Source organism: Lactuca virosa, chromosome 3 (genome assembly GCF_052849685.1).
Source record: "Lactuca virosa cultivar CGN04683 chromosome 3, Lactuca_virosa_CGN04683_v6, whole genome shotgun sequence".
In the NCBI taxonomy this organism is placed as follows: domain Eukaryota; kingdom Viridiplantae; phylum Streptophyta; class Magnoliopsida; order Asterales; family Asteraceae; genus Lactuca; species Lactuca virosa.
The window spans coordinates 397,844,636-397,916,724 of record NC_136428.1 but is presented as its reverse complement, the minus strand read 5'-3'; the positions used below and the strand labels follow the sequence as shown (position 1 = coordinate 397,916,724).

Genomic DNA, 72,089 nt, shown 5'->3' with positions numbered 1-72,089 from the left:
CTTTTTTTATTTTAACATCAAATTGATTGAGCAAAATATTAAAAAATGCAGTAAGACAAGAAAAGACTTCACTTTTAGATTTTAACAAATACACACAAGTTGCCCTGGTGAAATCATCCACTATAGTAAGAAAAACCTAAATCCCTCTGAAGTGATCACTTTATAAGGACCCCACACATCTAGGTGAATTAGATCACCCAATCTAGATGACTTATGATGACTAGAAGGAAAAGAATTCCTTGTTTGTTTGGCCTTATGGCAAACTTCACAAGGTGGAAAGGACTCAATACCAAAGTTAAGCTTGGATTTTAAAGAATTTAATGCTTGATCAGATGGATGACCAAGTCTACTATGCCATGTTAACTTAGAAATATAACAGACAACAAAACTAGAACTAAAAGAATTACCTGAAGGTACACTATCTACATAATAGAGACCTCCAGACTCACTACCATTTCCCACCATCTCCTTGGATTGTAAATCCTGAATTTTACAGCTATGTTCATTAAACACAACCTCACACTTACTATATTTACAAACTTTGTGAACTAATAACAAATTAACACTGAAATCAGGAACAACAAAAACATTAAAAAGAGTTAAGGAACTGGAAACATTAAGATTTCCAATTTTTTTTCATTTTTAGCACTAGTTCCATTAGGATGACTAACATGAAGATTAAGTTTGGATACATCCACAGTATCATATAAAAGAGACTCAGAAGCTATCATATGTTGATTAGCTCCTGAATCTACAATCCATTTATTATAATTAAAAGTTGAACCACAAGCATTGAATAAGTAAGTACCTGCCATATTAGCACTGACAGATGCTTCCTCATTGCATTGCTTCTCACCAATCAGATTAAAAAATTTGACATACTGATCCTTAGTAAGTTGATGCAACTCAGACTCTCCAGATCCAGATGATCCAGAAGGTACAAAAGATGAATTAGCATTAAAGTTTTTACTTTGATTGTTCTGACCTACTTCATTCCTAGGTTTAAAATCTTTAGGATATCCAATTATTTTATAACATTTTTCAATAGAATGCCCTTTTATCCCACAATTCTTACATTGAATAACCTGACCTTTATTTTTACTACCAGTATTACCAGAAGAAAATCTATTATTAAATTTACTATTAAAAATAGCAGGTTGACTTTTAGGAATGGGTTAAGAGTCATTGGACAGAGACCCATTTCTTTAAAGTGATTCCTCACGAGATATTATAGAAAAACTAGTTTTGACATTAGGTAGTGGATCCATAAGAAGTAAATGACTATTAACCTGACTATATGACTCATCTAGACCACTAAGAAACTGCATAAGTTTCATCAATTTAGCATGATCATTTAGTTTAACAGCAGCCTCACAAGTACATTCAGTGAGACTGGTTAAACCATCAAACTTTTTCCATAATGCATCTAGTTTGTTAAAGTAATCTGAAACATAAATACCGTTTTGTTTTAAAGAATTAATTCTTTGATGTATATTAAAAACAACTGACCCATATGCTTTATTATATGTTTCAAATAAACTGTCCCATATTTCTTGAGCATTATCAGAATAAGCATGCCTAACATATATAGAGTCACTAATGGAAGATAACAACCATGAACATACTACATCATTAGCCCTCTCCCATTTAGAGACTTTGGTAGTCTCAACAGAATCTTTTTTAAAAGTTCCATCAACAAACCCTAATTTGTTTCTAGCTTTAAGAGCCCTAGACATAGAACTCCTCTACATACGAAAGTTTTCATTACTAGTTAATTTGACTGTAAAAATAGTAGTAGTAGCATTATCAGAAGGATGAACATAAAGAGGATCATCAAAATTAATTGCATCATCCTTTCTACTTCCTCCTGGAGGATCATTAGACCCAGCCATAGAGATAGAAACAAACAAAAAATCACAGAATCAAAGATGCAGAAAACAATCAAACTCTATACTGATGTCCAGATGGTCACCATGTTTGTTGGGGCCCAAGACAACAAATATAGAGTGAAGAAGACAGTAAGCACAAAATCAGACAAATATGTAACTGATGTACTCAAGACACCAGGATCTCTCACAACTAAACTAAGAAAGAGTGGAGAAAGGAACATGAAACGCTCACAGAGGTCCAAAAAGTTCTTGTAAACCGAAAAAGACCGCTCACTTCCCTTAGGGCTGTTCCCTAACAGAGTTATTTCAGACCTAATTCCGTTCCCTGAAAGAGTTACTTTGACCCTACAAACGTGATTGAGTGAGCAGACCAGAAGAGAATCGATTACACCAGGAGCAAGCCACAGATCCTTCAGGATCGGAAAACATCCACTAGAACTGTATGAAACCTTCAATAATCACTTGTTGACAGAAGTTGAATCCATACGGTGGCTCTGATACCATGTAACAAAGTATAAACTCAAAGAACAAACTTAAGAACACAAAACATTCCCAATATCAACATTTCATTCACTATGAAACAGTTAGTTTTCATCATACAAAATACAAACAAAAACCTCACTACAATCACACTCAGACTCTCAGATGTAAACAAGGAATCAAAATACACACACAAACGTGTTTTTACAGAAACCCTAAAACGGAAACCCTCTTACGAAGAATAAGAGACAAACGAGAGAATAACACTGAAAAATATCTTGAGTTGTGATGCGAATAATCACATATTACACTTTAAATACCCGGGGCAACATATAACCCATGGACTACCCATGGACCTGGATCAGACTTACAACCCGCGTGCACACACCTGCATATTCAAATACACAGACATAGCCCCTACACAATTTATAACTTAACACAATATACCCTTCACACTCAAATGATAAGTTTGCTAAATGTTATAACACTTTCAACAAAGTTGTAAGATCAAGTTTTGAGATGCTAAAATTGATTTTGAAATTGGATGAAAACAATTGTCTAGACTAATTTAATAGTTGTGCAGATGTTGAAATTGGTTGGAGGAAATCAAGAATGGAGGGTCACTAAGGGGAGATCACAATCTGAAAATGGCTCTCAAAGTAAGTTTGGAGTTCACAAATAGGAGAAGAAGATGGCAGGTGATAGGCCGTTTTTTCATTAGAGTGATTTGGAGTTCAATTTTGGATCTTTAATGGTTTGGAATCCAATTTTCTTCACTGTACAATGATTTTGGTTGGAATCAAACATGAAACGAAGAAGATAAAGTTAGAGAGAGAAAGAGTGAAGAAATTATGTAGAGAGAGATATGGTTTGACGGAGAGAAAACCAAAGGTAGAAGGAAGAAGGGTTGTTGTGGGACCCAATATCTAATTACAATATATTTTTACTAATAAGTAATAAATAATAATAAAAGAAAAATACCATCAATGGAAAAATGGTAAATTCAGGTCGGTTAGGGATAACAAAAAACAGTTTAAGGGATCCTCCGAGTTAAAAATATAAGTTAGACACGTGTAAATTACCCCAAACCTCAGGGATCATTCATATAAGTGTCACTAAAACACATTGATACACTCGACATGACTATGGATTTTATCAAATTTAATTATCGAGAGTCGCGAGACATCTCTCATGTAAAGTAGGGGTGTTATTCGGTTGATTCGGTTTAATGGTTCGGATTATCAGTTTTGTATCTTAAAATTAACCCTAAACAAACCAAATAAGATTCGGTTTAATCGGTTTTGGTTAATTCGTTTCGGTTATCAGTTAAACTGAATAAAATTTTGTATGTAACGATAGATATTAAACTAAAAGAAAAAAAAACTTACTAAACTTTTATCAAATGAAAAATATACATTAATACATAATTACATCACATAATATATTCAATATTTCATGATATGTTGTCTTGAAGTATCGATGTAGCCACACAAGTTATAGAGACCAGTTAATATAGTTTTAGTTGTATATGAAAATGAAAGAAAAAGGTTAATTGACATTTAGCTAATTAGTTGTTTTTTAATACAATATATAAACAATTATAAATTTATAATGGTTAATAACTAAATAGTGAGTTATGAAAATATTTTTTAGTCATTATCTATCAACTTAAATATAAAATGTTAATTTATGGATATAAATTATATATATATATATATATATATATATATATATATATATATATATATATATATATATATATATTAACTAATTAATTAAATAGCCTATTCGATTTTTTTGGTTTAACCAAAACCAAACAAAATAAGATATCCTTATCTGGTTAACCAAACCGAATTAACCGAATTACCAAATTACCCGAACAAAATAAACCAAACATCATTTGATTCGGTTCGATTATCCGTTTCGGTTTTTTTATCACACAAAGGACAAGGACTACTTACATTTTGCTATACTGTCTCCCCTACTATACCAACATTAGCCTTTATAATCACATAGTTAAGTTTAATGTTTAACGAAGTCTAAGTAAGATGTATGTTGGGTCTTAGTTCAAAAATAGTTTCATAAACTTGAAAAACATGGAAAACGAAAAACTTAATCTTTAAACAAAATAAACAAGTTACAACCCACCAAAGATCATCTTGTAAGAAATGGAAAGATAAAAACACAACTATAGAGGAGATGAAGAAATAACAACCTTTGTTGTTCTTTGGCTCCTCAAGGGAGGCTTGAAGTTTATGAAGAATGTGGAACCTTTGAGACACTAACAAGAACTCAACTTGACTTCAAGATGCTAGTCTTGGTGATAAAACTTTTAAGCTTGAAGATAAAACCAAGTTCTATCTGCAAGAGAGCAAAAGATGCAAGTAACTTAATCTTCTAATCTTCAAAAGCTAGAGAAAATAAAAGAGTAGAGCATCAGTATCATCGAACGACGTAAATACAGATTCATAACTATGCCTAGCGAGAAACAAGGGCATTACATGCTTTGTTTTATGATGTGTCCTTGCATGGTAGGATGTAATGGAGTAGCTATATTCTAGTTAGAGTATCAGTAGGTTGGTGATTGTCGAATTTAGTTCCGTAAGGGTTTTTTTGTAGTCATATAGCATAGCCTGAGACTCTTGATCGAGGCTTTCTTGCCTGTTCCTTGTTTGGTGTGAGTTTAGAGTAGGGTCATCTGTTCGACTGTCTATCTTTACTATGATTACATACATCTATGCATTCATTTTGTGATCAACTAGTTGTAGTGTAGGGTGTTGTATGACACCTCTATATGCTATAGTGGGCTGTTAGACTGGTAGACTAGTGTAGACAGTTGACTGTGTTGTTGAATTGTTTTATTGGCTATTTGTTATATATTTCGAAGTAAGTGGTGGTAAGTTAAGGTAGTCCTGCTTTGTGCGATAGGCCAAGATACTTGGGCGAACCAATGATGTGCTGAAGGCCAGGTGCGGACCTACTTTATGTTGTAGGTAGGTGGGGCGGACTAGTCATGGATTGATGGCTGATGTTTGTATGTTTGTATGCATATTGTGGTGTGTAGTATTTTGGGGGAGCTCACTAAACTTTGGATTACATTTTTTCGATTAAATGTTTCAGGTACTTTAGATGATCGTCGGAAGGCGAAGGCATGACTATACACACATCGACAACTTCCGTAATTTTCCATTCTGCGCTTATGATCAAACTTTGATTTTGGAATGTAAACTATTGGAACAAAAGGTTTTTATGATGTTACTTAACAAATGGTTTCTTTTATATAAGATTAAAAATTGAAAATTTTGCCATGAAAATTGGGACGTTACAACATATGATACTATACCCCGATAAACGATTTGGTGGGTCTTAGAATCAAGAGAGCTCCTTGAGAGTAGGGATGAGCTTTTTAACTGAAAACTGAATCGGTCCAGAACTGATTAGTGGTATTCGATTCCATTCTCGGTTCTTAGTTTACGACTTATTTGGTTTCCTATTTTTCGGTTCTGGTCCGGTTTCAATTGGTTCTAGTTCTGAAAAGCTTCTTAGATAACACATTTCTTAGTAAAACCGAACCAAAATCGGATTCGTTTACAACCAGTTAGTGGTATTCAGTTCGATTTTTTGTTTTTATTTTACATCTTATTGGAATTTCAGTTTTTTCGGTTCCGATCCGGTTCCAAAGCAGTTTACATGCCTACCCGAGAGGCATGTCTTGGCTATACAAGATATGTACTATAGATCTAAAGCAAGTGTCTGAACCCCATTTAGAGACACAAATCCCTTTCTAGTGAAAATTGGGCTCCATTAGGGATCGACTCTTAGCCATTATATCTTGGCCTTGATCATGGACGAGATGCCACAAGAGATTCATGGGATGCTCCTTGGTGTATTCTTTTTTCTGATGACATTGTATTGGCAGTTGAGTCTAGGACTGAGTTGAATGCCAAGTTAGAGACATGGAAGTCAAGGTTACAAGAAAATGGCTACGGATCAACACTGTTAAAATGTATTATCTTTGGTGCAATTTTAGTAGGAAGCCAAATAATGAAGGAGTGGATGCAAGTATAGGAGATCAAGTTCTCCCCTGAAGGAAAGCTTCAAGTATTTTTGATCTATGATCCATAAGGGAGGGGGGAGGGGGAGGGGCGTGTGGAAATAGATATCACTCATCGTATAAAAATGAGATGGTTAAAGTGGAGGGCGGCATCAATAGTCTTGTGTTATAAGAAGATCCAGTTAAAACTAAAGGTTAAGTTTTATAGGGTTTCAATTAGCCTTTCCATGATGTATGGATTCAAATGTTGGCCGATGAAGGACCATGAGAGGAAGATGGAAGTTGCAGAAATGAGGATGTTGAAGTGGACTTGTAGTAGAACTTTGATGTATGTGATATCAAATATAACTATTAGCACGCACTGGGCGTGGCCAGGATCATTGACAGAGCTTCTTTAGGGCTAGGGGGGGCTGTGGCCCCGCCTGTTTTTTTTTTTTTTTTTTTTTTTTTTTTTTTTTTTTTAGAATTAGTCCTCTACTATTAAAAACTTTACATATTAGGCCAAAAACTATAAAATTTGACTTTGGCCTCCCCTGTTGTCCAGTTTTTATACACATTATACTTTCGCCCCCCCCCCCCCCCCCCCCACAAATAAAAACTTCACGCTCCGTCACTGGCCAGGATCATCAAAAATTTGAGGGAATGTCGATTAAGGCGGCATGAATATGTCAAAAGGAGGTCGCTATCATCAACAGTCAGGAGAGTAGAGTTCATGTTGATTCAAAAAAAAGAAGATGATCACGAAGGAAGTGAGAAGATAGTGTGAGGCAAGATATGTAGGAGCTTGCTCTTTTGGAGGATATGACTTCAACTAGATGGGAATCATGCGCACCCGTTGGCGCTGAGTCATTTTATTTGTTCTTCTTTCAGGTTGTATATGTAATTCGAAGTGACAAAATTTCTATAATGTTCAAGTTAAGAGAGAATGACATTTATTATGATTTTTTGTTATGCCCTGTAGCTAATTCTATTGGGGAGTTGTCCATTCGTTTGTTTATTACTTGTCCGGATTTTCAATTATCATTTCAGAATCTATCTAAAAGACAAATAAAATTTACACCAAGAGAATAATAAATGCTATAATAATTATATTTTTTGCAAAGATGCTTTACCCTGAGAAGCAAAAAATCATGTCACGAAAGAGAGAAATCACATTCTTCATTTGTTAGCAAGATGACCCTTCTGCAACATGAAGTTTTGTCCCAACAATTGAAACTGACTCCAACAATTATGTTTTCCACCTCATTAGCATCTTGGGTTTGTAGATTATGTGATGTCTCCAACAATTGAAACTGACCGATTTCATCCAAATTTGAGCCCTGAAGTCGAAAAAAAAAAACACACAATTAATGAATAACCGACTACGTATCATTAAACTGGAAATCAAAAATTGATACCGGATTAAAAATCGAATTTCATCCAAGGAGTCGCATAATCTTTAGTCTTTAGAGTGCTCTACAACAAAAAGTCATAATAGGTAGTTTATTGAAGCGATAACAGAAGAAACAACACATGCTATTATTAACTTATGAACGATTGCAAGCAATGAACTTTAAATGGAAGTGACCATTACAATATTCTCCAACAATAACTTGTCTTCAGCCTCCTTGCACACATCCAATCTTTTGCATACAAACATTGATCACTTGATCTCATGCGACATAACGAAGAGAAAACCAAAAGGTTAAAATTTTCTATAACCAATAGAAAATTCCAAGTAAATTGCTATTATGGGTAAAAATTAAAGCATAGAGGTTAAGTACGTTGCTGTTTCCCGCAATAAAAAAACGGAAAAAAAATCAAAGGGGAGGTGGACAATGAACCGGTAATAAACAATTGTATTAAAATAAGGAAATTAAGAATATTTTTTTGGTACTGTATTGAAATATGATATTTGTGACAACCATCAAATTTCGGTCAAGTCAAAGTCAAACAAAGTCAACAAGTTAAACCGGTCAACTCCATTAACCCTTGTATGTTAGGGTTTACGTTATGTAATCACTGTACAATTCGCTATTTTAATGAGAAAACATCATTTGGAAAGTTCATGTGTTTGATATTCCTTAGCCTTAACAGTGCTAAACAACGAACCAAAGCGATAAAACACTATTGCACAATCATCGGGATTGTGTAGGACACTAAATCATGGCTTAACGGGGTCTATGGACCTTGCGTTGCGAAGCCGGACACTCAAAAAGATCACAAACGAAACCTCTCTCAATCTCATTCAAACCCTACTCAAGATTACTTGACGCTAATAGGATCAAAACTCATGCACTACGATATAAATTGACGTTAATAGCAACATAGTATAGTACAACGTTATAACTATAATCAAATTAAATTATGATACCATATTAAAATCAAATCAAAGTATAATGCTCTAATTAAATTTAAAAGAATCAAACTTGAATGCTATAATTAAACTTCAAATCAAAGTAGATTGTTATAATCAAATAATAACTCATCTTTTATAAAACTCCATTTTTATAAACTTTACATTAAATTTTATAAAACTCTATTTTTATAAACTTTACATTAAATTTTATAAAACTCTTATATTAATTATGTAAAAGATGCTTGTGTTAGTGGGAAATTATGAAGACCACCAAAAGCAAAAAGATTATTCCCATGGTCTCCCACTCACACCTCCCATCCACTTTCCTTTCCTTTTTCTCCAAACACATTATTCTCTTCACCACTTAAACCTTCTCTATTCTTTCTCTCACTCTCAATCTCGAAATTCATCCAAGAAATACTCATATTCCAGCCAAGAACAATCTATTATACTCAAATCTTCATCCCTCTTGAAGCATTCATCAAGGTATGTTGTTAAAAGTTTCAAATTCATACAAGAAACAAATTAAATCCACCAAAATATCTAAAACTCATTTTATGCATAAACCTGATTTTTCTCAGAATCCCATCAATAAAATAAGAAGTTCTGGAAATTTTCAGAAAATAACTTATTTTTATTGAATTACTATAATTATTGCAATAAAGTAGGGCAATAATTCACATAAAATACTTTTTGCATTCAATAAATTCTGAGAAAATTCTGGGATGACCAATATATTGATTAAACATAATTTATGAAGTTTCATGCATTTATATTACTGTTTACTATTATTTATGATTTTATTGATTAATTAATAATGAAATATATAAAAAATACTTCCCATAGTCACAAATATCCGAAACTTATACACTGGGCTCTATATCATGTTATAAAACTATGGTTAATTTTACAGAATTTTTGGGAATCATTTATTATTTTTCCCGAATTTTGTTGTTGTTTAATCATTAAAGTATTAAATAAATACTAAAACAGTTCAGAAAAATATAAAAATTTTACAGTAATTAATATTGTATGAAATAATGATTTCCTAATAATTTCATAATTTTTCAATACTGTGTACTATTTAAAACCATTTTCCTAAGTATTTAAGCATGTAAAAATGCATTTTAATGATTATTTCATATAAATAATTGTTAAAATCTGTAAATAATTATAATTGGGCAAGTTATTATTTTAATAAGAAATTATTAAAATCTGGCCTAAACTGAAAATATAAATTAATTATGCAAAATAATTAATTCAATTTAAAATTCATTTAACAAATGAATACCTTAATATTATAATCAAAATGAATTATTGTTAATTCATCTAATATAAGAATATGTGTCTAATTATTTGTATTAGTACTTTATTCTCGTTTAGCAGTTCCTAAACCAAAACTATTAATTATATTAGGTTCTACGCCATTTTGACCCGAACCGTCTATTGTACGACACACGCATTTCGTTTTGGGACTAAAGTGAGTAATCTACCCCATACTTTATAATTTTCAATACTTTTGGGGTGTATCATGTGGTTCTAATATATTCCAACTTCATTTTATTGTTTTATCACAATTGAGACATTGTTGGGACATTTATACGTGAGTCATTAATTGTATAACTATTGTTTGTTTACGCTACATGTACTTGTAGTGCATTACCATTTTTAGTCTAATCTCCATGACTATGCCCGTATTCTTGAGGTACGTTATGGACAATAATAGCGCTATTGGGTTGACCACCCCGCCTTGGGACGCTAAGGTGATTGATCGCACGTGGTTGAGTGTGTATGATGATTAGATGCTCCATCCTATATATATTTATATATATATATATATATATATATATATATATATATATATATATATGTATATATAGGGTGAGGACTTATTGTTGTTGTTATCATTTGTTAATCAATTTTTGATTTATAAACCGTTATCTCAAATACAATTGTTTGCCGACTTCAAAAGAAAACAAATTTCAAATTATAAATGTTTCAACTTCACAATTTTCTCTACTAAAATTAGATTACTCACCAACTCTCGTAGTTGACCTGTTTTTACCCATGATGCAGATTTGAAGAATGAAGTTGATGAAAAATAGGTTGTGCCTTAGAAATCCACAAGACTATTTAAATTTGATGTAATAAATGTTGTTCGTATTTGGATTTGTATTTATATGTTGTGGATCTTGTTTGCATACTTAGTACTTAATTGAATCTAATCATATTATAACATAGTTGTCATGAGACTTTGAACAATATATCACGCCTTGATCGATTCCGACAAGGATCGGGGTGTGACAGATTGGTATCAGAGCCCTTGACTATAGGGAATTAGGTTAATTGCCTTGACCTAGTCTATAGCCTCTAGGGTCCTCTGGTATGCTAGTTTATAAAATGCACACACAACTGCATGCAATTCACACTTAGAAAATCCTAGGAATACCTTTGTGTGTTAATTGCTCCCTTATGTGCATACGTATTACTCCTGACACTTATATGTGTGCATACACTTGTGAATATTCTCCACTTTCTCTGAAAATCACACACATACTCAAGTTGTTTAACAAAATGTATATACATATATGTATTCCTTAGAGCTCATAGGAAATTCAAAGTCATCCACTCTAGTTGGGTAGGATCATAGTAATGGACGCGTAGTAACTGGAAGGGGGAGGTGCCGGTAGCCCGAAAGTCCTGACTAGGTAAGCATTCGTATACATCCCAATCAACCGAGGGACCAGTTTGCTTATCTGGGGACCAAAGGCGAGAGTTCCCAAACCTATAGGCCAAAGCGCGTCATTCACATTACTTTTGAGCCATCAAAATACCCGACCTTATCAAACGTATCCGAAAGGATACACTCCAAAATGGCCAACTCATTGGACTATTAAGTTCCCTAATGGGCCTAGAAGTGGGAAAGAAATGTGAAAACTTAGTTTTGTGGGGGCCCACGCAAGTGCTACATGTTTCACATTTAGTAACCATAGAAAGCCCAAAAGGTGCCCAACACTCCTAACCATGGCCCAACAAGTGTTTTACAATTATTTTACCCAACAATGTCTAAAAAAAACTTTATTTCCATAATCAATTTACAAATAACTCACAAGTCCATATGCGTGTTTCTCATAGTTGATATGTTCCTTGTTTGGTTGTGGACTTAGGGTAGACTCATTAGGATCAACAGTCTAATAAAATTTTAATTACACATAACTAGGGGCATGTCGAGTGAATCTTAGGAGTGGATCAGACATGGAACAAATCACAAGATTATAATCAAGTTATTCCTACTAAATTCATAAGTCTATTTATATAGACCTCTGGTATAGAGTCGTCAGCGTAGTCGTGTCGGCAATCTAGAATATAGCTAAATACATAATACAAACTATAATACCCAAATTATACAAAATTTTCTGCATTAAAAATCAATAGACAAACACAATGAAACTAAAAAGGGTATCAATCTATCAAGAGAAAAACACATACAATGTAGATTAAAATCCACTAATTATAACAAAATGGCTAAAAGAAAAGGTAAGGACTAAGGATTGTTAAGTCCTCTCTTCTTATAAATAGCTTTGAAGCAAGCTTGCCTAAGCTTCTTTGTTCTTTCTGTCAATTCCATACCTGGCAATTTCTCCATCATCTTCTTGTGCCCTGCTAACGTCTCTACCTCCTCCTTTAATCCCAACTCCTAGTTTTTTTAGGCAGATGCAATATATTTTTCGTGTGAGTTCACAAAATTTACAATGAGTTAAGTTTATGTAAATATAAATCAGAAATCGTAGTAAAACAATTGATTCGATGTGGCATATGCCTAGGGCCTATGTTTATGTTATAAAGAAACTAATAATTAAAATTTTAGAAAATACCAAAACTACTTTGGTTACCAAGTGCATGCATACATGCATGAGTAATGTATAGAAGGTTATTATCGTAGTTTACCTTGGCATTTTGAATGAGGGATTGAAGGCTCTTAAGTTTTCTATGAGGCCATCTGTTTATGTTTAGCTCTCTGCATCTTTTCTTCAACAATGTTAACCCTATCCCTAGTTCCTTTGCTGCCATGATTATCGGCATCTCAAAGTACTTCGCTATCTCTTCAAACTCCAATGGTCTCAATCTCTTTGCCACCTTCCGGCCACCGTGATCAGTGGTGGCAGCACTAGAACTACATGTAGCCTCACCACCGGATTTACAGTCTTCACTGAAACTAACCAATGGTAAATTACCATCCTCCCAACAATCCCATAAGCTTATATCCTCAAGGGGATCCAAATCGTGAAACTCATTTCTAGAAATGATGTTTTGATCTTTGTTAAGTACTGTGGAAACGTTCTGATCGAGCACTTCATGCAATTTTTCCGACAACTCGTAATCATGATGGTCGAGCCTGTCACCACTGCAAAAATCCAAAAACTCAAGATAATCAAATCCAACACGATGGAAGACTCTTTTTGATCACTACAAATCCAAACCATGTTTTGATCAATATAGACAAAATCACTTTTTTGTGCGAAAGATGGGGTAATGAGTGACGTTTATATATACCTGAAAAGATCTTGATGATCAAAGTACGGAAACCAATCGAGGTCATATATGGGGTTTTGATGATCTGCAGGTGGATCCATTTGTAAGGGAGAAGTTAAAAGTTGCGGTAAGAATGTGATGATTTATATAAGTGAAGTGGGAGAAGTAATTAATAACAAATAAAGAGGAAATGAATATATATGGTCTTTGAGCTGTAACCTTCTTCTTCAATTCACACACATATACGTATATGTTGCCGCAAATTATGACTTATGTGCCTCATGCATTTAATACATCACATGCCTACTGCATATTCTTGACTTTGAAGCTACGTACCAGTTTCAAATTTCCCCAGTAGCACACTTTTCATTAGAAAGTACTCCAAGTCTTCACACATGAACCAGTTAGAAAGTACTCCAAGTCTTCACACACGAACCAATTAGAAAGTACTCCAAGTCTTCACACATGCAAATTATGACTTGTGTGTCGCTATAGGTAACTAATAAAACTTTATTTTTTAACCCCTTAAATATCAGTACAAGCTTCTAACCTCGACGTTTAAATTCTAAATTTCTTTTTATTACTAAAACTAGCATCGATTCAAGTATATAAACCATGAATCTTGAGAACACGGCAAAACCCAAATAAGACTTATCATCTATGTAAAAAAAACTCAGGGTTTTTACTAGTAAATCTATCAGTGGCGGAGCTTGAACAATTAACTTGGGGGGGGGGGGGAGAAAATATTATAAACTGAAATTAACATTAAAAAAAAACAGATTGTTTTCAACAAATAAACACCAAAAACACCTAGAAAAAGAATTACAACTCAGCCCGACAGCCTTTAATGTCTTTAAAAACAGATTATAACTGATATATTAGTAAGCAGACAACAATTTCTCTTTCAATGTTTTCATCTTTCCCATGATTATATCTAGAAAAAATCAAAATGAAGGAACAATTGATCCAATCAAAACAAAATCAAATTCAAAATTAGAACAATAACCAATAACTCATTTAACAATAACCAAATCAATCTTTGTTGTCACTTTTCAGTTTTGTTTGAAGCTGACAAGCTGTTAAGCATAACCAAATCAATAACCAAATCTATAAGTTCATAACTTATAAATCAAATTGGCAAATCGCCAAATCGCAAATGACAGCCAAATTAAAAGGAAACTCAGTAAGACAGTAGTAACGCATAAATAGGCAACAGATTGACAGAAAACAGCAGCAGCAGTGCAATACGCCAACACCAACAATCAACAATCTTACAATCAGAAAAGAAAGAACATCTGAACAAGATTTGGGTCTCGGGATTACATACCTGATTTCTGTGAAGTGTGAATGGGGACTTGGGCACTTGGCGATGGCGATTGGCGAGAGTGAGACCAGGCGACTGACTTGGCGAGACAGCGACAAACGAACAGCAGGCGAGATAGGCAGCGAATTGGGAAAATGGGGATGAATCGATTTTGATTTCTTGATACCGCTTGGTCGCTTGGAGAATTGGGAGTATTGGACTATTCTGATTAGGAATCGGGAGGGGCCAAAGCCCAAGTTTGAAGATAGCAGGCTTATAACTATTTTATTTTGAACTACAATTCCTACTTCTAGCCCAAAAATCAGGAGGGGGCCACTGCCCCTCCTGGCCCCAATAATACTACGCCCCTGGAATCTATGATGGCTAGTGTAAACATTATGGTCATATATCATTAAGATTCTATGGACTTAGAATGTGTGATTCCGCCTCATTCCCTGTTCCTTGTTTGGTTGTGGGCTTAAGGCGGGGTCACCCATCCGAATGCCCTTGCAATCTTAATGATATACGACTAGTTTACGCCAAGCTACTATAAAAGAACTGGTAGGACTTATAATGCAAATTTCGTCAAAATTTGTTGAAACATAAGTAATGATGGAACTCGCTAACTACGTTATAAAATATTCATAGTGGTAATACCAAGGATAAAACAGGGAGTATAAAAGCACACATAGAATACTCTATCATCCCAAAACAATAAACTCCTTTTAAATCGACTCAATTCAAGTTACAATAAGAAATTTCCAAGGTCGTTATGTGATATCAGGCGGGTTGTTCCTCACCAAAATTAATTTCTTGTACTACGAAACGTTTTCCACATCTTTTTCCAAACTCTTGAAGTCCCAGTCACCATGCAAATTTCGGGACGAAATTCCCTCTAACGGGGGGATGATGTGACAACCATCAAATTTCGGTCAAGTCAAAGTCAAACAAAGTCAACAAGTTAAACCGGTCAACTCCATTAACCCTTGTATGTTAGGGTTTACGTTATGTAATCACTGTACAATTCGCTATTTTAATGAGAAAACATCATTTGGAAAGTTCATGTGTTTGATATTCCTTAGCCTTAACAGTGCTAAACAACGAACCAAAGCGATAAAACACTATTGCACAATCATCGGGATTGTGTAGGACACTAAATCATGGCTTAACGGGGTCTATGGACCTTGCGTTGCGAAGCCGGACACTCAAAAAGATCACAAACGAAACCTCTCTCAATCTCATTCAAACCCTACTCAAGATTACTTGACGCTAATAGGATCAAAACTCATGCACTACGATATAAATTGACGTTAATAGCAACATAGTATAGTACAACGTTATAACTATAATCAAATTAAATTATGATACCATATTAAAATCAAATCAAAGTATAATGCTCTAATTAAATTTAAAAGAATCAAACTTGAATGCTATAATTAAACTTCAAATCAAAGTAGATTGTTATAATCAAATAATAACTCATCTTTTATAAAACTCCATTTTTATAAACTTTACATTAAATTTTATAAAACTCTATTTTTATAAACTTTACATTAAATTTTATAAAACTCTTATATTAATTATGTAAAAGATGCTTGTGTTAGTGGGAAATTATGAAGACCACCAAAAGCAAAAAGATTATTCCCATGGTCTCCCACTCACACCTCCCATCCACTTTCCTTTCCTTTTTCTCCAAACACATTATTCTCTTCACCACTTAAACCTTCTCTATTCTTTCTCTCACTCTCAATCTCGAAATTCATCCAAGAAATACTCATATTCCAGCCAAGAACAATCTATTATACTCAAATCTTCATCCCTCTTGAAGCATTCATCAAGGTATGTTGTTAAAAGTTTCAAATTCATACAAGAAACAAATTAAATCCACCAAAATATCTAAAACTCATTTTATGCATAAACCTGATTTTTCTCAGAATCTCATCAATAAAATAAGAAGTTCTGGAAATTTTCAGAAAATAACTTATTTTTATTGAATTACTATAATTATTGCAATAAAGTAGGGCAATAATTCACATAAAATACTTTTTGCATTCAATGAATTCTGAGAAAATTCTGGGATGACCAATATATTGATTAAACATAATTTATGAAGTTTCATGCATTTATATTACTGTTTACTATTATTTATGATTTTATTGATTAATTAATAATGAAATATATAAAAAATACTTCCCATAGTCACAAATATCCGAAACTTATACACTGGGCTCTATATCATGTTATAAAACTATGGTTAATTTTACAGAATTTTTGGGAATCATTTATTATTTTTCCCGAATTTTGTTGTTGTTTAATCATTAAAGTATTAAATAAATACTAAAACAGTTCAGAAAAATATAAAAATTTTACAGTAATTAATATTGTATGAAATAATGATTTCCTAATAATTTCATAATTTTTCAATACTGTGTACTATTTAAAACCATTTTCCTAAGTATTTAAGCATGTAAAAATGCATTTTAATGATTATTTCATATAAATAATTGTTAAAATCTGTAAATAATTATAATTGGGCAAGTTATTATTTTAATAAGAAATTATTAAAATCTGGCCTAAACTGAAAATATAAATTAATTATGCAAAGTAATTAATTCAATTTAAAATTCATTTAACAAATGAATACCTTAATATTATAATCAAAATGAATTATTGTTAATTCATCTAATATAAGAATATGTGTCTAATTATTTGTATTAGTACTTTATTCTTGTTTAGCAGTTCCTAAACCAAAACTATTAATTATATTAGGTTCTACGCCATTTTGACCCGAGCCGTCTATTGTACGACACACGTATTTCGTTTTGGGACTAAAGTGAGTAATCTACCCCATACTTTATAATTTTCAATACTTTTGGGGTGTATCATGTGGTTCTAATATATTCCAACTTCATTTTATTGTTTTATCACAATTGAGACATTGTTGGGACATTTATACGTGAGTCATTAATTGTATAACTATTGTTTGTTTACGCTACATGTACTTGTAGTGCATTACCATTTTTAGTCTAATCTCCATGACTATGCCCGTATTCTTGAGGTACGTTATGGACAATAATAGCGCTATTGGGTTGACCACCCCGCCTTGGGACGCTAAGGTGATTGATCGCACGTGGTTGAGTGTGTATGATGATTAGATGCTCCATCCTATATATATTTATATATATATACATATGTATATATAGGGTGAGGAATTATTGTTGTTGTTATCATTTGTTAATCAATTTTTGATTTATAAACCGTTATCTCAAATACAATTGTTTGCCGACTTCAAAAGAAAACAAATTTCAAATTATAAATGTTTCAACTTCACAATTTTCTCTACTAAAATTAGATTACTCACCAACTCTCGTAGTTGACCTGTTTTTACCCATGATGCAGATTTGAAGAATGAAGTTGATGAAAAATAGGTTGTGCCTTAGAAATCCACAAGACTATTTAAATTTGATGTAATAAATGTTGTTCGTATTTGGATTTGTATTTATATGTTGTGGATCTTGTTTGTATACTTAGTACTTAATTGAATCTAATCATATTATAACATAGTTGTCATGAGACTTTGAACAATATATCACGCCTTGATCGATTCCGACAAGGATCGGGGTGTGACAAGGGTTTTTTTTCTTATCACTTTGAAAAATGAGTTTTTTTTTATGAAAATCTTGAAAAAAAAACAAAGATTATTGAAAATATTGAAAGAGTTTGCATTTCCTTACCACATTCCAACATCATCTAACCCATGGCATACTTACGGAATGCATATAGCAACAGCAGAAATGTCAACAGCAGAAATAGTGTTGCAGTTTGTTCGGTTCTTCATTGTCATACCTAAACGACAAAATACATGATTTTATTAAATGTGGATATACAGAGTCGAATGCAAATTTGCTTAGTATAACATCCTATTTTATTTTAATAGATCTACCCAATTATATGAAGGTTAAAGAAATAAATGCAAAAAAACAAAAAAACAAAAAAATTCATTACTACAATTCGTTGAAGGTTTTCCAAAGTACAATGTTGTAAAGGTAAGCAAACTGTTGAGTTGGCAGCGGTGATAATAGCATGTCACAAAACATGTAAACATCAGTAGAGGAGTCGCTTAGAAGTCTATGATGTAATGACTCATCGAACTCATATTAAAGGTAAATACAAAGGATTTGTAAATTAAAACCATGTGTTAGTTATAGCTTGTCAGAGCAGTACAAATTCAACCATATCAAAAATGATGCCTTTATAATTTTCTATGGTGTGCCGATTTCCCAAAAAAAATTGTTAAATATTTATTAAAAAAAACCCTAATTTTGTAACGTAAAGTAACCTTTTTCCTTGGCATGAAACCACCTACATCAGAACCAACTGCAAGAGTTAGTAACATGGAAAACGATTGTTTTTTACACATATAAAAATGCAATCATTATAAAAAGAATAGCAACCTGATCCCTTACTTCAAAATTCTTCATGTAATTAGTTGTTGGCTCCAAGTCTCGTCACGTCAAAGCTGTTTTGCAACATCCATGTCTATGCTGCTATGAGCAATAGCATAAATGACATGTCTACCCTTTATTTGAAATGCAATAGGTTATAATAAAAAAAAGTTCTAATAGTTCTCTTCCTTTGTTGATCGAAACAACTATCTGTCTATCCAAAATAGTAATAATAATAAGAGATTTTTTACCTTCGCATTAAATCCTCAAAAATATTATGGAAGGTACATGGTTCTTCCAACCACTTAGATCATTTGTTGGCATGTAATGCAATTCAAGATCCCTAAAATTCCATAACATCATGTAAATTTAAAAAAATAATAAATAAATGGTTTAAGTAAACGAAGAAGGGTAAGAAAAATGTTAATACCTCTTAATCCAGATTTCCCAATCAAAAGTTTCCACATTTAATCTCTGAATACCTTCTGTCCAATACAATTACTTGTTCTTTATAATGATTTCTAGCAGGTGAATCCTCCATGTGGTCATCTATTTTCGCTCTTTTCTGTTTTGTAGAAAGTTTGAACAGGTTAATACAAAATTACAAATTAAATAAATTCTGAATTTACATAAATTTGTTTGACAGTAATAGTGTTATGAAGATTTAGAACAGACTGCCACGACGTTCCATTTAACAACAATATTGAGGGACAACCCCATCTGAATACAACATATACCTTTGAATTCAGAAGCTTTCACCATATATAAAATGCCAGCTGGATTTGTAGATGCAAATACCAATAGGTCTACTGGAAAAAATCCCATCTTCCTTCACCTAAAAGCAGGTAAACACTAAGACTTACATTCAACTTTAATAAAAATTATAATAAAAAAAACAGATGATGTAATTATGAAATCATGAGAATACCTGGTCTGGAAAATGAAGATTAAGGTCACTGTGTAGCTCGATATTTCCCACAATTACTGTAACCTGCATCCACAAGTCAGTGTCAGTCCCAAATCAATGCAAGTAAAATTCAATAATAAAACATATAAAAACCAATGTCAGTTAACTATTAACCTGGTAAGTTCTATATATGCGAAAACATTATGAACGGATCCTTGGACATTCCCAACAAACTGTAACAATCATGACATCAACCAATAAATTTCAAATGACAATCATTCATTTATGGATACTATTGATATATGGTTGATAAATATTATTTCAATTGTTGCACAAATACATTGCATAAGTCATCTGATACCCAACCATTGGTGACTAATACTGGAAGAACGGAAAGAACCGAAACGTCCACGAAGCTCTATCTTTATCATCTCACGTCAGATGCAACAAAGGATGAGTCCTTTTTCCTTCTCGCGAACCACGGAAGCGTCTACAATCTCTTCCATGCTAGAAATTTATTTTAAAATTTTTTGTTAGATCTGTATAGTTTTGGTGTATGTGGTGCTGGTTACACTAAGATGACGGATGAAGATTAGAAAAAAGAAAAGAAAAAAGAAAAATCATTATTAGTAAGTTTTTTAGTTGAGGCATCCAGTTGTTGAAATAGAAAACTGAGAGTAAAGAGGTAGCATCCGCAAGCCTTTCTATTATGTTTTTTTAGTATAATACGCACCTCTACTTTAACAGGCTTCTCTTTCTTCTGTTTTACAGCCTTCTCATTATCTGCTGCAGTTTTTTCACCAACTAAAGCATATACCTTTGAATGTATAAGGCTCTGGTGGAAGAAACATGAAGGATAATAATCAATTTATAATAAAAAGATGGATAAAAGAAGAAAAGTGAGTTATTTTAACTTATTTACCTTAACAATGTTTGGATCTGCCCAAGGCTGCTTCTTTCTAACATGAGCAAACAGATCACCAACTGAAACCAATCATCAAATCACACCTCAGACTCAAATTAGACAGCTTGTATGAAGGAAATATAAGAAAAATGAAACTGACCATCGAGATAGAAACCCCAAACAATTTGCAAAATCAAAAGTAACCCAAACTAAAAACCCTCTTCATGGAATCACCTATGACCATAAGACGAAATTCTCTATTTTCAGGTTCAAAAATTAGAAATCCACGAACAACACAATTTTTAGATTAAAAACCTCAGAGACCAGACCACCTTCACAATATCTTCAATTTCTGATGACTTCGATCCTAAACCTACCGATGAAGGTTGAGATTAGAGTCGGCATCTCCGACTGGACGCCACCGCTGCGCTCTTCGGTGGTCAGCACCATCTCCATCGACAGCTGCCGTCGACCTTTTTTGTTGTCCTGTCCACACAGCAACACAGGGGAATTAAGAGACATGAGCAGGGTATAAATCGTCCTCGAAGAGAACTCACCGTCGGTCGGTTGTGCTAAATCTGCTTGATTTCAAAACGATGAGAGATGTTGGATGTCGTTCTGTGCCTGAAAACGATGATGGGATTGAAGGCTTTGCATAGAGAGAAAAACATTGAAATAGATAAGAGAAAGGAGAAGAAAAGCCACCCCCGACTAAGAGGAAGAAGGAAAAAAAAGACGTAAGAAATACCTGGAGTTTGTGGGTGAAGTTTCAGGTACAGATGAAATTGGGAGGAGATAAAACGAAGGCGGCGAATACATACCAGTTCGATGATACAGCGGTGCAACATGTAATTGGATTATAGGGGCGGTGCGGTGATGGTCGGTTTAACCCTGTAACTCATCCTAATATGATTGGGAAAACGGATAAGATGCAAAGGAAAAAAAAGAAAAGAGCTGAGGCGGTTTTATGAAAAGGAAAACTTGAGTGGAAGAAGAAAGAGAAAAAAGTTTCGTGTTCCCCAACTTTTTAAGCTTTTATATTATATATAAATAGAAAGGTGAGGAGACTATGTATTAGGGTTGATGAATATCCACACCATCTTCGATCGCTTTTGTATTAAGATTTATTTATTTATTATTTTTTACTCGCAATGAATTTCTTTATTCTTATATTGGCCTCATTTGCAGGTTATTGGATCTATATGCGAGTACTAAAATTTTTACTCATGTGTTTCTGTCGACTCACTTTCACTTATTGTTTGCATGTTTGCCTCACTTACATGGTTTCTGTTGGCCCACTTGTCGGAGGTTATTTCTATGACGCAGGCGTTCTTGAAGACATGATTCACGGGGCTTGTAGCAACTGATGTTGTTGTTGAAAGTTGAAGATATGAAAATATTTTACAAAATTTTCAGCTCTGACATATCGTTGGAAAATTTCCTATACAACGACAAACTGCTGTTGTCGCGATAGAGTTCATCGCCGATAACCCAATTTCCTGTAGTATTTGGGGATTTTAAATACACCCTACGCATATAATCATAACCATTTTTTTTTGTTGACATTCATTTTTTATTCATATTAAAATAGAATTATTGATAGTCAATTTTGATTTCACGTCTTCTTTAATATTTTCAGATTAACCCTTTTAATTTGCATACAATGTTTCAAATTACACCCATACGTTGTTTTATATAAATACTTTTAATTATCGAACCTTTTAACTTTTATTATTTACATATATCATCTATTTATAGTTTCAAATTACATTTTATATATTTTTAAAATTTTATTATATATTTATATCATCAGATTAGATAAATACACATATACACAATATATATATATATATATATATATATATATATATATATATATATATATATATATATATATATATATATATATATAGAGAGAGAGAGAGAGAGAGAGAGAGAGAGAACCATGATCATATATGTAACCAAACAAATAATGTGTTACTTTATAACTGATTATCAACCAATCGTTTCAAAAAACTAGATAAAGAGCATAATAGTCAATTACCATATAATCATTTAATTACCTTTTTAATGCAATATTTTAAATTAGGTAAGTAAATATTATCACCAAAAATATCTCAACATTCTCTCTCTTTCTCTTCTCTACATAGACCGCGATGCCAACAACCGATCACCATTTCCTTCACATGTGCAACCCTCTCCTTCTCTATCAGCAAATCGACAAGTTGTAGTCCAACAAATCGATCACCTGTAGTCGGCAAAAAAAGGCTATGGGTTCTCTCCTTACTGGCTTTTGCTCTCTCTTGTCACCGAATTCTAATGTTTAGGTCTCCCTGGTACTAAGCTATAACACTTGAATTTGGTATGTTCCATTTTAACCATTTCTTTTTGAAGCATTTCACTTTTGGCCCTTATGATTAGTACCCGGGCGTACCATAGTGTACGCTTAATGAAACATCCCAAAATTCATGACCAAAATTTTTATTTTAATTACGTAATTATAAAAACCCGTAGTCTGAAAACATTAGTAGTGTCATTCCATATCATAATCAAAACTAATACGTCAACAACCAAAACATGTCATAAGAAAAAATATCAGAGTACAACTCCCAAAGATCTCGCAATGCGGAAATCATAGTGTGATGCGTTGCGATCATGCCGACTAATTTCCTTTCGAAGAAGAAGTACCTGAAACCAAAACTGAAAACCGTAAGCACGAAGCTTAGTGAGTTCCCCAATCATACCACATACCATACAATAAACATACTGCCTAGCATATCCGGATGCTGGCCTACCCCTTCGGTCTCTTTCAATCGGTATCTGCCGATCATATCTAGGTGTTGGCCTACCCATTCAGTCTCTTTCAACAGGTAACTGCCGAGCATATCTGAGTGCTTGCCTCCCATTCGGTCTATTTCAACCGGTAACTACCGAGCATATCTGGGTGTTGGCCTCCCCTTCGGTCTATTTCAACTGGTCTATCTGGGTTATGGCCTCCTATTCCGAAAAAAAAAATTGGAATCGTTTAAACTCGGGTCCAAATCATAGAAAATTGATCCAACTCAAAGAAAATCGGTCCAATTTAGAGAAACTCGGCCCAACTCAGAAAAACTTGGTCAAATTAGTCAAACTCGGGAATTTTGATATTTTGTTAATAAAAACTATAATTGTTATTGATATTCATCTATTTTGTTATAAATTTTAATAAACTTATGATATTTGTTATATATATATATATATATATATATATATATATATATATATATATATATATATATATATATATATATATATATATATATAGGAGTAGGATCAATGAGAACACCAAAAAGTTTGAGAACGCGAGAACAAAGTATATTCATTTGCGATTCCATGTATTCATTTGTGGAGAAATGATAAATTTTTACGCCTTTAATTTCAATTGAAGAGAAAAAACATATTCATGTTGATTGTGCGTAAAAATTTATCATTTATCCACAAATGAATACATGGAATCACAAATAAATATACTTGTTCTCACGTTCTCAACCTTTTAGGTGTTCTCATTTGATTATTTCCCTATATATATATATATATATATATATATATATATATATATATATATATATATATATATATATATATATATATATATATATATAACTTCTCAATATTTATTTCTTTATAATTTACTCAATCCGAATACTCCCCTAGTACTCTCCGCCTAGATCGATGACTCTTTACTCGTTATTCGACCGAACTGGAAACACCTAACGACTTCTGCAACACTTATATATATATATATATATATATATATATATATATATATATATATATATATATATATATATATATATATTTATATATAGGTTTAGGTTCTATGGAAAACAAAAAACCCTAAAAATCATTAAAATGCATAAAAAATACTTAAAGATCACAAAACCTCTTTTTTGAATTTTTTTTATCAAAAAATCGCAACTTTTAGGTCAAAATCGCTGAAAAAAAATTTTGAAACTTTTTTTTATTTACAGAAAAAAAAAAAATTTTGATTTTTTATTTTTTTTTCAGCGAAATTGTAAAAAATGCTGCGATTTTTTGATAAAAAATTAAAAAAAAAGTTTTGTGATGTCTTGGTATTTTTTTATGCATTTTTATGATTTTTAGGGTTTTTTTGTTTTCCAAATAACCCTTCCCTATATATATATATATATATATATATATATATAATATATATATATATATATATATATATATATATATATATATATATATATATATATATATACTTCATACATACTTATAAAGCTAACATTTTTCCTTGAACCTCATGCATTTGAAACCCCCATCAAAATTTGCAAACACCTCATGCATTTGAAACCTCCTATTTTAATGAATACCACTCAAAAGTCTCTTAATAATGATTAACAATTCAAATGTTTTATAACTTATATAATATATTTAATAAACATTTAATGGATACTCTACTATAAAATGGTCAATCTTTTTGAGTAGACACACAAATACAAATCACATACAAAATTCACAAAGAAAACAAGTTTAATTTTTTTTTGTGTTGGTTTGAGGGATTTGAATAATTTTTCGAGCAATGTTATTATGTTGAAGTTTTTAATTTGTAAGTTTGTTATATACTAATTTTTTTTTGTATTTTCTAGATTTAAGTATTCTTTTAAGAATATCATTGTATGTTGTGTTTGAAATTTTAATGTAAATTAGATTAGATTCATGTTATCGATCATATGTTATGGAAGGTGATATATATATATATATATATATATATATATATATATATATATAATATTTAATTAACTATTGTATACATGTTTGTATGTTCATGTTGCTTTAAAACAATAATTAATTAAAAGTCATGGATATGTCATATTATCCATATTATCCATGTAAGCATTTTTTAAAATGCAAATTGTCTATCTTATCACTTTATATATTAGTATATGTCTAATATTTTAATTATAATAGTAAGTGTTTTTTAAAAGTTTCTTTCAGTTATTAATAATAACAAGTGGTTTTAAAATTAATAAGCAATAATTATAAATAATAAGATCAAATTACATGGATATGTCATATTATCCATGCAAGTCTCTTTTGAAATGCAAATTGTCTATCTTATCACTTTATTATTTAGTGTATGTTTCACATTTTAATAATAATATTAAGTGTTTCTTAAAAGTCTTCTTTAACTTATTATTAATAATAAGTGGTTTAAAATTAATAAATAACAATTTTAAATGATAATAACATCAAATTATAAATTACATTTAGCTATAAATAAATTGTATTTTAAATGAACAACATTATTGAAATTAGAAAATGATCGTATAAGTAAAAATATATTTAATCAATAATAATAATTGTTAAAAATAATACTAAATAGATAATTATATTTAATTTTATTAATGAGGAATGTGAGTTGATGTCAATGAATATTATTGTTCAAAATAATAGAGATTATATGTATATATATATATATATATATATATATATATATATATATATATATATATATATATATATAAATTAGTGTAAAAATATTATCTCAAAGTTAATGTCAATAACATAACCATTTTAAACATATATTTTAACAATATATTTTTAATCTTCGCTGCGCAACGCGCGGGAATTCGTCTAGTATACTTAAATAGATAGAAATAAAAGTTAAGAGGATATTTAGTTCTCTCTCTCTCTCTATATATATATATATATATATATATATATATATATATATAGAGAGAGAGAGAGAGAACTAAATATCCTCTTAACTTTTATTTCTATCTATTTAAGATGATGACATGTATATAAATTTAATATCTCAATCAAATTATTATATATATATTAAAGTTGTCTTGCAAATGAACAGTGAAGTTCTGTTTTTTTTGGCAGAAATGGTCCCTTGATTATAGGTTACGTTTACCTGGGTATTTTATGGAAATATTTACATTCTTACATACACGTGTTATCATCGTTTGGATTTATCCGCGCTTCCCACCGCATTCCTATCAAATATCTTCCCCTTTGTGTTTGAGTGTTTCTCTATGGAAGCGATTAACGCCGCCATCACCACCGTCTTTATGAAGCACCACCGGTCACTACTTAATTTTTCACTGCTTCTGCTGTTCATTTTTTTCTCTTTAATCCACCATAAGCCAGGTGACCCCTCAATCGTGTCCGGTTGATACGTTTTATTTTTTAGGGCTTTTCAAGAGGAACCCGGGTAAACGATTCCTCCACCGCTCTCCGCCGGATGCCGTCGAGTCCCATGTGAAGCCTTCGCCCGGTCACCTTCGCACCCTGTAGTTACAGGTTCGTTTTCTTCAACTTTTTTATGTTTTCGTCTGCCGATGTCGATTTGGGGTCGCCGCCCGCTTCTTCCAATCTTCTTTACGCACGAAGCTGCAATCCACCAGCTGCTTTGGTTTCATTCCGGGGTCATATTTTCTCAATTTTTTATATTTTGTGTACAATACCTCCGCTCACTCTGTTTATCTCGATAATTCCCACCGCCTCTCCAAAACCCTCCATCTCTATCTGAACTCATTGGCATCCCTTCTATCACTAACCGTCATTGCGGTACCAAATCGACAACCTATCTATTCGCTTAGGGTTGATGTCTGGCTCCCGATGGATTTCTAGGGCAAAGTCATAGAGGTGCTTCCATGGCGAAGGGTGGTTCACCACCACCATCGATGGCCAGTATGATAACTGGCTGGAATATTCACCACCACCATCGGACAGTTACCTATGTTCGGATTGTCGATGACCACTGCCCAGGTTAGACCTATTAAAACCATCCACCTTTTACTGCCTCTTTTCTTTGGCGCTAATCGATTCAAGTGTCCATTTACCCGAAGTACAGTTGCAATCACAATCCAACACGCTTTTCATGCTAACCGGAATCAATCTGCTGCCTGTTGTGGTCTTCAGGGTGTTCGACGGAGGTTGTTTCTCTGGCGACTTGCCCATTTCCATTCCCGACTACCTCCATATTTCGGGTGTGCTTAATTTGAGTTGGTGTTCTGCTACGATTTCCATGGAACCCTTCCATTTCTTCATCATGTTTTTACTGGTAATGATGAACTACAGAGATTCCACTATCATTTTTCATGTTTATTGGATTTAGGGCCAACCTTTGATTTAAGTTCACAGTATGATTCTAATCAAAACACAACAACTAATATTTTTTTTGCATTTTTGCAGTTGCATCTCTATAATTTGTGTACAAAAATATTATCAAAATTAGTTTACTTACAATCAGGGGAATGAAGAGCTGTGGGGGAATGAGGAATTAAAGTCTCCTCATAAGAAATTTTGCAGCTAAGTTTTCTTTCTGTTTCATGCTTTCAATGGGTTTTGTTAATTGGGTTGTAAATCATCTTTGATTTAATTAGTAATTTGTTGTAAGCTTAGGCTATTCAGATGGTGTGCGTGTCACGCTGCTCGATTCTTTTTTCAAGTTAATCCTTTGTTGGATTCTGGTAAGCTTCTGCAGTTTAGATGGATTATTTTACTATCAGATTGGATTTGGAATTTGGAAATTATCTGATTATTAGTATTTTGAGCTTATGGAGTAATTAACCATTCTAAACATTGTACTCGGTCCTCGCATGTGTACTCAGAAGCGAAACCTGTATATGCTTTCAAAGATGCGGTGTATCAAATTCTAAGTGAGTCTAATAATTTACTTAGATTTTATATTTATAAATAAAGTATGTGTATGTGTTTTTAAAGTCTAGAATATGGAGGGTAATTTTGGAAACATTTTTTTCCAGTAGAGAGGAGATGTTGAAGTTTGACGACCTTAAGAATGACAACCTAGCCACAAAAACACTTGACACTACTCAGGTAATTAAACATTCATGAATTTGTATTACTAACATAACATTTTTAAATCTTGAAATTACTTTTTTTATAGATATCAGATGCAGATGTTTGCTGAAGTATCTGTCTGCCTACTTATGTCATACTTCCCCTACTTTTGACATGTCCAACCGTGTCTGTTGGATAAGTTGATAAAATTTAACAACAAATGATATTTTTCATGTTGCTTCTTAATCTTATAGTATAAATAAAGAGAATATGATTAACTTTTGTGTTCATCATTTTCAGTGTTGTTATCTCTTTAAATAATTAAAGAACTTCATTTCAGGTTGCAATGGAAACTCTTCCTCTACAGTTGGTTCAATGTCAGTGATCTATTATGTTTGCATAATGCAACTTGTCATGCCTCAGGATTGCCATCTCATTATGGAAGTCAAAAGCTGCTACACATTCATCTCCATCTAATCCCACAAAAAAACATCAAAATTCTGGATATGATTACTGATTATAGTGTTTGTTGTGATTTACAGATATTTGGCACCCTGAGACATGTCAATTGTACTGAGTAATTACTGTTGGGTTGAAGCTGTAAAGGGTAACGGTAAGAGATCCACCGTTTCCTTCCCCACAGAAGTTGAATTTCATTTAAGCACCAAATGGTTAGCATTATTTTCTCTAAATATGGTTTTCGTAACAATTTTGGGACTTTTGCTTCATTTGCATTATGGTGGAGGATTTTATGATTTGTTTTATAAAATTAAAGCTATCATATCTTTTGCATGAATTTTTTTGCCCCATGGTTATTGTAGATTACGGATCTGTTTTTTTAGTTTTATGTTGTGTTTTTATTTATGATTCACGAATATATATTAACATTATTGACTATGAGAGATGCATTAACAATATTGACTATGTTCTACACAAACAAACAAATTTTTTTTATTGTCGGAATAAAAAAAAGTGAAGAATTTGCTTTTTGCCTTTGGTAATATAGAAAATGAAAGCTATTGGTTCTAAAATCGTTTCCTTTTAATAGAAATCAAATTTTGGTTTTATTATTTTCATTTTTTTTTACATAATAAATTTGTAATTTACCATTGTTAGTTTAAATTATTAATCTAATGAGAGAATAATAGATTTTTGTGATATGTTTGTATTTTATTGTTAAATTAATTATCAGTTTTACTGATTTATTTACATTTGTTGTATTTGTTACTTTTTTTGTATTTTTAATCATATATGTTAATTACAATATACATGCTAATTAATATTTATAATACATCGTCAAAAGTTTGAGGGGTAGTGTCGTCAAAAATAAACAGGCTGGGTATTGAACAACTAAAAATCTATTGATTACAGCATTCTACTTATATTATTATTTTTTAGCTGAAAGAGATGTTATTATTATTATTTATATAATTTGATATATTTGTACCATTATTAAGCTATAATTTTAACTAATAGACAGTTTGTTGTTATTTTTTGACTTTCACAATTAGGCAAAACAAAGCCTCAAGGTGGTGATGTTGTTGCAGTTGAAGAAGACATGACAATTAGGCAAAACAAGGTGTAAATTGGTGTCAAGGTAATTAACTATTTTGTTAATGTTAAAAGAACTCAAGATTTACATGTATGTAGTGGATTATTTCAGTGTGATAATTTTAAATGACTATTTGTATAATTATTTTGAAGACTGGTACCCAGTTATATACTCCAAGTATGCAGGGACCGAAGTTGAGTTTAATGGGTCAAACCATCTCATACTGAAGGAAGATGACATCATTGGTATTGTTGAAATAGAAGATGTTACGGATTTGAAATCTCTTGATGGCAGAGTCCCTATCAAGGTTAGTAACCCTTATACTCTTGATTCATAGAACTCTTAAGGGGTATTTTGGATAGGTATCCATAAAATCCTCTTAATTTGATCTTCTACTTTGTATAAAAGGGCGAGGAAGCCGAGGAAACGACAGCTGCCGGCTTATTGCTTACACAAGCAAGCAAAGAAAAACCCTCTATTGGCACAGTGAGTAACACCTGTCACATTTACTCAAATCTTAAAAATTAATGAATTTTTTTCTTTTGCGTCTAATGATGCTTAATGTAAGCTTGATTGCAGTAGGACCTGGTCTTTTAGATGATGAAGGAAACACTGTTCTTTACTCAAAATATGCAGGGAATGATTTTAAAGGAACGACACTCCTTGAATCTGATTTTCAGAATACCAAAAATGCACTTGCCTTTCTTTCGGTTACTAATTCATCAAAACGATATGGTAAGTAGTGACCTTAGCAGTCACACAACTTTAAATAACACAAATACGAGTGTTATTTTTTGGACAAAATTACTTTTAAATGCTTTACAGTAACAACTTTACATAAATTTTTTTTTGTGGAATATGGTTATGAATCATAACATTAATCCTTAGTTAATGGTCAGATAAAAACTAATTTAATAAAGTTATATGGTAGATAAGATTAGTTGATTTGATGCAAATCCGATCATTTATAGGCCTACATTGCATTATTATTACTTAATTCTTATTAATTTATATGCGATAATTGGGTCTATTACCATTTCTGACCTTTTGAAAACATCTTCTAACTTGGAGGACTTCAGGTGTTCTTCCACCAGGGTGGTGCTGAAGGGAGTGTTTCTTTATCCGACGCAATTTCCAAATGCACCAGATTCTTTTTAGGTGAAATTGTTATATTGGGTTATACTCCTGAAGATTGGTGGTCGATTCGCAAACAAAATTGATTTCGGTAAATGAGTTAAAGTTACCGGTGAGTTCTTATAATCTTTATGGATGTGGGTCCAGACTTTTAAACTCGAAATTTTAGTTTTTTTTTCTTTGTTCACTTTTTTTTTTTTTTTTAGGTGGAAAGGAGGTAGAAAGGCTACACAATAGAATTCCTATCAGTTGAGGGATTTTTTGATTTGCTTTTAGAGTTGTTGCTGGTAATTCAACTCCCTTATTTTTTTGTATGTTGTTGTGTATTATATTTAAATGGGTAAAAACCGTCATAGTTTTTGAATGTTTTAGTACCATGACCATTCCTAATGAACTGAGCAGAATTCGTGTTTTGAATAACTTTGGTGTTGTTGGGCTTCAAACAAAAATCATCAGAATGGTGACTCTTTTCCAAACACAAGAAGGCCTTGCTGGAATGTTTTGTAAAATCGAGAAAGTAGTTTTATAATATATATTTACATGATGTGAAATATAAAATATGATTTTATTTATTTATCAATTTATTGTCATTTAGTTTTGCAATTGGACACATTTTTTAATGCCTCATTGATATTGGAATGTAATGACTCATTCCAATTCCATGGTCCAATTTCATCATGTTATCACGCCATAATCTGTCATGGTAAGTTTCAAATGTTTTGTGGTTTGGAAGAACTAATGTGTCACACCGTAGACTTAAACATGGAGCAAAAAGATTATGAAGATGAAGGACTTCCACCTGGATGGGATAACACATATCAACTAAAAGAAGAAGTGGAACATATGCTTACACCACAACTGTTTCAGCAATTTCATCAGGTGGTGGAATTTGGCATATATCGACCAAAATAGGGAAATGTACTTTCATTTTAATGTTTAGTTTTCTGTAATTTGGATCATCAAAATACAAAATACCAATGTACATTCATTTTTTTACCGTCTTTGCAAATGGACAAATTACAGAGAATAGCAACGTATTTTATTGTGGCTACCAATTAAGTCGATGTACCATAGTTGCACACAAAAGCAACACCTTCCAACCCCTGCAACACGGGGGGGAACACATCTAGTTTAAATTAAAGGGAATGACAATTGGCACAATTTAAAATAAATAGGAAGATAATAAGAATAAAAAAGTAAGGATATTGAATAATAATAATAATAATAATAATAATAATAATAATAATAATAATAATAACTTAAAAAAAAATAAAAAATTAAAAAGATGAAAACAAAAAATAATATATACGTAAATAACCATAAATGTGATGTTAATGGTATGTGATGGTTTATCGACTTATTCATCAATTAGAACTTTTTTAAATTGAAAGGGAGGAAAACAAAAATGAAAATATAAGTGAAGGACTAATAATGTATTTTACGGTTTTAATGTTTCTTTGTAGGTAATAATTATGTCAGTAAATTGACTTTAGTTTTATAGAGCTGCGATTAGCAACACCCCGTAGTATTTGTATATAAAACGGTAATTTTAATCAACAAGAATGTTTTTCTTTTACATAATTCATATTTTAATTCTTCAGTATCATTTAGATCCAACTGTTTATTAAGACACTTATCTTTATTCATTTTTAATTAAATACCATCATAAGTTGGTCAAAAATAAAACAAATATAGATACACACTAATTAATTACATAGTTTCTAGTTACATATATATACTCGTTCTTAACAATCAAAAAATATTTACAGGTCAGGTGCCATGTCTGTGGTTGAACCAATCCCAACCTGCAACCACGAAGATGAACTCCCATTACCGCTATTCATGTCTTTCAACTCACTGAGTTTTGCCAACTTCACCTTACCTGCATCTTCATTGTCATCATTTGTCATTGTTGCTGCTGAAATATGATATTGATCACCATTGCTATTGTTTGGTTGGTGTTTATGATCTTCTTTCACATCCCCATCACCATTTTCTTGATCTGCTACACTCCATGCATGTAGATTGATCTCTGTAGACACCTCCAATCTTTTCGGATTTTGAAGGTTCCGTTGTGTGGTGGTGGTGGTGGTATTGCTAGAAGTCGGGAGGTTTAGTTTTAGTTCGAGTTCTTTAGGTATGGCTAGAGCTCTTTGATAAAGTTGTTCAATGTGTTCATGGAAGTTAATTTTGTTTATAGAGGCGTCTGGATTGTAGTTAGATGTTAGCCAATGGCACCTTTTGTGGCCACCTAGGGCTTGACCCGATGCGAAAATCCGGTTACAAATAGAGCACTTGTGTACTTTTGATTTCCTCGGGTCTTGACTGTTGTCTGATTGATAGGGGAAGATCGGTTTTATTACATCACTGATGATATTATATTTTTGTGTTAAGTTATCATCAAACTGATCATTTCGTGCTGCGAAGCACCCTTTAACATTCTTATGACTCGCCCTATGTCCACCCAATGCTTGATGCGAATTGAAAATCTTTTTACATGCTTTACATTCAAACATACCTTTAGGGGTGGTGGTGGCCACCACCACCCCTTTGGCTTTATCTAGTGGAGGTTTTGAAAAATTCGGCAAAAACTCCGGGGACAACTTAGGGTTCCGTGTTTGCGCTTCATTGTTTGTGGTGGCGTAAAGGCGATCATTGAGTTCTAGTTCCAACGGATGATCAACAATAGAGTTCGACAAGGCCATTAAACATTTAGCTAATGCAACGTCCTCTTCATTGTCACTAGATTGACAAACCCTAAAAGATCTCTTCCTCTTCGACCAGCCACTTCTGCCACCATGGTGGCCGGATCCATCACCATCTTCCTCGTCTTCAGCCTCGGATTCTGGCGACCAAACAAGAGACGATTCAGCATCATCAGAGCCACATTTCCCATGTTCCAAGAAAGATTTCCAAGAAGAAAACTCTTTACCGCAATTCTCACAAAGCCGACTGAACCGATTTGGGTTCGTTCGTAAATCATAAATCTTTTTGCTCCCTTCGCAATCATTTGCAATATCTTCATCATCAAAATTCGCAATTTCATCACCAACACCATGTGCCCTCATATGCCCTCCCAATGCTCTTCCACACATGAAACCTTTTTTACAAATCCTGCAAAAATGCTTGAAATCTGGTTGTTGATCGTCAGAACAAGCCATGGATGGAACGATGGAGGAGATGAGGAAAGATTGGTGCATGATCTTTGTAGTTGAAGTTGTCCTAGTTTTTAGTAAGAGTAATGGTTTGTGGTATGAGAGAGAGAAAATGGAGTCGGAGTTGAGTGTGCATGACAAGTGGGAGGAGGGTAAGAGTTTCAGAGACTTTTTCTACGACTAGTTTAATGTTTTTCTGGTGGTATAGTGGCGCGCCGCCAATGGACGGCGGAGAAAGTCGCAAATATCATAAAAATTATACAACCATCACTTTCCCTCCTCTCATATTTGTGCTAGATTTTAAACACCATGTAAACCAATCCATTTCTTGAAGTGCATGGAATTTTATTTTATTTTATATTTATTTATCTTTTGTTGGTGGAGATTTTATATATATATATATATATATATATATATATATATATATATATATATATATATATATATATATATATATATATATATATATACATAATAAAATCAGAGCATTCTTATGAACAATACCTAACCACGGGTACTGTTCATAGGGTTGTTTTAACTCAACCAATGTTTCTTTAATTTGTCCACCGATCCACCTCCATCATCAGCTTCTAAAACTCACACTAACACTTCTTGATCTTTACTCCACCTTCTCCACCGCTCGCCTTCTCCGTTGTGCTTCCTTAACCCTACACACTTCCGGATCGTTGCACCCCACTCTCATTTGTGTATTCGAGCTTTAAAGTGACTGACGGTGATGAAACAAAGGTTGAAGAAGCCACCAGTTTCTCCTTGTTTTTGTCGACACAGAGTCACCGTCAGCCGCCCGCCGGTTGCCTTCCGCCTGCCGACGCCCTTCCGTTGTTCTTTACGACCTTCGTTTTGTTGAAAATGGACTCGACCATCTACTGGTGTTTGACTTCGTGTATACTCGACTGTCTAAAACCGACCAGCGGTCACATCCCTTCTCTAAAATCGAACGACGATGCCCTAGTAAGTGGTAATTTATCGTTTTCCTGCCCTAATCCGTCATATTTTATCTTCTATTCTACCCTAATTCGTCATCTGTGATGTTGTTGGCAGTTCACAATCAAACGATAGCAATAACACTGTTCACATGCCGATTAGGTCATTCTGTGTTCATGTTGATATAATGTCTCCAACTGTATTTTTCACCAATCTCAACTCCACATTTGCTTCACTTAGAAAAGAGCTATCCAGGAAAGGTGTCTATTTTGCCATAAGCCATAACTTAGGGAATGCAGATTCAATCTATGGTACATCCCAATGCAGGCGCTACCTCTCAACAACCCAGTGTCTGTCTTGCTTCGATGTGGGGGTTTCTATATTAACTGCATGATGCACTATCCAGAATGGTGCTTATGGTATTGCTGATGACTGTTTCATCAGGTGAGTTGTTATTATGCTTTATTAATCCGACACTTTCAATTTTACTACTTCCACACCCATAGGTTTCTTTTCAAACTAATATTAGCCAAACATCAAAGGTAACCAAGATTGAGAATTGAGATGCCAATTATAATGAAAAGTTAGTGCTTTTCTTTCAACTTTTTATGGTAAAGGTGGGTTTGATAGACATCGATATCATAGACTGATATTTAATGGAAAGCAGATTGACATTAAGGTTTCTTAATTAGGAATAAATTCTAAATCTGATAAATGCTCCCAAACCATACACACAATAAAAATGCCTTGATTTTTGATGGCTATGGATACAAATTGGTGCCATAGCTAGGTAGGCTAATGTATAGGAACTTTGATAGTCTTCTGATAGTACTTGACACACAAAACTTCAATCCAAACCAGTGAATGTAACTATGATATGCGTATCTGCTGATCTAATATGCAAGATATAACTCATTTATATGGATTATTGATACAGGATAATCTACTAAAATGGTGTTCCTTTTTCAATATGTTTGAAAATGGGATTAAGACCATCAGACTAAAAAATTTCATTTTTGAAACAAATATATTATATATTATTCAACTTTTGTCCCTTCTTGTATTTAGTTTACATTGTACTCCCTTATTACAAATTAATTACTTCGTAGAGTATGTCAAATAAAAATATAAATTATTTCTACATAATATATCACTACAAAGATCTTAAGGCTTTTAAATTAGGCCAATCTTGAATATGATATTTTTTAACAACTAACCATACATATAATATTAGAAACCACAGGCAAGGAGCTTCAAAAAGCACAAATACAATTCGTAAGAAAACAAAAAATAAAATCCAAAGAACCTAAACAAAGGTCAAAGAAAAACATGGAGTACTATAGTCTAGCTAAAAACTCAACCTAAGCTAACAATCCTCAAACCTAACTTAAAAAAAATAACTCAAATTACCTTGGTGATAATTTATTTGTGGTGGTGAGTTACATATACATAATACATATATTCTAGACTTTAGGAGTTTTTTATTGTCATAATGCTAAACTCTAATTAATCATGTGTTTTCAAGAAGTGGCTGTCTAATCATGGAAACTTGGATTGATATTCATCATCTTCAAGGATGGATTGAAGCTCTGACCTCCATTTCATATCACTCTCACTCTGTCTGAAAATCATCGGTAGGTTCTGTGTTGGACGACGGAGGTGGACCCAATGTTGTCAATAGTGACCATAGCGATCGCTATAGCGAATAGCGAGGCGAGACGATGCAGTGTTGCTATGGGGTTCATAGTGACTGAATAGCGACATAGCGACTTATTTAACTTTTTTTTTTATTTTTTTTTATTTTTTTATTTTTTAAATCTAGTATAAATAGAACTGTTTTAGGGTTTTTAGTTGACTAAGTCAAAGAGAGCATCAAATATCTAAAATTAACACTTGTTTTTTTGTAATATGCATGTTTTAGAACTTAATTGAATTAATAGTCTTGGTTTTTAGCTTATTATTAGTTATAATTGCTAATTAGGTGAAGGTAAAAGTAGTATTAATTTTTTAATAGACATTCGCTAAAATGAAATAGCTGTCGCTATTTCATCGCTATCGCCACATAGCATATAGGTAGGTTGTCGCTATTACCTCGCTATCGCTATCGATAACACTGGGTGGACCACCAAAGCTTCTTTTAACTTCTTTTACCTGTTTTTTGTTAACCATGAACTCAAATTTTTGTTTCAAGTTGTTTTCATTAAACGAGGGTATACAATTTCAAGGTCTGTATTCTTACGCTTTAAACATTTGAACGTTAATGAGGTTATCAGATTCAATTGTTTTTTCTTACACTTTCTTTCACATGTTCTTTGTTAACCATGAACTCAAATTAGGATCAAACAAAGCAACAATTCCATTCCAGATTACTAAAACCTGAAATGGAATTTGCATATGAACTTGTGGTTGAATTTTCAGATCCTACCAATGGTCTTCAAGCTGCTTCCCATGATCATCTATGTATCAAACCTATTACATGAATATTTTTTGAAGCATATTATTGTACTTTAAATGGTTAGCACAACAACAATATAATAGTGATTTATGTCTGGACTGCTTAGGATGAGGAACCTGATGTCATGTGGATGCTTATAACGGGGATGTTGATGCTAATAAGGAGGATTTGGACGTATGTGGGGGCTCATCCCATTTGGACGGTAACTTTGTTTATCTTAGTTTCAGTTTGGATCTACATATTCAAACTGAGCTATGAAGGTAATGATCATATTAACTATGTTGTTGACTCAAAATCATTAACATCTGAAATGAAAGTATGCCGTTCTACAAGATGGTATGACTATTTTATCTTGTGCAATATGAAACAACTACCCCTAGAACACATGGTACACTATAGTTAATAAAGAGAGTGGACCCTTTAGAAAACGGAGGAGAAGATAAAAAAACAACCAACTTTACATCTATTTTTGCTGGAAACTACATAGACATAGTACATAAACAGAGTAACATAAAAAAACAGACAAGTCAATACATAAAGAAAGTTTATGGTTATCCTTTTATTTAGTTTTTTTATCCTTCTAGCTTGAAAAAGAATGATTGGTCATGCAACACAAACACACACACAAACACAAGTCAATGCTGACCTGAGATGTGGAATTGGCATGCCCAATAACGAGCAAAAGTTAATGTTATTGTCAGCTTAGTTCCTACGGTTTTATTGTTGATATTTTATGTTTCTTCCGTTCAATGTGCAATCTAATTCAATGTGCAATCTAAAGAAGAATCAAACTTTAAACACAAATTTATCATATTTATATATATTTTTAAAGTCCATAATATGGAGGGTAATATTGGAAGAGTATTTGCAATGAAGAGCAGAAGTTGAAGAATCTTTGGGACCTTATGGGTGGAGCTCTATTAAGATTTTTTTTTTCAATTTAGGTAAATTATTTACAACTATTTCATTATTTTTGTTACCTATTACTGAAGAAATCGTTTTGTAATATTATATCTATATTTATTTATTGAATTGCTCTTTCATCATACACCATATACCTAATAAGAGAATAAAAGAAGGAAAATGGAAAAATGTTTGCACAAAATTAAAAAGAGCATAAAAGAAAGAAAACAAATAGGAAAAAGTTGATTTATTTATTCAGATATTCATGGTGAAGTAAAGATGGTTCAAATAAGGTGACCCTTGTAACGTCCCAAAAGTAATGAAATGAAATTTTCATTTTTAGATTAATAAATCGTTAATACATGACATTTCCTTAAAACCAAGGCAGTCAAGATATATCACAACATCATCAAAAAAGAGTAAATCACAGAATACGGAAACATGTGGTGCGTGCTCTGGGGCGGACGCAAAATTTCACAGTAGGGGTTGCACGGGAAAGTCAGGGGTTGCACGATAGTAGAAAAAATAAAAATTTTGAAAATTTTCGAAATTTTTTCCACTGCGGCCGGAAAAGTTAGGGGTTGCCGGTGCCACCCTGGACCACCCTTAAATCCGCCCCTGTGCGTGCTCTGCAATCATCCAGAGCTCTTCTATTTGAAAACCGAAGTACTTGAAACATAAACTGAAGACCGTAAGCACAAAGCTTAATGAGTTCCCCCAGATACCACATACCACACATACATAAATCACATACTAGGCCCCCGCCCTCCATCGGGCCTCGCCTGGTCTTGAGTCCCACTCGGCCTCGGGCCCCGCCCGACATCGAGTCTCGCTCGGATACAGATCTGTCAATCACCATGCCCCGCCTGACATTGGGCCCCGCCCCATATACATACATAATCATATAACCGTATAATCATATAAACATATAACCTTACTAGCCCATGCAATAATCACAAAGACTATGGCATACCATACAGTCATCAAGCCCCGCTCGATATCAGGGCTCGCCCGGTAAGCATAAAACATATACTAATAAAAAGCATACAAAATACTCATCAGGCCCCGCCTGGCATCGAGCCTTGCCTGGTAAGCATACCATCTCATAACGCATGCAAGAGTTACGCAGATATCTAGCATTCCAACATAAAAACCATGGTCTGGCATTGGTGCCTTCGACCCGCTAAACCTAGTGAGGAGAGTCACCTCGCACTGCCGAAAGGCACAAAAAATCCCTAACTGCTGGCTGGCAGATCCCCGAGCTATCAATATCAAAACAACACCCGATCAACATTTGGGTCCCAATCCATAATCATATGTCCAACAGTCCATTCTTGGGGTAAAAAGACCATTTTACCCCTCACCTAGTTTGGTCCAAGACTAAGGTCCAAACTCAAAATATAAAAGGCCCGAAACCAAATAGTCACTCAAGGCCCTTACTTGGCCCAATTTTCCAAAGTGGGCCCAAATCCCTTACATGGGCCTTACCTTAATGCCCAAACATACAATCCAAAAGGCCTAAACATAGCCCAACATAACCCATGGTCAACCCTGATCAAACTTCTAGTCAAAGTCAAAGTTAACAACCCATGATGACCAAACACGCCGTGTTCCTCCCTCATCCAGATAATCGGGAAATACCCAACCAACACACCGTGTTTTCCCGAGATTTAACAACTTAATACAATAAGTTGTTTTCTCGGATTCCAAGAGCCCCAAAGCTTAGATCTAGTCCGAATCATGGTCCAGAAGGATAAAGTTTCCAACTTTATCCATTGGGATGGTTCAAACCGAATCCATAAAGCTTAATAGTGCAAGGGCTTAACCAAAAAGCACTTAATCCATAAAGACATAGCCCCAAAACATAGATCTGACTTCCTTGAGCTGGAAAACCAAGTAAAGTTGCCAACTTTACGTTCATGCATGTCTAAATGAAGCTCTTAAGCTTAAAAATGACTTAATAGTTGACTTAATGAATGCATGACACTAAAACTCTCATAAAGCTTGCACCTTTATGCTCAAGGGTACCAAAACAAACAAAGATTTGAAAGAACAAGCCCTTAAATGACCTAACTCATCCATTAACCCAAAAGGGACCAAAAACACAATAAACTAACTATGAAGAGATCTAAACATATAAAAGACAAGATGCAAACTTGATACCTCAGAAAGCTTCCCCACAAGATGATGATTCTGGATCCAAAGCTTTTTCCCCAAGTAAAGCAACTTCAAGATCTCCTCTTCCTTCACAAAGACCAAAAATGAGCACCAAGAACCTCTTACTAGCTCAAGAACACCACCAAGACACTTAAAGATCCACTTTAGGGTTTTAGTTGCAATGGAGGCTGGTAAGTAGGCCAACCATGAGGACTTAAGGACTTTAAATAGGGTGCAACACCCTAAAATTAGGGTTTTCTCCACCAGCCGCCAACACGCCGTGTTGCTCCATAAACACGCTGTGTTGGACTTAATGAAAGCTGCGATTCTTCAAATCTAGACATGCCGTGTTGGTTCCTCCAACACGCCGTGTCCACTCCTCTAAATGGGATTTATTCCCAACAATTGATCCTGAAGATTCCGGGTGTTACAACTCCCCCCACTTAAATTAGATTTCGTCCTCGAAATCATTCCTTACCATCCCCAGGCACGCCAGACAGCCTGAACAACACAACCACAATTGCAATCATACAACGGCCTTCCCAAGGCTACTGAACCCAAACTCAGTAGAACCCTCCAAACCCGATGATGAGTGAATCCTTAATCTCTTGCAGAAAACCATTTCTACCTTACCTGAAACCCGAATTCTAAAGTCTCAAATTGGTCTGACTCCCCGACAGACCGCCCATATTGAATCTCTACCATGCCAAAACCTCATTGAATTTCAGACCAAACAAAACGCTTCCAACCCCTAATTATCTTGATGATTCCATTGGGAACAAAATCACTAACCATATACCGTTGTAGAACACTTATACTTGACAGAAGGCTTAGATAATCCTTCGAGTAGAAGACTCATCCATGCAACGGTTAGACTCAGACGAGAGCTGCGCAACAGGGTCAAATCATCTACTCTGAAATGATCTAATCCAAACTGCAAGTGACCTACGCATCATCCGAATGACAAACGACTCCACACACGAGTCCCAAATCACTAACACTGCCTTGACTTCTCTCAATGCCCCTAGCTTCTTTCTAAAAGAAGCCGAGACCTCCCTGGTCCCAACTTATCTGCCACTAACTGAAACACCGGATTCCCGCCCGGTTGCTGAGTCAAAAGACACACAGTCGCTCCACGCGACCTCCGAATGAAAGCCTCATCTGGTAATCATTGCCCAACCTATCTTGCCACTTAAGGCTCCAACCGATCATAACAACCTAACAAACCTGACACCACCAAATCCAATGCTAAAAGAGAATGCTACAAGACCAACTATAGTCTTATATCACAACCGACCTCCATCGACCTACCACTTACTGATTCCATGCATGTTGTGGTCTTCCCAAAGCCTTACGAACTGACCCACCCTAGTCTAATCCCTCTGAAGAAATCCATGACCAATTATATTGTGAAGTCCATCTGAAATTCCGAAACCCCATAGTTGCCTGACCCCCGCATAGATAGAACCACACCAAAACACAAGAACCTGATATTCCAACAAAATTGAAACCATCCCTTAACCCTGAACCCTTTCCATTCATATTCCTTAACGCGTATCCTACAGATGAGAAGGTCTTGCATATAAACACCGCGATTTGCAATGCAAGTTTTATCAGTCTAGTTTATAATGTATTAAATTGTCATAAATATGTTGAATTGATGTATGATTACCCAAGAATGGCACTACTTTGATGGAATGTTGATCATTATGTGCAGGAAATTACTTGGTACTAAAATTGGGCGGAAACTGCAAGAAAAGCGACCAAAAGGAAGCTAGAAAAACATGTGAGACGGATTACTAAGGAATGAAGAAAATGTTGCTGGGAAAGCTCACCACTCTTCAAAGTTTTGGTTATATCTCAACTTCTGGAGCTCCGATTGACATGAATGAAGATGTTTCGAAAACTAGAGAAGATTTCCTACAACTTTCGTGTTTTGAGTTTCTGCTAATTCTATCGTTTTGACCACCAAAACTTGCACAGAAGATGAAGGACACCTCAAGGCGTCTATAACGTCACCTAAGACACCAAAGTCAAAAACTCAATATCTGGGAAGATTTAGGAGCAAGGAAAAAAATAAGGGATCCCTTCAGCGTCCTACACGACGTCTAAGACGCCCCCTAGGACGCCGAAGCGTTTTAGAGGCGTCTCGTGTTGGAACGACGTGTTTCGGAAAGCATAGGAATCAATGAAGGACATCCTAGAACGCGTCTAAGACGTCCCCTAAGACGTCTGGCATTTTAGACAATTTTTTTTTATATTTCAAGGACGACAAAAGGCATGCAAAGACGTATGAAGAACTACTGGGCGTTATACATGACGTCTAAGAGGTCTCCTAGGACGTCCAACGTCCCACATTCCCAATTTCACTATTTTCTACCAAATATTATAAATTGGGACCTAGTCATTCGGTTTTAGGGTTCCACCTCTGATTTTCAGAGATTTTTCCTGCGTTTTTTAGCCTTCTAAAGCCCTTGGAAAAATTTGGAAACATAAATCCATTCTATTTCAATCCAGATTCAAGGCAAGAGTTCATGGATTTCATCATCAAGCTACAAGTGAAGATCATTTCATTCGTTAATCTTCATCAATTCTTTATTTTCTAGAAATTATTTCTTCTTCCACAAGGTTTAATTGTTCTATACTTTGATAATCATTAGGCTACATTCTTTGATGATTCTAAATTTTTATGGATTTTATTAATCATTTCATTTATTTCAATCAAGTAATTTGTTTTATGAACTCAAGGGAAGGCTAAATCATTAGGTTACTTCCGGGGATGTTTAGGACTTGTAGATGAACACATTTGATTATTACTTGGTTCTAGTTAATTTCAATTGTTATTTTATGTTTCATATGATAATATTTTGGTAATAATGATTGGAATTGGGTTATATGAATTTGTGTGATTTCATAATTAAGCTAGTACATTGTCAATTCACCGATTGTTCCAAGTTCAAGTAGTTTAGGAATAAAGACAATTGGTTGATTCTACATGTATTATTCCAACTTGTGATATTAAATCTTAATATTGTAATAGTTAATTTCAAGACACTTTATTGCTAATTCACTAATTGTTCCTAATCCAAGTAGACATAGGGAGTAAGACAACTAGTTGAATGAACATATTGTGTACCCAAAATTATGTGTTGCAAGATAATAAACCCCAATTACATGTAAGTAATTAAACTAGGATTTTAGGGAAGAAAGTGTGTATATCTGAACTGTTCGACAACTGAACCAGGAGTACCTTAGTTTCTCATTCATAGTATTTGTTTTAACAACCAATTGCAAGTATTAGTTTTTTTCATTTGACTATTTTAACACAAGGTTTAACCATGAACTCCTCGGGATTCGATCCTTACTTACCCTAGCTATCTGGTTTTTGAGGTAATTTTTGATTGAGACAACGACCTCGAACAAAATTTGGCGCTGTTAACGGGGAGATTGTGCGCTTGAACTATTGTGTTTAAGTAGTTATAGTCTTTTACTTTCATTTTCAATTCTCGTTTGCAGTTCACGTTAGGTTTATTTTTGTTGTGTAGGCACACCGGTGCATGCATACAAGATATAGAGGACGCTCTTCACCGCTTGCAATTGATATGGAAATCGAACGGACGGCTTGCTCAAATCGGGTCGCTAGAAGGAACATCAACACTTTGAGTGTAGATATTGTGGTCATGGAAGATGTGGTCGAGGGGCATGAGGATGCATTCAAAAATCCTACACCACAAGTTCCACCAGTAGCTCCTCAATTCCCAAACAACAACAATGGGAACAATGGGAACAAAAACAATGTCGGTGCACTAACCATCCAACCAGTACAACCACAACTGAACAGAAACAACCGTGGCCAAAACGGTGGAAATTGTGCACAGAATATGGAGGCAATGGAGGAAACCAAAATGGTGGTAATGGTAGGAATCAGAACCAAAATCCTAGAAATGTTTGTCCTTAATTAGGTAATGGTGGTAATTGCATCAACGAGGATGATTGGGACTTTGAAGATGGAAGTGACAATGAAATTGGTTGAAAGCAGCACCACAATGATGGTAATAGGCGGAATCAAGGAAATTGGGGTGGAAACGGGAACTACAATAATAACTAGAACACCCAGAATTTCTACAACTGTGGCGTCTCATTGTCAGCCGGGAGAGTATGATGATGATTCACCTATACTCTTCATGGAAGGAAATGAGCAACATGTGGAAGTAAGACCACAACTAGTTAGTGTACTACCCGTCTTCAGAGACCATGAAACCGACAATCCATATAATCACCTCTAGGAGTTCCTACCAATTGCTAACGCGAATACTCCGCGAGAAACTAATAGAGATTCCTTTAGACTTCACTTATTTCCATTCACTTTAAAAGACAAAGCCAAGTATTGGTTCACTTCTCTTGCCCCCCATAGTATTACTACTTGGGAGCAATTAAAAACTAAATTTTTTCAAGAGTTTTACCCTGCTAGTAAAACAACGAAAATAAGGAAAGCAATACAAGACTTTTCACAAAATCCCAATGAAGAATTTCATGATGCATTTGAACGCCTCAAGGAATTATTGCATTCATCTCCCCATGATGAATTTCCCTGTTGGCAACTTGTACGTTTCTTTTATGATGGAGTCGACACTGACAATCAAACAATGATTAATGCGTCATCTGGCGGCACTATCATGATGCAAGATAGTGAAGACACTTGGCGATTCTTGGAGCAGTTGAGTCATGGTTCAAAAACCAATTACTCAACTAAGAAACGGGACACCCCAGTTTCATCTGCTGCTTCAGTTGGACTAGACAAAAACTGGAAAAATGAAGTCAAATCTGATATTAATTCTTTAAATAAAAAATTTGACTTACTACTCTCTAGTCTAGGAAAAGAGAAAGGTGTTTTTTTTTCATAGGGACAGAAGATATGTGTAAGCTTTGGGGATTCAAGAAACATTGCAGATGAGTGCATGAAAAGTCAAGAGGAGATAAATCAAGTGCACGACTATGGTCAATTCCAAAATAGTCTGCGATCATTCAATCGGAATTACAACCAAAGAGGGAACTACAACAACAATGGAAATTTCACCAACAAACGTCAATTGAATTACCAAAATCAAAATCAGCCAAAACAGTTCCAGTAGTCCAATTTCAACCAAGGTGGAACATCAAAGAAGGAGGAAACTGATAGTAACAAGTTAGACAAAATCATGGAGTTCATAACCCAAACATAGCAGAAAGCTGACACTAACTCCAATTCCATAGCTGCTATCGAGAAGCATATTGCTCAACTTGCGGAGCAAATTGGGAAAGGAGAAGATTGAAAGTTCCCAAGTACCACCACAGTCAACACGTCCCACAACCAAAGACCGGTAAAAGAGCATCAAGTGAACGAGGTAATCACCTTGCGTAGTGGGAAAAAGGTTGACAACAACGTAAGTGCTCCTACCTTAGATAATGACAGCGACACTGAAGTCATCTTTGATGAAAAAGAAGAGTTTGAGAAAGGTTTCAAATCTGAAAAACAAAAAGTAATTAAGGGTAAATATGACTCTAAAGTTGAGGAACATGGTGTGGAGGTTAATACCACACCATACCCTTCAGCTTTAGAGAAGCCGACATCCTTTCCATTTTGGATGTCAAGGCCGAAAATGGAAGACATGTGGGATCTATTTAGTAAAGTTAAAATAAATATCTCGTTAGTCAAACTTATTAAGTAGGTGCCTTCTTATGCAAAATTTTTAAAGGATTTGTGTGTTAAAAAACACAAACTCCAAGCACACCTCCCTAAAAATATTGATTTAACCGAGCATGCGGGTTCCATAATATCAAATAAACTTCTACCCAATATTAAGGATCCCGAGGCACCTTTAATTTCTGTTACCTTAGGTAAAATTAATATAAAAAAGGCAATGCTTGATCTTGGAGCTAGTGTTAATATAATCCCGAAAAATCTTTTTGATCAACAATACTTAGGCACTTTGGAACAAATTGATATTATTTTACGATTGGCCGATAAGTCAACAAAAATTCCCCGTGGTATAGTATCAGATGTCATCATTAAGGTGGAAGATTTCTATTACCCAATTGATTTTCTTGTGCTTGACACTGAAAGAACTTATAAAGAAAGTCAACCTTCTATTATTTTGGGTCGCCCGTTTTTGGCAACAACAAATGCACAAATTAATTCTAGAACGGAAGCCATGGATATCTCTTTTGGAAATAGGAAACTTAGAATTAATGTGTTTAATACGTTTCCTAACTCACCATCGGATTATGAATGTTATCGAGTGGATGTGGTTGATGACTTAGTGTATCAATTCACTCCCAAAATTTTACACCGCGATTCGTTGGAGCTTTTTCTTTCTAATGACATGTAACATCCCAAAAATCATGACCAAAAATTTTATTTTTAATTATTAAATAAACCATAGTTATCAAAATCATTCCATCCAAAAACATGAGTCATAGTATCAAATCAGAATATCATATCAAAATATATGTCAATATATCAGAGTAAAACATCCTAGACTAAACATAATGGTGTGTACACTGCAGTCATCCCGAGCTCTTCCCTTTTCTACCGGAAGTCCCTGAAACCAAAACTGAAAAATGTAAGCACGAAGCTTAGTGAGTCTCCCCAAACTACCACATACCATACACATAATCACATAATCACATAATAACATATCATGGTCCTTGCCCGCTTCATCGGGCCCTGCCCAACATCGAACAATGTCCGACATCGGACCTCGCCCGACATCGGGCAAAGCTCGGTATATATATAAAAATAACAACAAATGAACATAAATCATGAGGCCTTCCCCGGGTGGTAGAGGATCGGCTAAGAGCATCGGCCACCACATTGGCCTTTCCCGGGTGGTAGAGGATCTCACAGTCATAGTCCTTCACCACATCTAACCACCGACGCTGCCTCAAGTTCAGTTTCAGCTGGTGGATCAGATACCTCAGGCTCTTGTAGTCCGTGTAAATGGTACCATGAACCCCATAGAGGTAGTGCCGCCAAATCATGAGGACGAAAACCACATCCCCAACTCCAAATTGTGCGTCGGGTAGTTCGCCTCATGAGGCTTCAGCTGCCTCGAAGTGTACACAATCACATGACCCCACTACATTAGCACTGCATCCATACCTGTGATCGAAGCGTCACAATAAACCACGAAATCCTCGACGCCTTGTGACAACCCGAAACTTTTTCCGTTATCTTTAACCGATTTCTGTTAATAAAATTTGAATTTTATTGGATTTCTGTCAAAAAACTCCTTGTTTTGGAAGAATTATTATGCATTATATAATTAAAATTTTATACGAGTCGGAACCAAAAGTCCCGTGAAACTAAAAAAGTCTCAAAATCAAACAGTTTTTGGCCTAGGTGGGTGTACGGCCGTATACCTGTTTACGGCCGTACACCTGTTTACAGTCGTAAACCCGTGTACGGTTGGTGCCAGGTGGACCCCACCACCGACCATACCCCCAGGCTATAAATACAGGACCCCCCACCTATATTTGACCCTTTTTGGCTGAAAACTCTCTCATTCTCTCTCTAAGACCTCTGACCGTAAACACCTAAAACGCCTATTTTCTTCCGAAAAACATCAAAAATCATCATTTGGGGTCGATTGGGAGCATCTGGAACACGTTTTATGCGAAATCAAACACCCTTGTTCTTGAGTTTACGGTCGTACACCCTTCAAATCTGCAAGGGCCGTAAACCCTGTTCACGGCCGTAAACTGCCTGTCGGCCGTAAACCACTCTTCACGGCCGTAAACCCTTGTTCACGACCGTACACACCTCTTGAGTGGTGAAAAACCCGTTCCCTCGATTCGATCAAGTCCCGGTAACATTCCTTAACCGAAAACAAGTGTTTTTCTAACACTTTATCTAACGAAATCGCTAATTTAGATACATATATCAATTTATTTGATATTAGGATTCCGTTAAGTGCCACATACAAAGACATGAAGATCTTCGTTTCCGGTCCACGTTTTCACACACCAACTGTGAGTTCATACCCCTACGCTTTTATTATTTTTAATGTTTTCAAGGGGGTAATACAAGCCAAACACAAATGATTTTGTGAACTTATACAAAAGAATTTCAACAAGTTTAAACTTATGCAATTGATACAATCAAAAGATTTCCATGTTATATAAAATATTTAGATATTTGATCCCTTTTGTAACATGCTGAGCATAAGGGACGTTTTCAATGTACAACCATAATTGCATAGTTTTCAGAACAATACACGAACCAAGTACACAACATACATGCAAACTATAATAGGTATAGTTTGGGGTTTTCAATACACAGCTTTACAAATTCAGAGTTATACATTGCTAAACATATAAACTATGACAGATTTAGTTTATGCAATACATTACTACAAAAGTACAACATTTAATAATTATTTAAGTATAATTATTATTACACTACAAGTATACAACGGATTTAGATACAAGAGAACAATACAAAACCACACGTAAACTAGTTAATACAAGATTGTGAGACAACACTTCAATTGTACCCTTCGGGGTCCAGGTTAAATCCTATCATAGTATAACCAGAGTCTCCTGGAGGGAGAGCGTGAGATTTGTGAATAGATCTATTCGGGATTGACAATCCCACACCTGAACTGCTAGCTACAGTTAGGCAGGCATGCCTGGGGTGACAAATATCATAACGTCCGACGCCTGAAGAACGTCGTAGAGGTCACTAGGTCATATCAAGCATGGTTATACGACTCACAATAGTTTAAACTAACTTTATTGTTTATGGGATTTCATTGTTCATTAGTTTTATTTTCATTAATAAAATCAGTACATACTACAACTGGAGGATTCCAGAGATTTCAACTCATAGTTTTATTTTAAGTGATAAAACTACTATACATCACTGCTAGTAACCAGGGTTTTCAAACAGAACATTCTATACATTACTGATGATAGCCAGGGTTTTCATACAAAGGGATTTTCAATCAAAAAAACGTTATACAATACAATTGGTGGTAATCATACATGCAAACTAATACGTTTTATACTACTACAGAACACAGTATCAAACACATATGTTACAAAATATTGGATTTTCCTAGAAAGCATACAAACATTTTACAGATTCAAAGACAGGTTTTCACTACAAAAACATGCTTATGAACTCACCAGCTTTATGATGATACTCTTTCAAAACTGCTTATATTCTCAGGAAAATAGTAGACAGGTACCTCCTAGAGTTTTGAGAAGACGGAGCGTAAAGAGTCACGTCTTTCTATTTTGATTATAATTTTGATGTATACAAACTCTGTTTCAAACAGATGTAAAACTTTTTCATATATGTATTCAATGTTTGGTTGTGTTTACTATGGTTGCTATGATACAATTGTTGTGATACTATACATGACGTCATCCACCCCCGAATGTTTCCGCCGTTCTGGTTTGGGGGTGTGACACGCCCTCTGGCAAAGTCAGAATCAGTGCCTCGCACAACCGCTGTCTGAGAGTCTCGGAGGCTGCCCGCTGCCCAGGCCCCTAGCAGAATGTCACCGACTTCTTGGTCATTCAGGTCAAGGGAACAACAATCTTGGAGAAAACCTGGATGAATCTCTGATAATAACCTGCCAGACCAAGAAAACTCTGAATCTTAGATGGAGACCTCAGAACCTCCTACTTCATCACGACCTCTATCTTGGCCGGATCGACCAGAATAACCTTCTCGTTGACAAGGTACACCAGAAACTGCACCTCGCACAACCAGGACTCACACTTGGAGAACTTTGCGAAAAGTCTCTCCCTCCCCAATGTCTCCAGCACCTCCCTTAGGTGCTCCTCATGCTGCTCCTGAGTCTTTGAATAAACCAAGATATCATCGATAAAACTATCACAGACCGATCCAACATCGGTCTGCACACACGGTTCATGAGGTCCATGAACGCGGAAGGAGCATTGGTGAGCCCAAACGGCATCACCACGAACTCGTAATGACCATAGCAAGTCCGAAAGGTTGTCTTCTGCACATTGTCGTCCCTGACTCGCATCTGGTGATAACCCGATCATAGATCAAAATTGGAGAACCAAGATGCACCCTGAAGCTGGTGAAATAAATCATCAATCCTTGGGAAGGTATAACGGTTCCTCACCGTTACCTTATTCAGCTCTCGGTAATCGATACACATCCGATATGACCTGTCCTTCTTCTTCACAAACAGGACCAGGGCTCCCCATGGCAAATTGTTCGGTCTGATAAATCCTTTTTCTAACAGCTCCTACAGCTGTGTAGACAACTCCATCATCTCGGGAGGAGCCAACCGATACGGTGCATTGGCTATCGGAGTCGCACCAGGGACTAGGTCAACCTGAACTCTACCTGTCTCTCCGAAGGTACCCCAGGAAAATCCTCTGGGAACACGTCTAGGTACTCCCGTATGATTGGTACATCGTGCACGGTCGCCTTACCCTTATCCTGGGTATCTATAACATAGGCGACATAACCTGTGCAACCCTGCTGAAGATAGCGCCTAGCTCTTGCTGTTGAGCACAACGTCGGTCCATGCTGCGGCCTCTCGCCCTGAATCACCAAACCTCCCCCACTTGGTGTCCGAACCCATACTAGTTGTTGCTCGCAGCCGATCACCGCCGCATTGGGGCTCAACCAGTCCATACCTACGATTACCTTATTCCCTCGCAGGGGAATGGGGACTAAATCCACAGAAAACTACTCATCAAACAACTGTGGTGTATATCCCCGGTGAACCCTCGCAACCCGAACAATCCTATCATCTGCTATCTCTACATCAAGTGGAAAGTCCGGCTCCCCAAGAGCTCCCACATATCACTTGCTGAGCGTGAACGACACAAAAGATCGGGTAGCCCCCGAATAAAATAATACCAGAGTAGATATACCATTAACAAGGAACGATCCTATAATGAAACACATAAACATAAGCAATAAATCAATATAAATAAAGAGATAAGGATAAGATACATATCCATCATCACATCGGGAGCTGCACGTGCCTCCTCTGCTGTCATCTAAAAGGCCCCGATCTTCGCCACAGGCGCCTCCGTCCAGCCCTGTCGGCCATATATGATCCTCAATGTAGCAGGAGCGGGTGCCTCCACCTGTCCTGCTGCTGCTAAACTCGGGCACTGGGACCACTTGTGTCCCCTCTGATTACACTGGAAGCAAATCAGATCTGATACTGTGGTGGTGGTGGTGGTAGCAGTACAATCCCTGCTGACATGACCAATTCGACCGCACTTAAAGCAGCCCGAACTACCCGCCCTGCACGTCCTCTCGTGCAGCTTGCCGCACTTGCCATAATGGTTGTGGCCCTACTGGCTCCTAAATCGGTGATCTGATACCTTGGGCTTCTTGCCCGTACTCCCTTCCTGAACCCCCTCTGGTTCCTCTTCTTCTCCATCTCCAAATCCAGCTCCCTTTCCCGAGCCCTCGCAATCATATCCTCCAACGTCTTGCAGCTAGATCGACACTCAAACTGGCGGATATCACTCCACAGCATCTCTTGGTATCGGGCCTTTTTCATCTACTAGTCCGCCATGTACTGCGGAACAAGAAGGACCCTCTCCCTGAACATGGTGGTGATCTCAGTCACCGTCTTAGTAGTCTGTTGGAGATCCTAGAACTCCCTCGCAAGCTGTTGCACCTCAATCATAGGTGCAAACTCGGCCCTGAACCTGGCCGAGAAATCACTCCAGGTCATCGCATCAAGAGCGAAATCATCTCCAATAGCATGTCCAACCTCCTCGAACCAATCACACGCCCTATCCTTCAGAAGGCAGGAAGCAAGTCGGACCTTGTCCCCCTCGGGACAACGGCTGGTGCGAAAGGCGTTGGCGACATCAGCCAACCACCTGTTGCTAGCAATGGGGTCCCGACCCCCATGATAATCTGGAGCTCCACAAGCTTAGAACACCCTGAATGTCATCATGTGCGCCCCTCTCATGGCCGCCATCTCGGTGCGGAATGCACCCAACCTCTCGTCAAGAATCTCCAGAATACCCTCCTTGACCGTGCCGAAGATCACAAGAGTCTGATCAATGATACTGCACGTAATCTCAGTTGAGATGAAATCCCTCATCTGATCATCGAGCTGCCCGGCTCCAGAGCCCGAGCCTGATCCCTCACCGGCACCAGCGCTGCCAACTGGTCTAGTGCGTAGTGTCACCATACTAAAAATACACCATAACAAACATCAGAATACTCATCATATCTCGAGGGATCACACATACTATAAGCTCCATGGGTTCATCTCGGCCCTCCTTGACTCGAGTACGGATCCTCTGCTTTCAGTAGTACGGGCCCATACTACCTTCCACATACATCCGTACTTTCCTCAAGAATTGCCTTAACTCCACTAAGTCCCTTTCACTACTACTGCTCACCACGCTAATCTCATCCTAGGCTTGCCCTAGGGTAATATCCAACCCACTCTTCGCCATCAACTGCATAAGAAGTCCCTGCTATCTTCCCCTAACTAGCTCGCGAATACCTATACATCTCACTAAGACCATATAATTATTTGAATGAGAGGTCCTACCCTACAACGGTTAGACTCAAATAAGAGCTTCGAAATAGAGCTAAACCTAACCTTCTAAAATTATTTAGTCCTCGTAATATGTTGTTGGGTTTTGAGCATTCTAACACTCCTATGGTGTACATGCAACCCTATAAACCTTGGATCTATGTTTTCTCTATTACACATGCAAATATTAACTATTCCAAGGTTTCATCCTAACTAGCATATTATGAAGCACCTATACTACAAAGTTCTAGTTAGATGACATACCTTTTGATGTAGCTTGATGTCTTCAAGCTTTAAGAGCTTAGCCCCAATAGTATGGAAGCCTCAAATGGAATCACAAATCACCAAAACACCTTGGAAGAACTTGAGAGAATATGTATGCACACTAAAATCGGCCCACTCTTATTTTCACACACTTGTGCCAATTTTGTGAGCCAAGGACCCCTTTATATATTATGGAGGATTCAGGTTACATCCATCTAAACCCTAATACCCATGACCTTTCATTTACATAGGATCCATGGGTTAAAAGCTCCATGGACCATCCATGAAAGCTTAGCCCAACCTAAATGAACTTGGCCCATTCCATATATATAAGAGTCCATATTTAAATAGTTCTTTATGATCACTTAATTAATTCTAAATTAATTCTTGATCAATACTAATTAAATAATATGATTCCATATTAATATATTAGAACTTATAATATATTAATATAAATCATAAATATACTATTCTCAAAATGCTATCCATATAAATTGTGCCGGTGAAGTGCAACCCAAATGGACCATGCCGGGTCGGGTCAAGTACATACCAAATATAGTTATGGACTTAGACATTAATCCAACAGTCTCCCACTTGGATAAGTCTAAAACTATTATTGAGTATGACTTCAAAACCTAACTGGCAATCGTAGCTCTTAAAGCCGCTGTCGAACTCTGACCTTGTCAATGACTTGTCCATTAGTTAAGGGATCATATATTCCTCCATTCTAGATATCATATGGACTGAGACATGGATTATAATCATTCTCTCTGTCCATTTGTTGTTTCCCGATTTCCGATTTATGATGACTGACTGATTGAACAAATCAAATCAGTCCTGGCTTGGCCAAGCAGTCACATGTGTCATTGCTAAATCATCGAGGGGCCCACAGATATCGCTTTTATCCCGAAGGTAAAAGGAATGGATAAACTTCGACTCATATGGCTTGTTCTACTACTTGTTGAATCATACATAAATGCACGTTTTATAACATAGAGTTACCAATGCGTTTTCGTGCAATCAATGTATAACTAACTCATAGTAACAACTCATATCTCTAGGTTTTAAGAATATAAGATATTATCGTCTCATGATCACTCGTGATAAAATCCATGAAGTGATTCAAATGAGCGTGGGTTGAATCTAATACTCAGAACTTATGAGCACTCATGAGTGTTGTAGCACCACTTTGTCCACCAACTTGGACCTCTACAAACCAACCCATGACAGTCTTGATTCATATCTACTTCCAACATATGACCGACTGTGGATGGTTTGAATAACTTAATCATTCAGGAAGAACGACTTACTTATTCTGGAAGTCAAAACATGCAAAGTGAAACACAAGAATAAATGAATCAAATATGGTATCAAACCCTATGAATATAAATAAACACTTTTATTTATCACCATACTGATTACTCATTATTCATTGTTTCGGTTTTATCAACTTTATACTTGAATTAAAAACACTAGTTGTCCCATGCTCCAAGCATGTACACTATGTTTTTCTTAAACAATAGCTTTGCCATACACCAAGTATGCACTCTATGTTTGTCTTTGATCCTTACTTTGTGAAATAAACCAATTGAACATAATTTCAATGATTTTAATTTCACACTCCCAAATCCTTATCGAAAAATGTGAGAATTTCAAATTCCTATCATTTATCGAAATCTGTTTAGATTTTAAACTTATATGCACTGACCCTCCTGTAATGAATATGTACAAAGTCACAAAGACTTGTCAACAGTCATTATAAGGTATTCCAATGGAGATCAACTCCATGGAAACTAAGTCTCATATTCAAAGTACATTGCTTTGGACATGCTTCTTGCATTAAGTTTTCTAATCTTACACAGATAACTTCCACCTATGGAGACAACTCCATATTCTCATTTTGACTATCACTTCTGAATAAGAGATGCCTCTTTTCAGAATATGTCAATATGGTCCTTCCAAAATTAGCACTATACTTCCAACTGTCCCTGAGCAACCAATCTTTGGTAAACCTCAGATTGTCCTCGACAATTGCTTAATCATTTTAGTCATATCCAATTCTAGACCTTTTCCCTTCTTAATGCCTCTGGGCATTTGGAAAAATTTAGAAATGACAAATATTATAACACATGCAATCGATCCTGTACCCAAAGCAAATGGTACACGATTCATGATGTCTCACATAAAGACATGATTCTAGACCAGTCTTTTGCTACAATATTTTTATTTGCCATGTTTTCAAAAATTTGACTATGAAGAGGGATGCCGTAATCATAATCGAATTTTGAGAACGCAATATATAGAATTTCCTTAAGTTGAACCAATCCAACATGAAATTCATATATATATTCTTGACTAAAGATGATTAAGGTCTCAATCTAAGCCTTTAGAACTGAAATGAAGTATATCCTCTCCCTTAATTATAGCAAAACAACTTTTTCAATCCCTGTAGCCTCACGAATTGAAACTTTTGTTTTCTATAATTAACATTGCTAACTTGCAACACTAACAACAATTATCATGCTCCCACTAACATGATGATTATTAGCATAACACTTATGCTCCCACTAGCTTTGACATGTACTCAGAAATCAGCTGGACTTCTAGAAATCAACACTTTATTGACTTTCTTACCAAAGTTCAGATTTCTGATACGAGATGCTTTGATAAAACTTTATCAAAATCATACACCTTTCCTTAGATAGCATGTATGTGTGTCTAAACAATTTCAGAACTATGAAAAGGGATGCCGTAATCATAGTCTCAATTGTTTAGACCTTTTGCCATCTGCTTCAAATCTACTTGTTGGAAGTGTTTCCTCACCATCATTTTCATGAATCGGAGAGAAACCATATGACCCTTAGATTTTATGGTGTATGTGTTCTTATCCATGTGAATCGTCAAAACCATAGTCACAAGACAAGGATAATGACAAATCCAAACTCATATGGACTGAACTTATGCAATCTTAGCTTCTTGCCACCTGGCAGTACAGGGCCTGCCATTGCTTCCAAGTTGTTATGCAACCAATTGAGAACTTTCAGAACTCCTATGCAAAGCCAACTTTAACTGGAATGGGCACAGAATATGTCAACACGATAGGTTATAAACCTCAAGTCGTGTGCTAGTGAAGAACTCAGGTTTTATTCTTGATTAGTTCTTGAAATTCTTTTTAGGATCTTTAAGACTCCCACTATCCTCTTGACATATAAGACTAACTTGCCAAATATTCAAGAGATAGTGCGGATTCTTTATCAAGACAAACACTTCACACAATTTGCCTTAGTTGGTCTTTGTTTTATCCAAAACATCACAACTTACCAATTTCAAATGTACAAGAGTAGGACACTTTTACTCTTACATTTGACAAGTGTTTTAAACCTTTCTTTAAGATATGACTCCTCTTCTTAGTCATAAGAATGCACTAAGATGACCTTTAGAGGACTAACTGTGATATGATTTCTAAATCATTAAGATGATCACAAACATGATACTAAAGTACTCTCCCATCTTTTCAGATTTGAGAAACTTTTATCTTTCTGCCTAATTTGATTCTTCCCATTCGTTCTGCCATACATTGAGACTTTTCCAATGTTTCAGAATTATACTTAAACTTGTAAGTATAACCATATTTACTAAACTTTAGTAAATCAAATAGTCTTAACGAGCTTTGTGGTGGACATGACCAGTGCACAAGAATGTGTACTCGATCCCTTTAGTCCTTCACTTGACTCACACATCCATGTGAACAAGTAATTAGTCTTGATTTTCCAATGCTTGAAAGTTCTCATTCATCATACTATTCAACTTGCATGATTCCAAGTTTCGGTCCAATTGAAACTTGGGTGATGAGGAACTTTCCTGATTTGGTAAATTTAGACACTACCACAAATGAAAGAATCAAATCCATTTTCCAATATTGCTGTCAGTGGAATCATATAAGCAACAATTTTCCACAAATGCCATTGTAAGGATACTTCAAATAAATAAAATTAAACAATTTTCTTTTATTTTAAAACTTTGCGGAAAAACTTATCCTTACAATCCACATGGAAAATTGTTGTTATCTATTCCTTAGCAATATATCATAACTTCTTAAGCAACTGCTCAAAATTCTGATGCGATCGAAATCCACCTTCGCGATCAGAATCAACATATACTTCCTTTAAGATTTTTCTCTATTCTTTGATTCTTAAAACATCAACATGTGACCCAGTCACATCATGTAATGAGGATCTCAGAATAGAACTTAACAGAGTTAGATAATGGGCTCTACCTGATGTAGAGTCAAACTTATTGACTTTAACATCCTTAGGTAAATTTGGCAGCTTTGCAATCAACGCCCCTTCCTTTGGCAAAATAAACATATGGACCCTTCGGTAATGGACTATCTCAGACTTAGCCTTTCTCTTTACCATTTGGTCAACCGGGTTGACTATGGCCAATCCCTTTCCATTGGGAAGAGAATGCTTTTTCTGGATTTCCAGTGTCACCATTGTCACTGTCCATAAAGTTTTTGGGAAGTTGATCTTCTAATCAAATTTGCTTTACTATCATTCCAAATCATTGCTGATTCAGCAGCACCAAGCAAATAGATATGATCATTAAGGTTCATGTCATAGTCTGTTTCATAGTAGTCCCAAAGGAACTCACTATGTGACTTAGAAAGTGATTGAACATCCAACTTTCTCAAGACTTTGACACCCAACTCTCCCGACTTGTCAATATGTGACTTCATCTCTAAGATGTGATCACACATAGACCTTGCTTGCCATTAGGGCTTGAGTGACCTTGAACTTGTGGGTTAGGGAGAATAATTGGAGGAGGTGGAGGAAGAGAAGTATGACTTCCATGAGCCAAACTCGGGAAGTCATATTCATTAGGAAAGCTTGGTTTGGGAAGATCATTGTTGTCTAAACCAGACATCAACAATGGCAGAAATTCACATAAAGTTGATTTAAGTCCTTAATATAACACCTAATATGATATATTAAGGCTAGGAACCAACAAACTATTTTATAACTTGGAAGAGGGATGCCGTAATCCAAGCTATAAAATATTTGAAGGTAGGTGAATGACGATTCACCAATTTCCACCAAGATAAACGAAATGTATTATTAGGTTTTAATTGGTTTTGAAACTCCTAGATTCTTTTGAGATTCATTGAACTTTTCAATGGCATATTTCAATCTCGAGTGTGCCCTTCAGGTTTTGTGACTGGGATGCCGAGGATCACAAAACAAGGTGTGAAGTAACCATGCAAATATACTTGGTACCCTTAATATTTACCCCTCAATCGATGTGCCGGTTAACCACACACGCTCCAACGATACTATGATAAACATTAAGTTACCCTTTGCCTACCTTGTTAAGTCCAGGTTAGTTTGCTGGTTAACCACACACGCTCCACTAACAGCTTAAACAAAGTGCAAAGTGTAATTTCATGGATTAGCACCTTATTCACATTTTCCTAAGTAACTAAGATTGGGAATTTATAAAAAGTTTAGTTACTTAGTATTTATCATTAATACTTTTAATGAAGGGAGAATTATAGTCCTTGTCCTACCTGTTCGGCTAACGACCCTCCACCAGTCAAGGAAGTGGTGGCTGAGAGTGGAAACCCATTAAACTGCCATTTTATAGGCAGTAACCTTATACCCCCCTTATAGACCGACTTCGTGAATGAGGTCTACTAATGGTAAGACGACTTGCTGTTATACATATAATACATATAATATATTAAAATTTTAATATTATAATAGTATAAGGGTGTATTTTAGACATTTAAAATACTTGGTGGTTTAATCTATTAATTAAACTATACTCTTAATTTAATTAAATTTAAACTATGTCATTATGGAATTATTAATTCTCTTTTAATTAAACACTTTAATTATCTATTAATAAAGTCCATAAGAGTTAATTGAATTATTCAACAAAAACATCATAATTCCAATTATTAAATTCAAAATTAAAACCATTTAATTAATTGTTTAAGTTATGAACCCAAGAGTTTTAGAATTCAATTCTTTTTTTTTTTATCATAAAAAAACTTTTCTCAAATTCCAAAACTTGAGGGCAAGTTTTGTAATTCTTAAAAACCTTTGGATTCCATAACTTATAGAATTAATGGTGTTTTATGATGAAACTTTCCATGGTCCATAACTTAAGAACAAGTTATGGAATTCTTTAAAACATTAACACCAAATTTTGTAACTCCATAAAAACTTTGAATCAAATTTTTTTTTTTAAAAAAAAACTTTCATATCCATAACTTATGGAAGTTTCAAAAACCCTTAAGATCACAACTTTAAAAAAAACTTTTGAGCTCCAAAATTTTATGACAAAATATGTAACTCCTTAAAACATTTAGATCAAACTTTTAAAACTAATAAAATAATCATATCATTTTATCTTTTACTAAATTTGACCTAATTCAACTCATATAACAAATGATTCAAATTTTACAAATAATTCGTTTTTCACAAAACAAGTAATTATCTTAAAATTTGACAAACGTCATGTTTTTTTTTCCTTTTTTTTTCAACTTGAAAATAAAACATTTGCATCAATATAACAGAAAACAACCCATGGCTCTGATACCACTGTCGGGTTTTGAGCATTCTAACACTCCTATGGTGTACATGCAACCCTATAAACCTTGGATCTATGTTTTCTCTATTATACATGCAAATATTAACTATTCCAAGGTTTCATCCTAACTAGCATATTATGAAGCACCTATACTACAAAGTTCTAGTTAGATGACATACCTTTTGATGTAGCTTGATGTCTTCAAGCTTTAAGAGCTTAGCCCCAATAGTGTGGAAGCCTCAAATGGAATCACAAATCACCAAAACACCTTGGAAGAACTTGAGAGAATATGTATGTACACTAAAATCGGCCCACTCTTATTTTCACACACTTGTGCCAATTTTGTGAGCCAAGGACCCCTTTATATATTATGGAGGATTAGGGTTACATCCATGTAAACCCTAATACCCATGACCTTTCATTTACATAGGATCCATGGGTTAAAAGCTCCATGGACCATCCATGAAAGCTTAGCCCAACCTAAATGAACTTGGCCCATTCCATATATATAAGAGTCCATATTTAATTAGTTCTTTTTGATCACTTAATTAATTCTAAATTAATTCTTGATCAATACTAATTAAATAATATGATTCCATATTAATATATTAGAACTTATAATATATTAATATAAATCATAAATATACTATTCTCAAAAGGATCCATATAAATTGTGCCGGTGAAGTGCAACCCAAATGGACCATGCCGGGTCGGGTCAAGTACATACCAAATATAGTTATGGACTTAGGCATTAATCCAACATATGTAACTTAACGTATTCGTTTACTAGTTAATTAAAGATAACTAGGACTCCTAAAAGCACAAAGCAAGCAACATTCGAGCATTGAGTACACAAAACCAAGCATATCCTAATCAGGCCATCATATCACTAACTAATTCGTACTAGCATGCAGTTCAATAAGCTCATATAGTAGGCGTACGATGCATCCTTCCTAGATCCTTAGCCCTAATCTAGCATGTAGTTCTCATAATCATATTATATAATAACAAACATATATGGGTAATTTGGGAGAGCTTACTTGAGCTCGACTGATTGCATGCACCACACCCTTTTCTATTTGGCAATCCTCTTTATAAAAATGATTTTATTTTGAAAATTTTCATACCAAGTCATCAGTTTGAGTTTAGACATACCCGAGAGTATGCCCGAATCCCTCAAACCAAGGCTCTGATACCAACTTGTAACATCCCAAAAATCATGACCAAAAATTTCAATTTTAATTATTGTATAAACCACAGTTAGCAAAATATTCCATCCAAAAACATGAGTCATAGTATCAAATCAGAGTATCATATAAAAAAATATGTCAATATATCAGAGTAAAACATCCCAGGCTAAACATAATGGTGTGTGCACTGCAGTCATCCCAAGGTCTTCCCTTTGCTACAGGAAGTACTTGAAACATAAACTGAAAACTGTAAGCACGAAGCTTAGTGAGTCTCCCCAATCTACCACATATCATACACATAATCACATAATCACATAATCACATAATAACATATCATGGACCTTGCCTGCTTCATCGGGCCGCACCCGACATCGGACCGAAATCCGGCATCGGGCCCCTCCCGGCATCGAGCAAAGCTCGGTATATATATATAAACATAAAAACAAATGCACATAAATAATCACATACCATAAACATATTAACATTCCTCGGGCCCCGCCCGACATCGAACCGAAATCCGGAAGCATACAAACATTCCTCGGGCATTGGCCGACATCGGACCGAAATCTGGAAACATACAAAACAAACACATACAAGAATCACGAAGACATCAAGCATACAAACATTCCTCGGGCACCGCCCAACATCAGATCGGAATCCGGAAACATATAAACCTACATAGGGCACTGGCCGGCATCGGACCTTGGTCCGGTACATACTAGCATACATATACGGGCCGACATTCGTGCCTTCGACCCGTTCATACAAGACGAAACTCACCTCACTGTCGGATGATAGCTGAAACGTCTCTGCCTGAAATCAACTCTACTCGCTCCCTAAACCAAAAACAACCCCTTAGATACCATTTCATACTCATAACCCTTAAGGGTCAACTCTGGTCAAGTCAAAGTCAAAGTCAAGTCAAAGTCAACGCTCCGAGTTGACTCAACTCGTTGAGTTTACCCTTCAACTCGTCGAGTTCTCATGAATCACAAAACCGTGAAGTCGCGATCTAACTCGTCGAGTTTTCCTCCAACTCGCCGAGTTCCTCCTTCTCAACAGAAACGGGACTTTCGTAATACAACTCGTCGAGTTCCCTTGATGACTTGCCGAGTTCCATTAACATAACGGGGACCTTTCAGACCAACTCGTCGAGTTCCCTTATGGACTCGTCGAGTTTATCAGTCTATCAACTCTTCTTAATGCATTAAGCCCTTATTCTTCAGATCTACCCCCTAAACTTCGGATCCAAACTAGAAATACGACTAGAAGGGTAAAGTTTCCACCTTTACCTATTAAGGTCTTCTCTAAACGCATAAGACTCAAAACCTAAATCAAAATGGCTTAGATCCTACTCATAAGACCATCAAAACTTCAAGATAAACTATGGGATCTTAGATCTAAACTCAAGGGACAAGATAATCACGTAAAGTCTGAAACATTATCCATATGCATGGCCATAAGAGCTTCAAAAGACCAAAATAATGGTCCAAATGTTGCATGGGGCTTACATGGCCATAAAGTTGGCACCTTTATGCCATGAAAACCCTTCAAGGTCCTAGATCTGAAGTATTCCCCACTTGTGACGTCCAAATCCCGAGGATCATGTCATTTGGACTAAAACTAATAAAATAACCCCATAAAGGAGATCTAAGAAACTACAAGGAAAGGTGTAAGCTTTATACCAGCAAAATGTCGTGGATGAGGCAAGGATTCTGGATCTATATTCTCCTTCTTGTGTCTCTAAGCTCTTCTTCTTCCAATAGCTTCAAATACACACCAAAACTCTCAAAAAAAGCTCACAAACACTCAAACGACTTTAGGGTTTTCGAGATTTAGGGTTTGGGACTTGGAGGCTGGAAATGAGGCTAACATGAAGGGTTTAAGACATTTGAATAGGGTGCAAACCCCAGAAATTAGGGTTTCCTCCTAGCCGGTCTACTCGTCGAGTTGAGGTCTTTGAACTCGTCGAGTAGGTTACTTAAATCACGTGGTCCTGACAATATCTACTCGACGAGTTTGGGGCTTCCAACTCGTCGAGTTGCTCTGTAATCATGAATAAATTATAAATTAAATGCGTACCCGGAACCAGGCGTTACATAACAGGGACGAAGTTTTGGACTTGGAAGACATCAAGATGGTTGAGGAAGCATTTGAAAATGCTATTGAGCAAGGGAGGCCACCGTGGAGTCATCAAGTTGAAAAATTGCCAACAAGTTTTTCGAACCCACTTAAGCCATCTTTGGAGGAGCCACCACTCTTGAACTTAAAAATCTTCCTTCACATCTTAAATACTCGTTTTTAGGATCTAACGAGAATTTACCAATTATAATATCTTCTGATTTGACAGGTCTACAAGAGGAAGCATTACTGAAGGTGCTTTCCATGTACAAGGGCGCAATTGGATGGACTAAAGCAGACTTGCAGGGAATTAGTCTAGAGACATGTATGCATCAAATCATCACTAGACCTGGAGCAAACCCATCCCAAGATGCACAACGAAGGCTCAACCCGAATCTGCGAGGAGTTGTTAAAAAGGAGGTGCTGAAATGGCTTGATACATGTATTATCTACCCAATATCTGATAGTGATTGGGTGAGCCCGACACAAACAGTAACAAAGAAGTCGGGAGTTACAGTGGTAGACACGAAAGATGGAGAGAAGATCTCAACAAGACCGGTCACCGGATGGAGAGTTTGCATCGACTATCACAAACTCAATGCTCCAACATCAAAGGATCATTACCTCTCCCTTTTATTGATCAGATTTTTGAAAAATTGTTTGGGAAAATGTTTTATTGCTTTTTTGACGTATACACGGGGTATAATCAAATTTCCATCCACCCCGACGATCAATCCAAAACCACATTCACATGTCCCTATGGCACCTTTGCTTTCCGAAGGATTCCATTCGGCTTGTGTAATGCCCCCACCACATTTAAAAGATGTATAATGACTATTTTTTCAGACATGGTGGGGGACGCATTAGAAATCTTCATGGATGATTTTTCTGTTTTTGGATATTCCTTTGAGACATGCTTAGACCAATTAGAAGAAGTTTTAAAATGATGTATTGAGTCTAATTTGGTTTTAAGTTGGGACAAGAGTCATTTCATGGTAAAAGAGGGAATTGTACTTGGCCATGTTTTCTCTGAGCATGGTTTTGAAGTCGATCGGGCCAAAGTACAAATTATTTCTAATCTTCCCCCACCTACTTTGGTAAAAGGCGTCTGTTCTTTTCTTGGGCATGCCGACTTTTATCAAATATTTATGAAGGATTTTAGTGCAATCTCAAAACCTATATGCAATATACTTTTAAAAGATGCACCATTTTCCTTTGATAAAGCATGTCTTGAAGCATTCATCATTTTAAAAAATAAACTTGTTGAAGCTCCTATATTACAATCACCTGATTGGACTTTACATTTTGAAATTATGTGTGATGCGAGTGACTACACGGTAGGAGTAGTTTTGGGATAACGGGAGAATAAAAAACATGTTGCAATATGTTATGTGAGCAAAATTTTTTGGATGCACAATTGAATTACACTACTACCGAAAAAGCGTTGCTTGTGGTTGTGTTTGCACTCGACAAATTTAGATCCTACATTTGGGGGTCTAAAGTTTTAATTTTTACCGACCACAGTGCCATCCCCCACCTCTTGGAAAAGAAGGATGCCAAACCACATCTCATTAGATGGATCCTTCTTCTTCAAGAATTTGATATTGAAACTCGGGAAAAAAGGGTTCCGGATGAGCATTCTCTTGCTGTAAAAAATATACCATTGTTTGATAATTTAGTGAATTACTTAGTGACAGGGGAAACTCCATCATATTGGAATGCTCAACAAAGGAGGTTCTTCCACTCTCAAACAAAATACTACATATGGGAGGACCCGAATCTTTTCAAAATTGGAGCAGATCAAGTGATTAGACGATGTGTACCACACACGGAACAAGAAGACATTCTTCGACATTGCTACTTATATGCGTGTGGAGGGAATTTTAGTGCCAAAAGTACAGGGCAACGGGTTCTACAAAGCGGTTTTTTCTGGCCCTCTATTTTTATAGATGCACATACATTCGTTAAAGCTTGTATTCGTTGCCAACAAGTTGGGTGGATCTCACGATGGGACATGATGCCAATGACCCCAATTGTAGTAGTTGAAATTTTTGATGTATGGGGCATTGATTTCATAGGTCCGTTCCCCAATTCCTTTGGAAATCTATGCATTTTTGTGGTCGTTGATTATGTATCAAAATGGGTCGAAGCCGAGGCTACAAGCACGAATGACTATCACGTTGTTTGTAAATTTGTCAAAAAGAAAATATTTTCTAGACATGGAATTCCTAGAACTATTATTAGTGATGGGGGTTCCCATTCTAAAAATTTGCATTTTACAAAGTTACCAAAACACTATGGTGTCACACATAGGATAGCCACTCCATATCATCCACAAACGAGTGGACAAGTAGAAGTGTCAAATAGAGAAATTAAACATATCTTGTAAAAAAACTGTTCTTCCCGACCGAAAAGATTGGCCCTTAAGATTAGAAGATGGATTATGGGCATATCGAACAACCTATAAGACGCCTATTGGAATGTCCCCATACTGGCTTGTTTATGGAAAACCATGCCATCTCCCAGTGAAGTTGGAACATCATGCCATGTGGGCCTTTAAAAATGCTAACTTTGAATTGAGTGATTCATGTATGGAAAGAAAACTTCAACTTGTTGAATTGGAAGAGATTCGAAGGCAAGCTTATGAAAGCTCAAGGATCTATAAAGAAAAGGCCAAGGCATTTCATGACTGACATATTGTCCGAAAACAATTCGTTGAAGGACAATTGGTGTGGCTATTTAACTTTCGTCTCAAACTCTTCCTCGTAAAGCTTCGGAGTAAATGGAGTGGACCTTTTGTGGTGACAAATGTGGCGGATCATGGTTCCACTGAAATCAAAGACATGAAAGGCGGTGAACCATTCAAGGTAAACAAACAAAGACTCAAACCTTACATTCGAATGGTAGATGGCGAAACGACACTTGTTGAGAAAAAAACACTCGCGATACCTCAATATTAAGAAACAACTTAGTCGAGGTAAATTATCCGACTGAATACGTAAAACTTAGCGCTTTTCGGGAGGCAACCTGCGTTTTGGTGTGTTTTTACTTTTACTTTTTTGTTTTGTGTGGTTTAATTCTTTTTGAATTGAGGACAATCCAAGGATTAATTTGGGGAGGGGGTATTTAATTTTTGATTAAAATAAAAAAAAACCTCAAAAATACCCGAAAAACGCTCCCAAATAGTCAAAAACACGAAAACAGCAAAAAAATAAAATAAAAAATGGCAGCTTTAGGCGTCCGAGGAGACGTCTTAGACGCTATCTAAGATGTCGTCGAGCTGCCGTTTCTTTTCCTCCAACGAATTCCCTACTGAAATTACAAAAATTCCCTAAATGTGTAAGACGTCCTAGGACGCGTCTAAGACGCCTCGCAAGACGCCGACACTTTTTTCACCGTTTTTGATGCGTTGTTGGTTTGCTGCACATTCTTCACTTCTACTTCTTATTTCACTGCCATGGCCAAGAGCACCTTCTAAAAATCAATTTTTTTTTTAAATTTCTTCCTCAAAACTCAATCAAAATTCTTGATTTTTGTTGCAATCTTCAAGAAATCAAGTGAGAAACATCACATTGCAAGATTTTCACAATCAAATCATTTCTTTTGGTCGATTTTTAAAACTCTCAAAAAATAGGGCTTTGAATTTTGGACTTATTTTTGGGTTTTTGCTTCAAGTTAGTGCTTCTTTTTTACTAGAAACACAATCTCAACAAGGTATGAGCTTCAAAACTCCATCTTTTAGGTTAATTTCGAAATTTCTCTTATATCTTCATATATGGTAGAAATTTTGAATTTTTTTTGAAAATATGACATAATAATATGAAATCTATAGGTTGGTGCTTGTAGTTGTTAGGAGTATGTTCCAAACAAGTTGCATGTGTTTATTTGGAAATTTTCTGAAATTTAAATTTTTGTTGTTAATTGTTAAAAATCAAAAAAGCACATATAATGTTGGAGAATCATTGTTATGTTTACATTTGTGCTTAGATTAAAAATTCAAGTTTTTAGAATTTTCTGAATAACACTGGATTTTGACACCGCATTGTTAGTCTGAATATTTACTTGTTATAGTTATGTTCTGGTTTTAGTTAGAACTTGTCAGTTGCAGTTAAACTTTGGTTTATCTGTGTTTTTACTGATTGGATAAAGTTTTGAAAAATATTTAGTTACTGAAAACATAACAGGACTTAAAATATATATTTATTCAGCGTGAATTTATTTTAACTTTGTTTGGAACAGCTTACCAACTAATTTATTGTTTTATTTTTGTGACACTTATGTGTTTAATGGCAAGTTTTGTTTTGTGGTTTTGTGTGTGATTGATTTTGCAGATTCCAGGAAAGAGATCAAGGGTAGCATCATCAAGCAGTGCAGCTAGGCAAACCGCGAGACAACCAGTCAGACAGCCGAAGCCATGCCTACCTGTGGCTTTTAGCCACAGTATCAGACACTTCATGAGCATCCAGATGACATCCATCTGGCAGTTTATGAGGCCACTCATCCGCTAACTGGATTTATTGTATAGTACATGGTGGAGCGACATAGATTTGTTGGGTAAAATATTGTGGAGACATTTGACCGTTATGGATGGGGTGAAGCTCTTGACTTCAACCCAACAAAGATTTATGTTGATATTGTGCAGGAGTGGATGAGGACACTTCGACGCGTTGAGCTGCCTGGAAGGCCGGAGGAGCTACAACTTATTGGTACGGTTCGGACCCATGATACAATGGTGACTGTGCAAGGTATTTGGGATATGTTTCACGTACATACTGAATATCATCTGCATGATCTTGAGAACCAGCCGACAGACTATAGATGCATTGATATGAGGGGGGGGGGGTAACCCTGTGATTGTCATGACAGATGTGTACCGCACATTATTCCGTGACGGGACGAGAGCATACGACAGGTTCCGTGACTTGGTGCCTTTACCAAAGGCATTGCAAATCATTATCACGGATAATGTGAACCTGAGGAATAGAGATTCTAGGGCGGTGAGGACACATGACTTATATGTATTAGTACAAAATGACCTGATGGACATTGATCTACGACAACGATCTTGAGCACCAACACCGATTTTATACCGATCTGGGGACCCGGGCCACTATCCATCACCATCGAAGTACGAGCACTATCATCCACCACCAGTTACAGCAAAAACCGTTCGATTTGATGATTTAACTGGATCGATCTTTGGTTATCCTCCACCATACCCACGATATCCGCACAGTCGCCTCCGCAGTGAACTTTGGTGAGATCCTCTTTTGATTTTTATTTTTATGGTTTGTTAAAGAATTTTTCTTTTTCTTTTTCTTTTTCTTTTGATTTTTATATCTTTTATTTGGGATGAATGTACTACTATCTGAAACTCTATGTGTAATTATCTTATCCTGAAGTTGGTCACCATGGAATATGTGATGATTTAGTAGCTTCTCTATATCTTGAGTGTAACTCATCAAGATGGAAAATGATAGGAGTTTCGTACATCGAGTCATAATATATATTTAATATTGATTTTGTGGGTTGCTCAACAGGTTTGGAAATATATATATATATATATATATATATATATATATATATATATATATATATATATATATATATATATATATTAAAAAATTGTTATGTGAAATACCCAAGTTAAAAAATAAAGGTTTTCGACTCGAGCCTACGATCTTTCAATTGAGGACCCAATCGAACAATGTGCCATCATGCTCTGAGTACTTGATCTTACTTACTCCTGCGCCTTTGGGTTAGGAAGGGACTATTGAAGAACTTCCTAGTATATATATATATATATATATATATATATATATATATATATATATATATATATATATATATATATATATTTATATTCAAGCTCAAGTCAAATACAAAGATGATCAAATCCAATGAAGCCATCAAAGAACTTGAAGAATGCACAATCAAGATAAATATGAAGAAAAGATCAAGTTGAAGACATTGTGTGAAACAATATGTAACCCCTCGATAGCGGGAGTGTATGGGTTGGTTCATTAAGTGTTACCGACCGCGCTAACTATGTTAGTGAACCTTGAAATCGGGACTTTGGCAATGAGTTCAACTAATTACTCATGAGGTTGATTATTGGGAAGGGTACAAAAAGTGGAGGTTTTCAACAACAAACTAAAATAAGCATAACATGTGTTTTGAGTTTAAAAGTCCGAATAAACAACTAATAATCGCCAAAATCGATATATTGTGCTTATTGAATTTTTTTTTGATAAGGTGTACAGAATTCATGATTCCATTGATTTTTTCTTAGGATAAGAGAGTAAGTCTATGCTAATTATTTCAAGCCAATTTCAGGACACGTTTGGAATAAAGTTGGGGAAGTTTAATAAGTCTATTTTATAATGTATTAAATTGTCATAAATATATTGAATATATGTATGAATACCCAGGAATGGCGCTACTTTGATGGAATGTTGATCATTATGTGCAGGAAATTACTTGGTATTAATAGTGGGCGGGATCTGCAAGAAAAATGATCAAAAGGAAGCTATCAAAAATGGGAGACGGATTGCTAAGGAATGAAGAAAATGTTGCTGGGAAAGCGAACCACTCATAAAAGTTTTGGTCATATATCAAGCTCTAGAGCTCCGATTGACATGAATGAAGATGTTTCGGAAACTAGAGAAGATTTCCTAAAACTTTCGTGTTTGGCGTTTCTGATAATTCTCTCGTTTTGACCATCAAAACTTGCACGGAAGAATAAGGACGCCTACATGCGTCTATAACGTCAGCTAAGACACCAAAGTAAAAAAGTCAATATTTTGGCAGATTTTGGAGCAAGGAAAAAGAGGGGATCCCTTCGGCGTCCTACACGACGTCTAAGACACCCCTAGGATGCCCAAGAGTTTTAGAGGTGTCTCGTGTTGGAACGACGTGTTTCGGAAAGCATAGGAATCAATGAAGGACGCCCTAGAACGCGTCTAAGACGTCTGACTTTTTAGGCAATTTTCAGTGTATTTGAAGGACGACAAAAGGCATGCAAAGACGTACAAAGAACGCCTAGGCATTATACACGGCGTCTAAGACGTATCCTAGGATGTCCAACATCCCACATCGCCCAATTTCACTATTTTCTGCCAAATATTATAAATAGGGACCTAGTTATTCGTTTTTAGGGTTCCACCTCTGATTTTCAGAGCTTTTTCCTGCGTTTTTTAGGCTTCTAAAACCCTTGGAAACATTTGGAAACACAAATCCTTTCTATTTCAATCCGGATTCAAGGCAAGAGTTCATCGATTTCATCATCATGCTACAAGTGAAGATCATTTCATTGGTTAATCTTCATCAATTCTTTATTTTCCAGAAATTATTTCTTTTTCCTTAAGGTTTATATGTATGAAATAAATGATCGACTCGCATCCGAGTCAAACAGTACAAGTGCAGGCACAAAATTCACAAGAAAAGTACCTAGAAAACCGATAACATAAGCATCATAAATAAATCAACATAAATATAAAGAACACATACCAACCACGATGTCTGGAGCTGCGCGGGCCTCCTCTGCTGTCAACTGAAATGCTCTCTCTCGAGCCCTCGGTTCCTCTGCCTTTCCTTGTCGGCCATCAGTGATACGTAGGGTCATTGGGGTCGGAGTCAGATGCGTCCTAGATACAAGCTGAGGACAATATGCCTTTATGTGATCTGTTTGGTTGCAGTTGAAACAAACTCTGAATCCCATGCGGCAATCCCTAGCCATATGTCCCTCCTTGCCACACAGGTAGCAAGCTGACCAGCACCGACATGGTTCCTCGTACCCCTTTCCGCACTTCCCTCTAGTGTTGTAACGACCCAAAAATAGTAACATAAAAATTTAGTTTTTAGATTAATAAATCGTTAATACATATTTTTCCCAAAAACCAAGGTAACAAAACTCTAGCATAATATCATCAAATCAGAGTAATTTGTAGAATACGAAAACATGTGGTGTGTGCCCTGCAATCATGCAGAGCTCTTCCAATTGAAAACTGAAGTACCTGAAACATAAACTGAAAACCTTAAGCACAAAGCTTAGTGAGTTCCCCAAAATACCATATAACATACAACCACAGAATATCATGTAACATACATATAGTTGCCATGGGCTTCCCCTATGGTATTGACCTGTAATGCCATGGGCTCCCCCACATGGTCTGATCTCCAAGTGCCATGGGCTCGCTCCATGGTATTTACCTGGAATGCCATGGGCTTTGCCAAGGTCTTATATCCAATTGCCACGCCCCCCCCTCGGGGTTTTCCATGCAAGTATCACATATACAACTAGCATACCACAAAACACGTAATGGGCCGACATTGGTGCCTTCGACCCATGGATATAATGAGGAGACTCACGTCGGACAGCAAAATCCCACGGATACTCTC

At 35.5% G+C, this 72,089-nt stretch overlaps 1 protein-coding gene, 1 long non-coding RNA gene and 1 other non-coding gene across 16 annotated transcripts; 1 reads left to right on the top strand and 2 right to left on the bottom strand.

The window, feature by feature from the left end:
- The first annotated feature begins 26,850 nt into the window (after positions 1–26,850).
- LOC145167740 (uncharacterized) lies at positions 26,851–32,394 on the top strand. Of its 14 annotated transcripts, none has more exons than XR_013741396.1 (15): positions 26,851–26,950; positions 27,059–27,168; positions 27,499–27,636; positions 27,722–27,931; positions 28,063–28,340; positions 28,482–28,529; positions 28,638–28,707; positions 29,012–29,284; positions 30,183–30,268; positions 30,376–30,530; positions 30,632–30,709; positions 30,803–30,958; positions 31,303–31,469; positions 31,564–31,644; positions 32,112–32,394. It is a non-coding gene; the product is annotated as an uncharacterized LOC145167740 (long non-coding RNA). The 14 variants fall into 14 exon arrangements; XR_013741397.1 differs by lacking the exon at positions 32,112–32,394 and adding an exon at positions 31,760–31,960; XR_013741402.1 differs by lacking the exon at positions 32,112–32,394 and having other exon boundaries at positions 29,012–29,048; positions 29,214–29,284; positions 31,564–31,777.
- A 707-nt stretch (positions 32,395–33,101) lies between these two features.
- LOC145163188 (uncharacterized) lies at positions 33,102–34,518 on the bottom strand. The gene has a single exon (XM_079082050.1). It carries the CDS (start codon positions 34,516–34,518, stop codon positions 33,121–33,123), a length of 1,398 nt encoding a protein of 465 aa, XP_078938176.1. The 3' UTR covers positions 33,102–33,120.
- Positions 34,519–45,453: 10,935 nt separating this feature from the next.
- On the bottom strand, positions 45,454–45,560 carry LOC145168085 (small nucleolar RNA R71). The gene has a single exon (XR_013741675.1). It is a non-coding gene; the product is annotated as a small nucleolar RNA R71 (small nucleolar RNA).
- Positions 45,561–72,089: the final 26,529 nt, after the last annotated feature.

What these genes read in the sequence shown, in the direction of transcription:
- LOC145163188 (XM_079082050.1), bottom strand. Translation starts at nt 34,518, where the DNA reads ATGGCTTGTTCTGACGATCAACAACCAGATTTCAAGCATTTTTGCAGG.